The 72,089-nt window shown below is 41.1% G+C and overlaps 3 protein-coding genes across 3 annotated transcripts; 1 reads left to right on the forward strand and 2 right to left on the reverse strand.

Moving 5' to 3' along the window:
- Positions 1 to 38,404: 38,404 nt before the first annotated feature.
- LOC106088394 (male accessory gland serine protease inhibitor-like) lies at positions 38,405 to 38,859 on the reverse strand. The gene is made up of 2 exons (XM_059369152.1): positions 38,727 to 38,859; positions 38,405 to 38,663 (listed from the first exon to the last, which is right to left on the reverse strand). Exons 1-2 carry the CDS (start codon positions 38,800 to 38,802, stop codon positions 38,479 to 38,481), a joined length of 261 nt encoding a protein of 86 aa, XP_059225135.1. The 5' UTR covers positions 38,803 to 38,859; the 3' UTR covers positions 38,405 to 38,478.
- Positions 38,860 to 44,207: 5,348 nt separating this feature from the next.
- Positions 44,208 to 44,646, reverse strand: LOC131997729 (kunitz-like toxin PcKuz3). Its single transcript, XM_059369153.1, has 2 exons — positions 44,538 to 44,646; positions 44,208 to 44,461 (listed from the first exon to the last, which is right to left on the reverse strand). Exons 1-2 carry the CDS (start codon positions 44,614 to 44,616, stop codon positions 44,283 to 44,285), a joined length of 258 nt encoding a protein of 85 aa, XP_059225136.1. The 5' UTR covers positions 44,617 to 44,646; the 3' UTR covers positions 44,208 to 44,282.
- Positions 44,647 to 46,680: 2,034 nt separating this feature from the next.
- LOC106088393 (kunitz-like toxin PcKuz3) lies at positions 46,681 to 47,062 on the forward strand. The gene is made up of 2 exons (XM_013253890.2): positions 46,681 to 46,789; positions 46,866 to 47,062. The coding sequence occupies exons 1-2, from the start codon at positions 46,711 to 46,713 to the stop codon at positions 47,042 to 47,044; spliced, it is 258 nt and encodes an 85-aa protein (XP_013109344.2). The 5' UTR covers positions 46,681 to 46,710; the 3' UTR covers positions 47,045 to 47,062.
- Positions 47,063 to 72,089: the final 25,027 nt, after the last annotated feature.

A 72,089-nucleotide genomic window follows, 5' to 3' on the forward strand; every position in this document is an offset into this window, starting at 1 on the left:
CATTAAAAACCAAGTATTTCTGCAAAATTTCAAGCGGCTAGCTTTACACCTTCGAAAGTTTGCGTGCTTTCGGCAGACAGACGGACGGAGGGACGGACGGAGGGACGGACGGAGGGTCGGACGGAGGGACGGACGGAGGGTCGGACGGAGGGACGGACGGAGGGACGGACGGAGGGACGGATGGAGGGACGGACGGAGGGACGGACGGAGGGACGGACGGAGGGACGGACGGAGGGACGGACGGAGGGACGGACGGAGGGACGGACGGAGGGACGGACGGAGGGACGGACGGAGGGACGGACGGAGGGACGGACGGAGGGACGGACGGAGGGACGGACGGAGGGACGGACATGGTTAGATTGACTTAAAATGAGACGACGATCAATAAAATATACATTTTATGGGGTCTTAAACAAATATTTCCAAGAGCTACAAACAGAATAACGAAATTAGTATACCCCCATCCAAAGGTGGAGGGTATAAAAATAGGCATATTGAGCTGAAATTTTGCTCAGATTCCTTGTTTGTCCATAGGCAGGTTAAGTTTGAAGATGGACTATGTCGGACCATATCTTGATATAGCCCCCATATAGGCCGATCCGCCGATTTGGCGTTTTAGGCCCATAAAAACCGCATTTATTACCCGATTTCGCCGAAATTTGCGACAGTGAGTTGTGTAAGACCTTTGGAAATCCTTCTTCAATTTGGCCTAGATTAGACAAGATTTGGATATAGCTGCCATTAACACTGATCTCTCGATTTAAGGTCTTGGGCACGTAAAACGGGCATTTTTGTCCGATTTGTCTGATATTTAGGACAGTGAGTTATGTTAGGCCCCTCGACAACTTTCAGAAATTTGGCTTAGATCGGTCCGATATAAAGGGTGATTTGTTTGAGGTTAGGATTTTCATGCATTAGTACTTGACAGATCACGTGGGATTTCAGACATGGTGTCAAAGAGAAAGATGCTCAGTATGCTTTGACATTTCATCATGAATAGACTTACTAACGAGCAACGCTTGCAAATCATTGAATTTTATTACCAAAATCAGTGTTCGGTTCGAAATGTGTTCATTCACCGTTCAGCGATGAGGCTCATTTCTGGTTGAATGGCTACGTAAATAAGCAAAATTGCCGCATTTGGAGTGAAGAGCAACCAGAAGCCGTTCAAGAACTGCCCATGCATCCCGAAAAATGCACTGTTTGGTGTGGTTTGTACGCTGGTGGAATCATTGGACCGTATTTTTTCAAAGATGCTGTTGGACGCAACGTTACGGTGAATGAACACATTTCGAACCGAACACTGATTTTGGTAATAAAATTCAATGATTTGCAAGCGTTGCTCGTTAGTAAGTCTATTCATGATGAAATGTCAAAGCATACTGAGCATCTTTCTCTTTGACACCATGTCTGAAATCCCACGTGATCTGTCAAATACTAATGCATGAAAATCCTAACCTCAAAAAAATCACCCTTTAGCTGCCATGTCGACCGATCTCTCGATTTAAGGTCTAGGGCACATAAAAGGCGCATTTCTTGTCCGATTTCTCTGATATTAAGGACAATGAGTTGTGTAAGGCCCCTCGATATCCTTATTGAAGATGGCAAAGATCGGTCCAGTTTTTGATATAGCTGCCATGTAGACCGATCTCTCGATTTAAGGTCTTGGCTCCATAAAAGCAGCATCTTTTATCAGATTTCCCTGAAATTTGCCACAGTGACTTTTGTCAGGCTTCTCGACATCCGTGTTCTATATGATTCAGATCGGTCTATATTTGGATAATCACCAGATATTGAACCAAAATTGAACAGTGACTTGTATTCATTAGAACACTCAATGTCCGTGGCGTATTTGGTCCAAATCGGACCATATTTCAATATAGCTGCTATGTGTGCATAAATAATGCATTTTTAACCGAATTATGAAGAAAGGTGGTTTACATGTATATCCGAGGTGGTATCAAAAGTTCGGCCCGGTCGAACTTAACTCCTTTTTACTTGTGTCGCAACAATTTTTTGCCTATTCAGCCGTGTTCAATATTTTATCAGATTTTGTCGTTGAAACCGCAGATTTTGTTAGTTGAAATAGCAGGCGGAAATGGTTGCTAAACGAAACGTTGATAGGGGAAAACCAGTAAGGAAGGGCAAAAGTCGGGGGGTGCCGACTGTATAATACCCTACACCTACCCTATACGTACAAAGTTGGGCTATATCCATTTCTAAACCAATTTTGATGAACCTCGGCGGATATTTTCATATGGGTTATTAAACAATCCGTTTCACATTTCGAGCATATGTTCAAACTTTAACAACAACGGTTGACAAATGACAACATTATTGCAAATTAGGCAAAATCTGACGAACATATTTATGGGAGCTATATCTAAATCTGAACTGATTTGGAGCAAACCTCTCAGATATTGTGGCAGTCGTCGAGGAAAGCGTTGTGCAAAATTTTTGGCAATATTGGTCAATAAATGCGCTTGCAGTGGCTCTTGGAGTGAAAATCGGGCGCTATATATATATATGAGAGCTTTATCTAAATCTGAACCGATTTCTATGAAATTCACCAGTTATGTCGAGAGTCATAAGAAAATCCTTCCTACCAAATTTCAAGAGAATGGGCTAAAAAGTGACAACTTTTTTGCATTATTACTGCAAATCGGACGAACATATATATGGGAGCTATATCAAAATCTGAACCGATGTCCATGAAATTCACCAGTAATATCGAGAGTCAAGAGAGAATCCTTTCTGCCTAAATTTCGAGACAATCGGTTAACAAAAGACCATTTAATTGCATTATTAACTCGGACGAACATATATATGGAAGCTATATCCAAATCTGAACCGATTTCCATGAAATTCACGAATAATGTCGAGAGTCGTAAGAAAACCTTTCCTTCCAATTTTCAAGAGCATCGGTTAACAAATGACCTTTTTATTATATTATTACTGCAAATCGGACGAACATATATATGGAAGCTATATCCAAATCTGAACCATTTTTTTCCAATTTCGATAGGCTTCGTCTCTAGGCCGAAAAACTTCCTGTACCAAATTTTGGGACAATCGGATGAAAACTGCGACCTGCACATTGTACACAAATTCATATGGACAGACAGACAGACGAACATAGCTAAATCACAATGGGTCTATCTCTCTTCATTTTGGGAGTTACAAACAAATGCCCTAAGTTATAATAAGCTGTACCACAGTAGTGGTATAAATAAAGGTGGGTATACAAATCTGAAAACCCACTGACCATGCAAATGTAAATTTTGCCCATGAATAATCCACTAAGGAACAGTAGGAAGAAGTAAGCCCTTCTCACATCTTAGTGAGTGCAGTGCAATTCAAGTTTAAGCTCAATGATAAGGGGCCTCCCTTTTATAGCCGAGTCCGAACGGCGTGCCGCAGTGCGACACCTCTTTGGAGAGAAGTTTTACATCGCATGTACCTTACAAATGTTGCCAGAATTTGGAGGGGAAAACCAACGCTGACAGTTTTTTATACCCTCCACTATAGGATGGGGGTATACTAATTTCGTCTTTCTGTTTGTAACTACTCGAAATATTCGTCTGAGACCGCATAAAGTATATATATTCTTGATCGTCGTGACATTTTATGTCGATCCGTCCGTCCGTCCGTCTGTCTGTCGAACGCACGCCAACTTTCGAAGGAGTAAAGTTAGCCGTTTGAAATTTTGCACAAATACTTTCTATTAAAGTAGGTCGGATGGGATTTTAAATGGGCCATATCGGTCGATGTTTTGATATAGCTGCCATATAAACCGATCTGGGATCTTGACTTCCTGAGCCTCTAGAGGTCGCAATTCTTATCCGATTGAAATGAAATTTTGCATGAGGTGTTTCGTTATGACTTCCAAGAACTGTGCTGAGTATGGTTGAAATCGGTTCATAACCTGATATAGCTGTCATATAAACCTATCTGGGGTCTTGACTTCCTGCGAGTCTAGAGTGCGCAATCCAATGCGGTTTGGCTGAAATTTTGCGTGTAGTGTTTTATTATGACTTAAAATAATTGTGTTAAAAATAGTTCAAATCGGTCCATAACCTGATATAGCTGTCATATAAACCTATCCGGGGTCTTGACTTCCTGCGAGTCTAGAGTGCGCAGTTCTCATCCGTTTTGGCTGAAATTTTGCATGAAGTGTTTTATTATGACTTCCAACAACGGTGCCAAGTATGGTTCAAATCGGTTCATAACCTGATATAGCTGCTATATAAACCGATTTGGGATCTTGATTTCTTGAGCTTTTAGAGGTCGCAATTATTATCCGATTTGACTAACATTTTGTACGACGGATCCTCTCATGAGCATCAAAAAAAGAACGTGCTCCGCTATGACTTCCAACAGCTGTGCTAAATTGGGTTCAAATCGGTCCATTACCTGTCATATAAACCGATCTTGAATCTTGACTTCTTGAGCCACTAGAGGGCGCAATTCTCACCCGATTTGAATGAAATTTTGCAAGAAGTATTTTGTTATGATATCCTACAACTGTGCCAAGTATGGCTCAAATTGGTCTATAACCTGATATAGCTGCCATATAAACCGATCTGGGGACTTGACCTCTTGAGCTTATAGAGGGCCCAATTCCTATCCGATTTGAATGAAATTTTGCACGACGTGTTTTGTTATGATATCCAACAACTGTGCCATGTATGGTTCAAATCGGTTCATAACCTGATATAGCTGTCATATAAACCGATCTTGGGTCTTGACTTCTTGAGCCACTAGAGGATGCAATTATTATCCGATTTGGCTGAAATTTCGCCGACGTGTTTTGTTATGACTTCCAACAACTGTGTTAAGAATAGTCCAAATCGGTCTATAACCTGATACAGCTGTTATATAAACCGATCTGGGATCTTGACTTCTAGAGCTTTTAGAGGTCGCAATTGTTATCCGATTTAGCTGAAATTTTGCAAAAAGTTTTTTATTATGACTTCAAACAACTGTGCGAAGTATGGTTCAAATCGTTCCATAACCTGATATAGCTGCCATATAAACCTATGACTTCTTGAGCCTCTAGGGGGCGCAATTCTTATCCGATTTGAATGAATTTTGCACGACGTGTTTTGTTATGATGTTCAACAACTGTGCCAAGTATGGTTCAAATCGGTCCATAATCTGATATAGCTGCCATATAAACCGCTCTTTAATTTTGACTTCTTGAGCTTTTAGAGGTCGCAATTATTATCCGATTTGCCTGAAATTTTGTACGGCGGATCCTCTCATGACCAGCAACATACGTGTTTATTATGGTCTGAATCGGTCTATAGCCTGATACAGCTCCCATACAAATCGATCTCTCTATTTTACTTCTTAAGCCTCCAAAGGGCGCAATTCTTATTCGAATTGGCTGACATTTTACACAGGTCTCCAACATATAATTTAATTGTGGTCCAAACCGAACCATATCTTGATATCGCTCTAATAGCAGAGCAAATCTTTTCTTTTATCCTTTTTTAGCCTAAGAAGAGATGCCGGGAAAAGAACTCGACAAATGCCATCAATGGTGAAGGGTATAAAAGATTCGGCCCAGCCGAACTTAGCACGCTTTTACTTGTTTTCTGATAGTCTCGCCAGGATTCGAAGCCAGGTGTTCAGCGTCATAGGCGGACATGCTAAACTCTGCGCTACGGTAGCCACTGACCATGAAAGACATTAAAGTCAAAGAGTTTTCACGGTTGCAATCAACTTTCACCCTTTCAATATTTCATATCTTCGGCAACAAATCTTAGCTGACTACATTTGAAAATAGTTATCAAAGTTAGCAACTTAAACAAAAACATACATGTATTAAAAAGCGAAGAAAACTGAAGAATATTTGTTGCCATATCTTTCAATATGGAAATGAAATTTTCCTATACATTTTCCCTAGCTCATATTCAGTGATTCAAAATTTGCGTAAAGTCTTAAATAGAAATATGACAGTATTGCAAGGAATACAATTGACAAGAGAAACATGCAGCCCTGGTTGCTCCGGTTGCGTGCTCGGATTACCAATGCGGGGGTCGTGGGTTCGATTCCCACTAGAAGCCTGATCTGTCACTACAGTTGCTATCACAATTGACTAAAATAGTCCAAGTGAGTCTGTTTAAAGTGTGTAGAGTGCTACCCTTACCTAACCTTACCTCATATACAGCTGCAAATTTCCTTAATGTCTGTTAATCAATCATAGAGGTTGAATGAATGTCGGAGAATAATCATAATATTCGCTGCATGTCTTTGTTCCATAAAATAAACCATGTTTATCCAAAACTGGCAATTATATAAATGGTAAAGCGCAAGCATTTTCATTGGATGAAAGCAAAAGCTTTTGTGTCACTATGCCTTATTGAAAATGGGTCAATGTGTTCCCCTTCTTTAGGGAATAACAAAGAAGAGTAGAGTTTAATAAATTACATATATCGCACCATTGATTGCAACAATAATAAAGGAAAATAATACCTACAAAAATATTTCCTTATATATTTAACTAAAATTACGCTAAAGAGACTTCAGTATAAATTTGTCATAAAATCGCAAAATCTTCACCAGAATCCACTCGCAAGTCTATCATCAATAATCGAACAAAATGAATTTCGCATTTGTAATTTTACTTTTCTTGGCAATCCTTATGGCTGTTCTCGGGCAATGTCCCAATGCTCCTGGTAAGTTTAGAATCTTTGATCAAAAATTGACTTATCACACAAAATATGTTATTTCTCGCAGCTTTACCAAAGTGTAGAGGTGCTCGACGCTTGGGGACTTCAAAACCCGGTTGCCAGACTGCAACCAGATGGTGGTACGACACCGCATCAAAGAAATGCAAATCCTTCAAATATCGTGGCTGTGGAGGCAATGACAATCGGTTCTGCACAAAGGAAGCATGTCAAGAGCTCTGCTTCCGCATATAAAATTTTGATTGCTGTAGGTCAAAATAGCCATTGGCAATGTTGTTGTTACGAATATCTTAACAGTTTACAGTTCATAACCTAAGAATAAATTTATTTTAGAAAACAAACATGGCATAAAATTTTAATGAAGATATATTAAAACCTACCAATAGGTTAGGTTAGGTTTAGTGGCTTGCCCACCAAAGGTGAGTTCACACGTAGGCCAGTTTGGCCCATTCTGGTACCCTAGAAAGATGGGAAAGAGAAATAAGGTGTGAGACCTCGGACTAGAGGTTATACACGAATAAAAGAAAGTCAGGGGGAATGGAGCGGGGGTGAAGAACCGAGCGGTGGTGAAGAACCCAGCGGGGGTGAAGAACCCAGCGGGGGTGAAGAACCGAGCGGGGGTGAAGAAACGCCGATCTCCACGCAAGCACGGATGTGCCTACCCCGGAGCTTATGGCACTCCCCGTCGGAACCACCCTAATCCTTCAACAACTACGTCCCTGCAGACCTGAACAAAAATACAGCAAGTGCTCTTCATCCTCATCGAGGCAACCCCCTACAGAAATCATTGTGTGGTATCCCCATGGTTGCCGCCATGCGGCCTATGGCACAGTGTCCGGTTATGACCCCTGTCAAGGTATTCATCGACTTCTTATCGATGAATACCTACGCCGGAGCTTATGGCACACCCCGTCGGAACCACCCTAATCCTTCAACAACTACGTCCCTGCAGACCTGAGCAAGAATACAGCAAGTGCTCAATAGTCTCCTCTTCATCCTCATCGAGGCAACCGCTACAGAAGTCATTGTGCGGTATACCCATGCTCGTCGCCATGCGGCCTATGGCACAGTGTCCGGTTATGACCCCTGTCAAGGTATTCATCGACTTCTTATCGAACGCCAGCAACTCCCTTCTCTTCCTCCGGTCGCCCTTGCAGTCCGGCTACCATCCTCAGACCTCTGCCGGAAAGACCGAACACTCGGCCGGCAGTCTCAGAGACATACTGATATTGAGTGCATCAGAGTAGACCCCAAATCCAGTCCCTGACTCCATCTTAGAGTCATCTGTGTAGATCGAGGTCTCAGGAGGAATAGGAGTAGCTCATACCGCGAGGAATAGGAGTAGCTCATACCGCGATGGTATGAGCTACTCCAATTCCCAATCCATTCTCCCATTGCCTTTAGTCTCATAGCCGCAGTGGCTGCCCCTCACTTAATCTGTTTGACTAAGGGTGGGTGATATCAAAAACAGTCTCCAGTGCCCTAGTGGGCGTGGTCCTCATCGATTCGGTTAGGATGCACTTTTTTCCCATCGCAGTCCACCAAACTTCGGAGGCGTAAGAAAGTATTGGTCTAATCACGCTCCTGTAGAGCCAGTGGACTATCCTCGGATTTAGGCCCCATTTTGAGCCTACGGCCGATCTACAAAGTGCTCAACATCTGTGTGCCTTCTCAGTACGTTCCACTTCCAATGAAGTTTCCAGTCTAAGATCACTCTCATGTTTTCGTATCAGGTTCTTTGCTTATCTTAGTCTTCCGAATCTTTCTTAAGTCGGTAATGGTTCCATCGTCGGGTCCCTGTTCGTTGGCCTGTATTGAGTTTCCCTTCCCTGTACTGCCTGAGGTTTCAATACTAGTATCTTTGCTTATCATGGTCTTCCAAACCTTATGTACATGGGCTTGGGAGTGGGTGATGGTTCCATCGTCGGCTCCCTGTTTGTTAGGCCACATTGAGACTAATGTCACTGCGCTGCCTGATGTTTCAATATTAGGATCTTTATCTATGCTAGTCTACCGAATCTTGAAGTCGGTGATGGGTCCGTCGTCGAAGCCCTGATCATTAGACTGTGTTGGGTCTCTCGTAGTTTTACCATCAGAATCTTTGCTTATCCTAGTCCCCCCAATATTGTGAGAGACAATGATTGTCTCGTCGTCAGTACCCTGTTCATTAGGCTGTATTGAGTCTGCTGTTCCTCCACTGCCTGATGTCTCAATATGATGATTTTTGTCTATCCTGGTCTTCTCAATCTTGAAAAAGACGTCCTTGGTCTTGTAGTCTTACATATCATGGAAAAAGAGTTCTTTCCTCCTTCTGCTCCCTGTGAAAGACCTTCCATTTCTCTGGGACTACACTTTTACCAAGTTTCCCAATATGCTTTCCGTGGCAAATTTATGCCCCATCTCTTGATGACGACCATCGTCTTTGTGAGCTGGGAAAGATGGTCATCTTTCTTACCAGGTCAAGCTCTGCGCCCTCCCAGGGAGCGTGGATACCTTCGACGAGTTGTTTGACGGTATCAATACATTCCGCCGACGCAAAACGCAGCATAAAGATGTCCCCTTTATACTCGCAGCTCATCATTTGTATGGGAGGAAACTCTACAGAGTTCCACACATGTTTGAAAATTCGCTCGTTTACCAGATCCTCCATTTGGAACCGATGATCTGTTGGAATCCTATCGGATACACTGCCGTTATTGAAGATTGCATAAGTCAGCTCATCTCTGTTGTGCTTCCTTGCCACTCTGGCGTAAGAGGGCGCCTCCTTACCTTTTGCAGTCACAGTCCTCTATGAAGACTCAGGGGCCGTGCCTCACCCCACATTTTTTTCAAAATCGAAAATTGCCAAATTCTAGTTTCTTTGTATTTGGTAAAGATACCTCAATTTTTTTTAAATTGTGGTAGCTATTGGGTGCAGGAACTAACATATCGGCGGTGACATTTGCTCACAAAGTCAGAGCTGAAGTGTGTGTTTTGGTATCACTTCCAACAAATCGGTTCATAATCTGGTATAGCTGTCATATGTTCGAAAATTCGCTCTGTTGGAAACCTACCGGATACACTGCCGTTATTGATGAGTGCATAGGTCTTCCTTGCCTTCCTTGTGCTTCCTTGCCACTCTGGCGTAAGAGGGCGCCACCTTACCTTTCGCAGTCACAGTCCTCCATGAAGACTCAGGGGCCGTGCGAGCTTCTTTCGTACCTGTTCCGACTTTGTCTACCTACGCAGTACACTGTCTGGAGTCTCTGGAGGGGATAGCTGGCCTGTTTTTCCCAGAGTACTTGAAAGCGGGGGGCTCTTCTCCTTCTTCACCATTTTAGCAGTGTTATGCTCTTCGGGAGATCCGATTCTCTTTTCAGCTTCCGTAGAAGAGCTTGGAATGTCATTTCTATCCCTTCCCGCATTGTGCATTTTCGCCCGATTGCGTTGCCGGTACATACTCCTCTGTCTTCTTGGTCTTACCCGGATCACTTTCCCGGTCTGCTTTTGAGCTTAGCAAAGACATCGCTTACTTCTGCCATCATTCCGCTACCCTCATCTCACGATTAGGCTGCGATGACTGTGTCTACCTCCGCAGGACACTGTCTGGAGTCTCTGGAGGGGATAGCTGGCCTGTTTTTCCCAGAGTACTTGAAAGCGGGGGGCTCTTTTCCTTCTTCAGCATTTTAGCAGTGTTATGCTCTTCGGGAGATTTGATTCTCTTTCCAGCTTCCGTAGAAGAGCTTGAAATATGAATTCTATCCCTTCCCGCATTGTGCACTTTCACCCGATTGCGTTGCCGATACATACTCCTCTGTCTTCTTCGTCTTGCCCAGATCGCTTTCCCGGTCTGCTTGTGAGCTTAGCACAGACATTGCTCACTTCTGCCGTCATTCCGCTGCCCTCATCTCACTATTAGGCTGCGATAACTGTTTCATTGACACGTCTGTCACCGTCTGAGTCCATGTCGAAAACACCACCTGTACTTAGAAACTGGGAACGAACTGTGCATCCCTCTGGTCTCCGTCTGTTCCTCATTTATTAGACTGATGACTAGTTGTGCGCTTGAAGCGTTACTCGGGACTATAGGGGCCAAGGCACCCACCCTATAGGAGGGGAGAACAACAGGCTACGGTCTGACGCCACCATCGCAGCTGTTGGGTCTTTGGGGTCTGGTTTGGAGCCTACTCCAAAAAGGCTTAAACATTTTTTTCGTAATAGGTAGTACCCATTCCGCGATAGGGATATTTTTCTTCGAGGAGGGAAAAGAAAACACGTGCGCTCCACTCAACGACTACCTGTTTTGGTGGCTTTTTAAATTTGACTCACTGTTTGGCTATACAAGTCAATGGTCAACGAAAGTTCTGTGGCCCTTGAGCGAAACCCCTGCGAAAACCCCCAACATTAAATATTCCGTTTTCATTACAGTTGCTCTACAGAGTTGCAAGTAAAAAAAGTGTAAAACACACATGCCGACAACAAAAAGCAAACAAATAAAGGCAAACTTCGCTGAGCCTCAATCATTCACTCGGCACGGTGGTCTTACATATGGACATGGTTTCATGCAAGAATTTTCCATGTTTATTTTGAGTGCGTTGTGTGTTGGTATTTTTCTCGTCTTTCCGTTGTAGTTGTAGCTATCCTTGTAGCCTTAAATGTGGCCGTTTGTTAAAGGTCAAAATGGACTATTTATGGTTTAGAAAATGTAGACAAACACCAATGCAAGGCCCATAATGGTCCCATACATTGCCGGAAAAGAGAACCAATGCCAGCACACAAACACACACACAGAGAACAAATATTGGACTTGTTTGAATGTTGGCCTGGTTTTCAGCATATGACCTGACTCAAGCGGTCAGTGGGCAATTTTCGAGTTCATATTTATTTTATTTTTTCGTTGTTTATTTCATAAATGGGGTTAAGGGTATATTATGCTCTTCAATTATGGACAAAAAAAAAAACTCGAGTATTTCGAACCCATGGATTGGGCTTAATATGTGTGTGTGTGTACTGTATAAAAACCAGGTTATTTCAGGCCAAATGGCTACAGTTAATTGATTTAAGGTAATAAACGGCCACCAAGTTTATTGATTATCTGGATGTTATGGTGCTCAACTTTTCCCTGCTAAAATTAAGTTTTCATGTTTCTTTGTTTGTGCTTTTTACGAACGCAGTTGGCATGGATTCGCCAGAAGCATACACTATTAGCGGTCTTAATTGAATAAAATTTTCAATTTTATTAAGTTTTTCTGTGTATATTACTTAGCCGAGAACAAACAAAAAATTCGATGAAAAATGATTTTTTGTATTTGCTCATGATATCTGCAAGGTGGACAAGGCTGTACACACGATACACCTGAGAAGAGTAATGCAAATGCAAATTTTGTCCATGAACATTCCACCAAGGAACAGGGGCAAACTTCTCACATATCAATGAGTGCTTTCAAGTTTAAGCTCAATGATAAGGGCCTCCTTTTTATAGCCGAGTCCGAACGAAGTGCCACAGTGCGACACCTCTTTGGAGAGAAGTTTTACATGGCATAGTACCTCACAAATGTTGCCAGCATTAGGAGGAGAAAACCACCGCTGAACATTTTTTCTAAAGGTCTCGCCAGGATTGGAACCCAGGCGTTCAGCGTCATAGGTGGACATGCTAGCCTCTGGGCTACGGTGGCCTGCGCTACATAGGCCATAGGTCATTGCTTGAAGAGAGTAGCGTGCAATATACAGCTATGTTTAATTAACGTCAAATAAGACAACAATTGCCGCTTCCAGGGAATCAAGATCTCAAATCGGGAGAACAGTTTCTATGGGTGCTATATAAGGTTAAAATCATATTTGACATGGAAGTCGTAGCAGAACAGAGAGTGAAAAATTTCTGTTACATTGGATAACAATTGCGTCTTCAGGGTCGCTACACAGAAAATAATTTTATCTGGGAATGGCCTACCTACCTATTATGCAAAGAATTTTAAAGCCTTTCAGGAGTAGGCTCAAAATGGACTACTAGGAGCAGTCCGTTGCGTTGGTGGCATCAGACCACGGTTGCCAGATTTTTTGTGACAGATTAGGGGATCTGACTCCGTAAAAATTTCTCCAAAAAAACCCAATTAAATTGTCTTTCCCCTAAGGACAACCCCTAAAGAAAAAAGAAAAAAAAAGCTTGCTAAGATCGGAGCCGAATCTTATATACCCTCCAGCATGGATCGCATTTGTCAAGTTCTTTTCCCGGCATCTTTTCTTAGGCAAAAAAAGGATATAAGAAAAGATTTGCTCTGCTATAAGAGCGATATCAAGATATGGTCCGGCTTGGACCACAATTAAATTATATGTTGGAGACCTATGTAAAATCTCAGCCAATTCGAATAAGAATTGCGCCCTCTAGAGGCTCAAGAAGTCAAATAGAGAAATCAATTTGTATTGGGAGCTGTATCAGGCTATAGACCGATTCGGACCATAATAAACACGTATGTTGATGGTCATGAGAGGATCCGTTGTACAAAATTTCAGGCAAATCGGATAATAAATGCGACCTCTAGAGGTTCAAGAAGTCAAGATCTCAGGTTCAGGATCTCAGGTCAAGATCAGGTTCTGAACCGATTTGACCATTATTTGACTTAGTTGTGGAAAGTAAGAATAAAATACGTCATGCAAAATTTCAGTCAAATCGGATAAGAATTGCGCCCTCTAGAGGCTCAGGAAGTCAAGACCCAAGATCGGTATATATGACAGCTATATCAGGTTATGAACCGATTTAAACCATACTTGCCACAGTTGTTGAATGTCATAACAAAACACCTCATGCACAAATTGATTCAAATCGGATAAGAATTACGCCCTCTAGAGGCCCAAGAAGTCAAGACCCAAGATCGGTTTATATGGCAGCTATATCAGGTTCTAAACCGATTTGAAAATTATTTGACACAGTTGTTGAAAGTAAGAATAAAATAAGTCATGCAAAATGTCAGTCAAATCGGATAGGAATTGCGCCCTTTAGGGGCTCAGGAAGTCAAGACCGAAGATCGGTTTATATGGCAACTATATCAGGTTATGAACCAATTTGAACCATTCTTGAACAGTTCATAACAAAACACGTCGTTCAAAATTTCATTTCAATCGGATAAGAATTGCGCCCTCTAGAGGCTCAAGAAGTCAAGACCCAAGATGGGTTTATATGGCAGCTATATCAGGTTATGAACCGATTTTAACCATACTTGGCACAGTTGTTGGATATCATAACAAAATACTTCGTGTAAAAATTCATTCAAATCGGATAAGAATTGCGTACTCTAGAGGCTCAGGAAGTCAAGACCCCAGATCGGTTTATATGGCAACTATATCAGGTTATGAACCGATTTGAACCATGCTTGGCACAGTTGTTGGATTTCATAACAAAACACGTCGTGCAAAATTTCATTCGAATGGGATAAGAATTGCGCACTCTAGAGCCTCAGGAAGTCAAGACCCCAGATCGGTTTATATGACAGCTATATCAGGTTATGAACCGATTTGAACCATTCTTGGCACAGTTATTGGATTTCATAACAAAACACGTAGTGCAAAATTTCTTTCAAATCGGATAAGAATTGCGCCCTCTAGAGGCTCAGGAAGTCAAGACCCAAGATCGGTTTATATGGCAACTATATCAGGTTATGAACCGATTTGAACCATGCTTGGTACAGTTGTTGGATTTCAAAACAAAACACTTCGTGCAAAATTTCATTTCAATCGGATAAGAATTGCGTCCTCTAGAGGCTCAAGAAGTCAAGACCCAAGATCGGTTTATATGGCAGTTTTATCAGGTTATGGACCGATTTGAACCATACTTAGCACAGTTGTTGGATATCATAACAAAATACTTCGTGCAAAATTTCATTTCAATCGGATAAGAATTGCGCCCTCTAGAGGCTCAAGAAGTCAAGACCCAAGATCGGTTTATATGACAGCTATATCAGGTTATGAACCGATTTTAACCATGCTGAGGACAGTTGTAGGATTTCATAACAAAACACGTCGTGCAAAATTTCATTTCAATCGGATAAGAATTGTGCCCTCTAGAGGCTCAAGAAGTCAAGACCCAAGATCGGTTTATATGACAGCTATATCAGGTTATGGACCGATTTGTACCATACTTGGCACAGTTGTAGGATATCAAAACAAAATACTTCTTGCAAAATTTCATTTAAATCGGATGAGAATTGCGCCCTCTAGAGGCTCAAGTAGTCAAGACCCAAGATCGGTTTATATGGCAACTATATCAGGTTATGAACCGATTTGAACCATACTTGGCACAGTTGTTGTATATCATGCCAAAACACGTCGTGCTAAATTTCATTCCAATCGGATAAGAATTGCGCCCTGTAGAGGCTCAAGAAGTCAAGACCCCAGATCGGTTTATATGACAGCTACATCAGGTTATGAACCGATTTGAACCACACTTGGCACAGTTGTTGGATATCATAACAAAACACGTTGTGCAAAATTTCATTTCAATCGGATAAGAATTGCGCACTCTAGAGGCTCAAGAAGTCAAGACCCCAGATCGGTTTATATAGCAGCTATATCAGGTTATGAACCGATTTGAACCATACTTGGCACAGTTGTTGGATATCATAACAAAACACGTGGTGCAAAATTTCATTTCAATCGGATAGGAATTGCGCCCTTTAGAAGCTCAAGAAGTCAAGACCCAAGATCGGTTTATATGGCAGCTATATCAGTTTATGAACCGATTTGAACCATTCTTGACGCAGTTGTTGGATTTCATAACAAAACACGTCGTGCAAAATTTCATTTCCATCGGATAAGAATTGCGTACTCTAGAGGCTCAAGAAGTCAAGACCCAAGATCGGTTTATATGACAGCTATAGCAGGTTATAGCCCGATTTGAACCATACTTGGCACAGTTGTTGGACATCATGACAAAACATTTCGTGCAAAATTTTATTTCAATCGGATAGGAATTGAGCCCTTTAGAAGCTCAAGAAGTCAAGACCCAAGATGGGTTTATATGGCTGGATAAAAATCGCGGCTTGTAAGGGCTCGCCCAAAGCCACTATGGACATACTGACTTAGGTGTATATCCATAATGGCATGGGGCGGATTAATATATGCACCCTCTTTTCAATCTAACCTAACCTAACCTAAGGGCTCGAGAAGTCAAATCGGGAGATCGGTTTATATGGTAGTTATATCATAATATAAAGAACAGGTGGATAAATTGTTGGTCCAATGGCATAAATATAAGGGAGAAAGTGGCACAGGGCACGACACAGGGGGGCATTTTATCGCCACTCCTATGGGTGACCACTATAAATGACCTATTACGGATGCCGACTGAGGAGGGATTTGAACCCCTCTGCTACGCAGATAATGTTATAACACTCTCAAGGGGTAAGGATCCGAACGAGCTATGCAGAAGGGCCGAAAGGGTCTTGCATATGACTGGGCTAGACCCAGAGGTCTCAATGTTAACCCAGAGAAGACTGAAATATGCCTGTTCACGAGGAAGATGAAGGTGGGCGAATTTAAAGCACCACGTTCCCTCAATAAGACGATATCGATATCTGACAAGGTCAGATACTTGGGTGTGATCTTGGACAGGAAACTGAATTAGAAGTGTCACATTCAGCAGCGTTCGGAGAAGGCTCACAGATATAGGGCACTATATAGGCGGGCCATAGGCTCGAAATGGGGCCTGAATCCTAGGATAGTCCACTGGCTCTACAGGAGCGTGATTAGACCAATACTTATTTACGCCTCAGTAGTTTGGTGGACTGCTATGGAGAAAAAGTGCAACATAAGGATCATACAACAGGCTCCGAGAACATGTTGTCTTGGCATAGGCGGAGCGATGAGGACTACGCCCATTAGGGCACTGGAGACTATTCTAGATATCCGGCCCATTGACATATAGATTAAGTGTGAGGCATCCACTACGGCTATGAAACTTAAGGCGATGGTAGAATGGATTGAGGATGGCAGCAGCTCATACCATCGCGGTATAATGGAGGCGACGATAGGAAACCTGGAAGGTAGGGAAGAGGTTTCCGATCGGATACCTGAGATGAACCTTGAAGTCGAGTGGGAGGTATTGCTGCCATCGGCACAGTTTTGGATTGACGAAACCCTAGTATTGCCATCTGGAAGATCATGTTACACGGATGGATAGAAGCTAGAGGATAGAGTGGGCCTGGGGGTTTATACTGAAAACCCAGGGACTGAGATCTGTTTTAGATTGCCTGACCATAATACGGCCCTGCAGGCGGAGATCCGGGCGATCACGGAATGCGTAAAGTGGTGTGGTGCTAACGCGAGGACGTCGAGTCTGAACGTCTTTACCGACAGTAAAATTGCCATAAGGGCAATAACAACCAGGACGGTAAGGTCTCGAAATGTCTTGCAGTGTAAGACGGAGATAAACGCCTTCTCTGAGGATGGGAAAATCCGCATCGTTTGGGTGCCGGGCCATAACGGAGTAAGGGGAAATGGAAGGGCAGACAATTTGGTCGGTGAAGGCCAGAGGACTGCTGTCAATAAACGTGGTTAACCCGAAGCCTTTCGAGTCGACGCAGTCCGAGTTAAGGAATTGGGCGACGATTGCGCATGCCACATTGTGGAACAGCGAAACGGTCGATGGGACGGCAAAAATCCTATGGGGGGATCAAGATCTTGAGAAGACGAGGTTATTAATGAAAGGAAGCAAGAGGGAGGTCAGTATAGCTATTGGTATCAGAATGGGGCTTATAGACAAAGAGCTCACTTTTGCAAAATAGGTGCGACAAGTGATAGCATGTGTAGGGCGTGCGGGGAAGATAATGAGACGTTGGGGCATTTCCTTTGTCATGGTACGGCTTTCGCGTCTAAGAGATACCGACACTTAGGTGGAAACACAATACCAGAAATGAATCAAAGTAGGGGAGTGGCATGGAAAACAATTAAGGATTTTCTAAGTAGCACGGAATTGCTAACTTAGATTTTGTTTCTCGAGTATACTTTTCTTTAATATTAAGGGCGCACAACAAGCCTATTACTGGCGTACAACAAGCCTGTTACTGGCTTATTACGATTTCGCTGAAATTTGGAACAGTGAGTTTTGTCCGACCGCCGTCTTCCGTGCAGATTTATCACCAGATCGGACAATTTTTGGATTTAGGACGAGAAGGAAAGCCGGGGATCACCATGCACACACACCAACTACTATGGGATACGTTTCGTCTTTGCTTAGAAGACTTGTCAACCATATTAGGTGTAAAAGCTTCAAGGGCCGTACGTTGGTACGTTGGTATGTTGTATTTGTATGGTATTTATTGCGAAAACGAAAACGCCTCTATGATATAAATACCACATTACCTACGCTTGATAACCCTGTCCCCCAGCTGTTGCTTTCCCAATGCATGTCTTTATGTAATGGCATATTTTTTGTCTGCACAACTACACTACTCCCATGGCCTACACATGATTCTGTGAACCCTTTGGATGTTGTATAGATGGCTTCAAACACTAGACAAGAAATTTGCCATTACCCAAAATAATTTAAATGCTCGCAGTCGACTCCGGAGTCGGAGTTGAAGTCGAGCAATCTTCGTGGAGTCGGTGTCGATTCAAAATTGCTCAACTCCGCAGCCCTGGTTGAAATAGTGAGTTCTATGATGGCCCCCGATATTTAAACCGAATATTGTCCATATTTTAATATAGCTGTCATATACACAGATTTGCGGATTCAGGTTTGATTTGCGGATTAAGCAGATAATAGCTGCATTTTCGCTGAAATTTGGAACGGTAAGTTTTTTTACGTCACTATTTATATGAACGGATTAGATCGGTTCAGATCAGACCATATTTGGATAAAGCTGCCATAAAGACCCATCATAAGCCAATAAAAGCAAATTTATAACCTGATTTCGGTTTAAATTTGTAACAGTGAGTTTGGGCTAGGCCAACCGATATCACAATTGTTATGGTCCACGTTAGGCCTTATTTGGATATAGCTGCCCTCGTGTCAGCTCAATGTAATATCAACTTTATTTCTGGCCTAAGGCCAATACAACATGAATACACCTTACCTGTGTTACAAAAACTACCCACAACCTTTCATCATTTTTATGACGTCAAATGGAATTATTGTTTAATTTATTGCAAGTAATGTGCACACTTTGTTTATTTTGTCCAAAGTGCAATTCAAGAATTTTTATTGCTTTCGATTCTAATGAAAATTATTAAACACTTGCAAATAAATCAACAATGTAATTGAATGAGAGGACTGCGAACACACATGCCACATGTGATTTGTAAGCACTTTTACAAATGAATGGTAATTCATGCCGTTTCCGAAAAATTTCCCCTGGGCACCTTTTGCATTGGAGAAAAATGGGAAGAAAACATGTTGTTGGCAAATGTGAAGCATCATTGAGGCTATAGAGACAGATTTGAATGGAAATGTCCATCGGAAGGCAATAAAATATGCAATTGATGTGCGCAAATGTACCATATTACGCCGTTTATAAAGGTTTAGATGTTTGTCTAAATGAACAAAAAAAGGCAGAAGGGGAATTTGACAATTGACAAATGACAACATTAATGCAAATTACCCAAAATCTGACGAACATATATAGGGGAGCTATATCTAAATCTGAACCGATTACGAGCAAACTTCTCAGATATTGTAGTAGTAGTCGATGAAACCGCTGTGCAAAATTTTGGCAAGATTGTTCAAAAAATGCGCTTGCAGTGGCTCTAAAAGTTAAAATCGGGCGATATATGTGGGAAAAGTTTGAATGTATGTGTGTTTGGCTTTGGTAAACACAAAGACGAGTAAGCGAAGCACACAGAAATCAGTCTATCCGCAGCCGTGACGACGTAAAGACGCGAGTTAAAACCGAACGCCATTCCATTAGTTTACATTGATTACTGTTTTACTTTTCTATTGATATCAAACATTTTATTGTACTTTACTCTTAAACTTTAACTAAATATAAATAAAATAAAGGGATTTAAAAGAAGAAAAAAAGTGTCCACAAATTGGGGGCTCAACCGAAATAGAGTCGACTCAGTGAACTAAAACGACGATCGGCCAATAAAAGCCGCAGTGAAAGAAGAAACCTCGCGACGCGACTCGGTCGAGACGAACGGAGTAATTCAATGGTTAATGTGGAAAGGCGACAATCAGCCTGAACGGTTAAAAAAGAAAGAAAAAGAAAGGAAAAGACTCGACGAGGAAGTATATTTATTGTCTGCATCAAGCACATCAAAAGAGAAGAAAAAAGCAGAATAGTTTCTATCCACGAATGTCCAAGCACGGAATCACAGGTGTACAACTTCTTTAATTCTGCAACGCACACACTCTCACACAATCACGCAAAACGACGGTTGAATTTGAAAATACGGAGGTGGTTTAAATAACAACAGACGACGAGTGTATGTGTTAGTGAGAGAGAGACGGACTCTCGCAACCATACACAAAACGACGGTTAATTTTCAGAAGTGTATATGAGAACGCCGACATCCCAACGTTGTGTGTGTAGAGGCAAGTTGAGGAGAAGAGTGTGATTGTGTGTAAGACATTGTCAAGACACCTTAGACATTTGATACAATATCTGATTTGAATTGAGTGCACGTTTATGTGTTTGTGTGCAGCGGACAGTTCTTGTGAATATAAGAAAATAAAACTATAACAAAGACGCACACACACACTTGTGTAGAAAGAATACTCATAATAAATAAAAGAGAACCATGGCATGTTTAGGGGATTTTACGGCGGTTGACAATCGTTTAAGAACTGCCAAGCGTACGGTGGTGGTTGCGATGCATAAATTCATTTTTGGAAGAGAAGGAGATCGTGACAACCGAAAACGACTACGCTTGTTCGACGGCTTCGACTACGATGTAGACAGCGAAATGTATGCAAACAAAGCAACGTACATAAAGGCAAATTTGTGTCAAGCTGACCTGGTGTCGATATGTAACGCTTTGGGTATCGACTACATCGATGGTGATTTGTGTTTACACATCTTTGATAATCTGCGAAAGGGTGCAATGTTAGCTGCTGCTGTTGATGACGACGAAGACGATGATGAAGGCGACGACGACGACGGCGAAAGCAACGAAGACGACCGCACAATAATGAGAGCAGATAGCCAAGCAAGTGTTAGAGAATCAATTGGTGGTGGTTCACATAATGACAAGCTGTTGCTTGCAGGCGATTTGGTTCGCGAACAGTGTCTCAAAGCTGAAAGTGTTCACGTACAGCAAACAATGAATTGCGAACTGCCTAGTGGTGTAAATAGAGAGGTTTCATCGTGTCAGACGCATCAATACAATGACGTTCCCAGATTTACTTTAAATTTCCGAGATATTGAAGACTCCATTCGACCTTTTGATGGAACTGATGACTTACCCATTGGCGCATGGTTGGATGAATTCGACGAAACTGCTTTTGTTATGGGATGGAATGACCTCCAGAAATTTGTGTTTGCTAAACGCTCATTGAAAGGGCTTGCGAAATTGTTTATATCAAGCGAACGTGGTATAACATCTTGGAGTACCCTTAAAAGCAAATTGGTAGAAGAATTCCAGTCGACGACAAACAGCGCACAGCTTCATAAACAATTGTCCGAACGACGAATCCAAAAAGGCGAAAATTACCTGGAATATCTTTTAAAGATGAAAGAGCTAGCTTCTCGAGGCAACATAGAAGACGACGCTTTGATACAATACGTAATCGACGGCATAAATGATTTAGCAACAAATAAGGCGATGCTGTATGGTGCCAGAAATCTTAAAGAGTTTAAGGAGAAATTAAGATGCTACGAGACGATGCAGGAAAAGATTAAACCAAGGTTTAATTTTAACCAAAAACAACCTGACAAGACGAAACAACCTGATAAGACGAAACAACCGGATAAGACAACAAACAAGGCCGAGAAAAAGGAGTTGTGTTACAACTGTGGCGAAAAAGGGCACACGTCCCGAAATTGCAGCGATAAAGATAAAGGGACCAAGTGTTTTGGATGTAATGAGTTTGGCCACATATCAAAACAATGTCCGCGCAAAAATGAAAGAGCCAATATGCGACGTTTAGTTCCTGATGACATAATGAAGAAAGTTGTTAAATTTTCTGATTTACAATACATGGCGATCTTCGATACAGGCAGCAGGTATAATGTTGTCAGCGATAAAGTTTACAATGATCTAAGAAGACCAACTCTTAAGAAATCTGATTTTTATTTGGTTGGATTTGGTGAAAGGACTCTCAACAACCGAATAAAGCCGCTGGGAAACTTCACGCATCAAGTTGAAATCGACGAGGAGGACTACCAATTGACATTCCACGTAGTTCCAGCAAATTCTATGGATATCGACGTGGTGCTAGGAAAGGATTTCTGCTCCGATGTTCGTGTTGAAATTACGGCGAATAGTTTAAAGTTCGAAAAGATCAAAGACGACGTTACCTCCCAGCAGCACAACATTATGCTCATAAGAACAGCTGACGAGCCAGAGAGTCAAGTAGACGTGAATTTAATGGCAAGTGATGGTGCAAAACGCGAAGTTATGAAGCTCATTGATAATTACAGACCTGAGAAGAACAAAACTACGAATGTCAAAATGAATATCATCCTGAGCGAAGACACTAACATATTTTCCGGACCTCGTAGATTACCAATGATTGAAAGGGAAGCAGTGGATGAGCAAGTGGACAAGTGGTTGGCTGATGGCATCATTGAGGAATCTGTGTCTGAATATAGCAGTCCAGTGGTGATGGTTAGGAAGAAGGATGGTTCGTATAGACTATGCGTTGATTTTAGACGCATGAATAAGATCATAGTTAAAGACCGATACCCCCTACCACTCATCGAAGATCAGCTAGACCGACTGCAAGAGGCTACGGTGTTCAGCACAATTGACTTAAAGAACGGATTCTTCCACGTGAGTGTAGCCGAAGCAAGCCGTAAGTACACCTCATTTGTTACTCACAACGGGCAATACCAGTTTTGTAAGGTGCCATTTGGTTTGTCAAACTCACCTGCTGTGTTCCAGAGGTTTATTAACACAATTTTTCGTGATTTGACACGAAGAGGTGTTGCACTTCCTTACGTCGACGACGTTATTATTCCATCGAAAGACGAAGACGAGGCCCTGCGAAATCTGAAGGAGGTAATACAAGTTTGCAAGGATTATGGACTTGACCTAAACTTGAAGAAAAGCCAATTTTTAGTCAGACGCGTGGAATTTCTTGGCCACGTAATCGAGAATAAGCAGATATTTCCATCGAACAGCAAGGTCGCCGCTATATTGAAATTCCCAATGCCGAAAGACGTTAAAGGGTTACAGAGTTTCCTAGGGCTTGCTAGTTATTTTAGGAAATTCATTCCAGATTTTTCAATATTGGCTAAACCTTTGAGCGACTTAACGAAGGCAGGAAGATTATTCGAGATGGGTCACGAACAGATTGCTACGTTTAACGCTTTGAAAAAGATTTTGTCAGAAGGACCCGTATTAAATATTTTTAATCAACGATACGAAACAGAAGTTCATACGGATGCATCGATGGACGGGTATGGCGCAATCTTATTGCAACGATCTCCAGATGACGACGGTTGGCATCCAGTATACTACATGAGCAGGAAGACGACGGACGCCGAAAGGAAATATTCCAGTTACGAGTTAGAGATACTCGCAGTTGTGGAGGCACTGAAGAAGTTCAGAGTATACTTACTTGGAATTCATTTTAAAATAGTATCCGACTGCATTGCATTCACCAAGACGATGGAGAAAAAAGATTTATGTACACGAGTTGCCAGATGGGTGTTGCTACTGCAAGAATTCGACTATGAAGTGGAGCATAGACCTGGTGTAAGGATGAAACATGTCGATTCATTAAGCCGATTTCCAATAATGACGATAGTGGAGGATAGTTTACTAACCAGATTGGAGAAAGCTCAACAACAAGACGATGAGTTATTGGCAATTATAAGCATTCTTCAAGAAAAAGACGTTCATGATAACTATTTCATGAAAGGAAATATTTTGTGCAGGTATGTTGATGACTATGAGGTAATGGTGATTCCTAAGGGAATGCAGAGGGAAGTAATACGAGCTGTTCATGAGAAAGGGCATTTTGCCAAAGACAAAGTCAAAGAGATTATAAGAAGGGAGTATTATATACCCAAATTAGAAGAGAAGGTCAAATATCATTTGCAGAATTGTATTCCATGCATAATGGCTAACCGGAAAAAAGGAAAACAGGAGGGCGAACTCCACCCACTACCGAAAGAGTTTCAACCATTGCATACCTACCACATTGATCATCTAGGACCATTGGAATCAACTAGCAAACAGTATAAACATATTTTTGCCGTGATAGACGCCTTCACAAAGTTCTGTTGGTTGTACCCAACAAAGACAACATCGACGAACGAAGTTTTATCTAAGCTGAAGTCGCAAAGTGTTCTATTTGGAAATCCCCATCAAATAATTTCGGACAGAGGAACTGCTTTTACCTCAGAGGACTTCAAACTGTATTGTGAGACGGAGAACATCAGACATTTCCTGATAACGACGGGCTTGCCACGAGCCAACGGGCAAATTGAGAGATTGAACTCGACGATTATAGCCGTTTTGTCAAAGTTGAGTATGGATGACCCTGCAAAGTGGTATCGACACGTTGCAAAAGTACAGCAAGTCATAAATTCGACAATTTCCAGAAGTATTAGCACTACACCTTTTGAACTAATGTTTGGAGTAAAGATGAGGACTCCCGAACAATCTGAAATTCTGAAGATGATTGAGGATGAGCTGAATTCGAATTTCGTTGAAGAAAGAAACTTTTACAGACAAGCTGCGAAAGAGCAAATTTTAAAAGTCCAACAGGAAAACAGATTGTATTACAATCTACGACGACGTAAGGCCACTAAATACCAAAAGGGTGACTTAATTGCTATAAAGCGCACGCAATTTGGTCCAGGCCTTAAGCTGAAACCGAAATATTTGGGACCCTACGAAGTGATGAGGGTAAAGCCAAATGATACCTACGATGTTTTCAAACGTGGTTCTGGTGAGGGACCGATGAAAACTACAACTTGTGCAGAATACATGAAGAGGTGGTGCGATTTTGAGGGCGAAGATGAAGAATTCGAGACGAATTCCCCGCAGGATGGCCGAATTGTGGGAAAAGTTTGAATGTATGTGTGTTTGGCTTTGGTAAACACAAAGACGAGTAAGCGAAGCACACAGAAATCAGTCTATCCGCAGCCGTGACGACGTAAAGACGCGAGTTAAAACCGAACGCCATTCCATTAGTTTACATTGATTACTGTTTTACTTTTCTATTGATATCAAACATTTTATTGTACTTTACTCTTAAACTTTAACTAAATATAAATAAAATAAAGGGATTTAAAAGAAGAAAAAAAGTGTCCACATATATATACAAGAGAGCTATATCGAAATCTGAATCGATTTTCATAAAATTCATCAGTAATGTCGACAGTCCGGAGAAAATCCTTCGTGCCAAATTTCAAGAGAATCGGTTAACAAGTGATCATTTTATTGCATTATTACTGCAAATCGGACGAACATATATATGGGAGCTATATCCAAATCTGAACCTATTTCAAGAAAACTTCTCAGATATTGTGGTAGTCGTTAAAGAAGGCGTTGTACAAAATTTTGGCAAGATTGATCAATAAATGCGCTTGCTGTGACTCTAAAAGTTAAAATCGGGTGATATATATACATGAGAGCTATATCGAAATCTGAATCGATTTTCATAAAATTCATCAGTAATGTCAAGAGTCAGGAGAAAATCCTTCGTGCCAAATTTCAAGAGAATCGGTTAACAAGTGACCATTTTATTGCATTATTACTGCAAATCGGACGAACATATATATGGGAACTATATCCAAATCTGAACCGATTTCAAGCAAACTTCTCATATATTGTGGTAGTCGTTGAGGAAGGCGTTGTACAAAATTTTGGCAAGATTGATCAATAAATGCGCTTGCTGTGACTCTAAAAGTTAAAATCGGGCGATATATATACAAAAGAGAGCTATATCGAAATCTGAATCGATTTTCATAAAATTCATCAGTAATGTCGAGAGTCAGGAGAAAATCCTTCGTGCCAAATTTCAAGAGAATCGGTTAACAAGTGATCATTTTATTGCATTATTACTGCAAATCGGACGAACATATATATGGGAGCTATATCCAAATCTGAACCGATTTCAAGAAAACTTCTCATATATTGTGGTAGTCGTTGAGGAAGGCGTTGCGCAAAATTTTGGCAAGATTGATCAATAAATGCACTTGCAGTGGCTCTAGAAGTGAAAATCGGGCGATATATATATATGAAATCTGAACCGATTTCCATGAAATTCACCAGTCGAGAGCCATTAGAAAATCCATCCTGCCAAATTTCGAGAAAATCTGTTTACAAATCACCATTTTATTGCAGTATTACTTCAAATCGGATGAACATATATATGGGAGCTATATTCAAATCTGAACAGATTTCTATGAAATTCACCAGTAATATCGGGAGTCATAAGAAAATCCTTCCTGCCAAATTTCGAGAGAATCGGTTAACAAGCGACCATTTTATTGTATTATTACTGCAAATCGGACGAACATATATATGGGAGCTATACCCAAATCTGAACCGATTTTTGCCAAACATATGCTCATATCAAATTTGAATACGATCGGGAGAAAATTGCGATCTATAGTTTGTACACAAAACAACATGGGCAGATGAACAGAGAGACGGACAGACAGACAGGCGGACATAGCTAAATCAAATCAGAAATTGATTCTGCGTCGATCGGTATACTTATCAATGGGTCTATCTCTCTTCTTTTTGAGTGTTACAAACTAATTCACTACGTTATAATACCCTGTATCAAAGTAGTGGTGTAGGGTGAACCGATTGCCTTGAAATACTCACAGATGGTAGAGTTTGAGCCACCGGTGAAAAAAGGGTACCACATTTTCTGATATCCGAAGGGGAGGCGGACCCTCCCCCTTATCCAAATTTTCAAAAACGCCAGATTTCGGCGATGGGTGTTCAAATTTAAGCGAAATTTTGTGTGCCACCGTATGGTAGCCCAACAACACGAAATTAGTATAAAACTTTGGGATCAAATGACCTGGGGGGACGCCCCATCCCAAAACCCACCCGAACGGACATGTTTACCTATTGGGACAATATGGGTATCAAATGAAAGGTATTTAAGAGTAGAGTACGTACTAGGCATAAAAATGTCACCTTTAGTGGCGGGGGGGGTTTCCCCACCCCCAAAAACACCACCCAACAGGACACTTTTACCGCTTCCAGCAGTACGGGCATCAAATGAAAGGTATTTAAATAAAGAGTACAAATCTGACATAAAAATTTTTTCCTAGGTGTCTGAGGGGCGTCCCCACCCCCAAAAACCCCCCAACAGGACATATTTACCGGTTGGTACAATATGGGTATCAAATATAAGGTGTTTGGAAGTTGAGTATACATCTGTTATAAGAATTTGGTCCAAAGTGTCTACGGGGCCACTCCAACACCAAAATCCCCACAACCCCCAAAACTCCCCACCCTCCAAAACAGCAGGACAGCAGGACATCTGAACCGATTGGGACATTATGGATATCAAATGAAAGGTTTTTAATAGTATACTAAAAAGCTGATATAAATATGTATTCCTTGGTGTCTGAAACGACCCTCACCCCCCAAAAACCTCTCAACAGGACATATTTACAGGTTACTACAATATAGGTATCAAATAAAACGTGTTTGGAAGTTGAATACACATCTGTTATAAGAATTTGGTCCAAAGAGTCTACGGGGCCTCTCCAACCCCAAAAACCCCCAAAACGCCATGAATGTCCAAAGTCACAAAATGGGTATAAAATCAAAGTTCTTTGAGAGTTGACAACGAATCTGATATACACATTTGGGATAGAGTCTGGGACCGGCCTATCCATTAAATACCCTTCAATAGGACGAGAGGTCTATGACAGTAAAGTTCGAATCTTATGTTGATATAAGGATTCAAGTATCTGGGTCACGTCCTGCCGTCCTGCTATTCAGCCGGATATGTAGATCTCCTCATTAAAGGACTCAAATAAATTGCCTTTTGGGTCTTAGCGTCGGGGGGACCGACGATTTCCACCCAATAAAAACAACACCAAACTGTCATGTCATGTTCGGACTCGGCTATAAAAAGGAGGCCCTTTATCACTGACCATAAACTTGAATCGGACTGCACTCATTGAAATGTTAGAAGTTTGCCACTGTTCTTTAGCACTGTTTATGGGAAAAATTTGCAATTTTGCCTACCACTAACCCCACAATTTTTCTTAAAAATAGCAAATTTAAAAATTGCTTTTAAATTGGAAAAATGTGCTATTAATCCCTCAGGGAAAGAAATAAATTGCAAGGCAACACCACATCCCAAGCTTAGTGCACTTTTTAATAGAATATAGAGTTTTGTCAATGCCTAGCCAATTAAAATGAATGAATGATGCTCAACTAACTCCGTTCCTTTTGGATTTTTCGCAAACCGATTTTTCATTTTGTGAGTAAAATTTTTGGCTGAGTATGGTTGTTGCACAAACGACAGAGTGAAAGCATCCCAAGCTTAGTGCACTTTTTAATAGAATATAGAGTTTTGTCAATGCCTAGCCAATTAAAATGAATGAATGATGCTCAACTAACTCCGTTCCTTTTGGATTTTTCGCAAACCGATTTTTCATTTTGTGAGTAAAATTTTTGGCTGAGTATGGTTGTTGCACAAACGACAGAGTGAAAGCTATTGGCTTTAAGGACAATATCGATGCTAAAAGTTGCACTGCATAGCATATTGGGAATTGAGTGCCTCTGGGTGCATATAGACTATGTTTGGAAAATTTAGTAGATAAACTACTCTACCATTGGGTTGCCCAAAAAGTAATTGCGGATTTTTTAAAAGAAAGTAAATGCATTTTTCTAAAGCAAGCTAAAAGTAACAGCTGATAACTGACAGAAGAAAGAATGCAATTACAGAGTCACAAGCTGTGAAAAAATTTGTCAACGCCAACTATATGAAAAATCTGCAATTACTTTTTGGGCAATCCAATACAATGTTTGAGGGTTTTGGGAATGATGCATTTGTAGGCAAAAAAAAAACTACAATAGTAATAAATAAGAGCGTGGTAAGTTCCGCCGGGACGAATCTTTAAAACCCTCCGACATGGATCGCATCTGCCGAGTTTTTTGCCCGGTAACTCTTTTTAGGCAATTAAAGAATAATGGATAAGAATTGTTAGGCTATTGGAGCTTTATCAAGTTATAGCTCGATTCGCACAATAAAAGAATTAAATGTTGAAGAACATAGTAAAAGTCATTGTGAAAAATGTCAGCCAAATCGGATAAGAATTGCGTCCCATAGAAGTGAAAAGCACTCCTTGTTCATGGGCAAATTTTGCCACTAAATGTTTAACTCCTGGTCAGAATGAGGTCTGACTGAAGAACAACAAGGCAGCAGGAGCCGACTGGTTACCCGCTGAACTATTTAAGACCGGAGGCGGCACGCTGACAAAGCGACTTCATCAGCTTGTCTGCGCAATATCGCATACCCGATGATTGCAAAATTAAGAATCTGCAGGAAGACACTACGCGTTCCTCAGTAAGAATAGGAAAGAATCTCTCCGAACCATTCAATACCAAACGAGGTTGCAGACAAGGAGACAGCCTATCGTGTGATCTCTTTAATATCCTGTCGGAGAAGATTATACGAGATGCAGATGTGAATAGATATGGCACACTAATCACAAGAGAACACATTCTACTCGCCTATGCCGACGACATGGGCAGCTTTTGAAAGAATCGGAAGAGAGTCAGTGAAAATGGGTCTGGCAGTAAATGAAGATAAGACGAAATGGATGGTTTCAACTCGCAAAAAGCCTTGCACAACCGAGCAGATAAAGAAAATGGAGAAAGTTGGGAACCACAACTTTGAGACAGTCAGTAACTTTATCTACCTCGGCACCGCCGTAACCGAAACAAATGACACCAGTTTTGAGATTAAGCAAAGAATAATACTGGCAAACGGATGCTCCTTTGAATTAAGTAAGCAGTTTAGAAACAAGTCCACCTTTCGACAGACGAAGATTATACTATACAAGACACTGATACTACCCGTGTTGTTATATGGTTCTGAAGCATGGGTATTTGTGAAAGCAGATGAGGCAGTGCTTGAAGTATTTAAGAGAAAGATTCTTCGTTAAATATATGGACCAGTTTGCGTTAACGGAGAATGTAGGCGACATATGAACCACGAGCTGAATGAGCTGTATGACGATGATAGCATAGTTACACGCATTAATATACATCGGCTGCGTTGGCTAAGTCATGATGTCAGAATGGATGAAGAAGCTCCAGCAAAGAAGTCTTTTCAAGGCAAACACGGTGGTACACGTAAACCGGGAACCAAAAGCCCGATGGAAAGATCAAGTTGTGGGAGACAACTCGAAACTTGGTGTCAGAGATTTTAGAATGAGCGCAGAAGATCGAGGCGCTTGGAACGCTATTCTACTACGTTCGGCTAGTGGAAAAAATGTTCTGTCATAGCCAATTAAAGTAAAAGTAAGTAAGGTTTCGTTGCTAGGCCAAAAATAGACTTTAGGTGATCGGATAAAAAATTCGAATTGTACTTTGCACGCTATTTAACATGGAAAGACACGCAGTCATACAGACGGACAGAAAGATAGACAGACAGACATATCTAATTCAGTTAAAAACTGATTCTGAGACAATCCATAAACTTAATAATGATTGTATTTCTCTTCCTTTTGTGTTTTACAAATAAAACGGTTTAGTTGTAATACCCTGTACCAAAGTAGTGGTAAGGGGTCACGTGGAGATTCGCCAATTCGTATGTTTATTAAAATTAACACAAATATAGTAAAATTAAACCAGATTTTTGTACTTACAGAAATTGAGTTTACGACTGTCATCATCAATGAACCAAAACTAATTACCTAGAAATATAAAAGAAAAATCAACAATTAATTCAGAGTTTATGAGGATGAGTTCAAAAAGTTAAAACAATACTCCCAGTGTTAGGTTAATATTTCAAGATCTTATCAAGTAACAAGAAAAACCGCTACAACTAATACATACTAGGCGCCATGATAATATGGACTCGGCTATACAAAGGAGGACTGCACTCATTGACATGTTAGAAGAAGACTGTTCCTCAGTGGAATGGTTCATTGCAATTTTTGTAAAGGGTGATTTTTTTGAGGTTAGGATTTTCATGCATTAGTATTTGACAGATCACGTGGGATTTCAGACATGGTGTCAAAGAGAAAGATGCTCAGTATGCTTTGACATTTCATCATGAATAGACTTACTAACGAGCAACGCTTGCAAATCATTGAATTTTATTACCAAAATCAGTGTTCGGTTCGAAATGTGTTCATTCACCGTAACGTTGCGTCCAACAGCATCTTTGAAAAAATACGGTCCAATGATTCCACCAGCGTACAAACCCCACCAAACAGTGCATTTTTCGGGATGCATGGGCAGTTCTTGAACGGGTTCTGGTTGCTCTTCACTCCAAATGCGGCAATTTTGCTTATTTACGTAGCCATTCAACCAGAAATGAGCCTCATCGCTGAACAAAATTTGTCAAAATTTGAACAATTATCAAGAGGGCCACTCCAAAACCATTTCAAGTGGGCATATTAAGTGTCATGATAATATGGGACTATCTTATATATAAAAATCAATTGTTTGTTTGTTTGTATGTTTGTGTGTTCCTTATAGACTCAGAAACGGCTGAACCGATTTTCTTGAAATTTTCACAGATGGTGCATCCCGTGGTGAAAATAGGGTACTACGTTTTTTGATATCTGAAGGGGGGCGGACCCTCCCCCTTACCCTAATTTTCAGAAACGCCAGATCTCGGAGATGGGTTCTGCGATTTAAGAGAAATTTTGGGTGCCCTCATATAGTACCCTAGAAATAAAAATTTGGTATCCACATGTCGGATGGGGTACCTAGGGGGGCCGCCCCACCCTAAAACCTACCAAACATATATTTAGACCAATCACGACAATATGGGACTCAAATAAAAGGTATTTGGGATAAGAAAACGTATCTAATATCCATTTGTCGAACCAAGTGCTAGGGGGACCACCCCAACCCCCAAAACACCCCTAGATCGGACATATTTACTGACCATGGCAATATGGGACTCAAATGAAAGGTATTTGCGAGTAGAATACGAATCTGATATCCAAATGTGAGACCATGTTTCTGGAGGTCCACCCCTTCCCCAACACACCCCCCAAACAGGACTTATTTACTGACCATGGGAATATGGGGCTTAAATAAAAGGTGTTTGAGTGTAGAATTAGAATCTGATATCCAAATATGGGGCCAAGTGTTTGGGGGGCCGCCTCTCCCCAAAAACATCTCCCAAAGGGGACAAATTTACGACCATACCCATATGGGGCTCAAATGAAAGGTCATTGGGAGTAAAGCACGAATCTTATATCAATATTTGGGAAGTGTCTATGGGGCCACCCCACCCCCACAACACCACCCAAGTAGTAAGTATTTGTTGACTTTTGGAATATGGGACTCAAATAAGAGGGTTTTTAGAGTGGAACACGAATCCGACATATATTTTCAAGGCCAACTCTATGGAAATATGGGGCTCAAATTGAAGGTATTTGGGAGTAGACCACGTATCTGATATTAATATTAGGGACCAACTGTCTAGGGGACGTCCCACCACCATAACAACCCCCAAATAGGACGTATTTGCTTACTAAGACAATTTGGGTCGTAAAGAGAGTGGAACTAAATATTCATAGTTTTTAGGGCCAATAACCCAAACCGGACATATTTGCTGACTTTTGCAATAAAGAGTTTAAATGAGATTTCAAAACGAATTTGATATCCAATTTTGAGGCCAATGGCAATATGGGGTTCAAATATATGATATATAGATATATGAGAATAGAGCACGTTGCTGATATATTTTCAAGGCTAAGTGTTTGGGGGACCACCTTTAACCCCAAAACACCCCTAAATCTGCCATATATACCGACCATGTCAATGTGGAGCTTAAATAAAAGGTATTGAGGGGTAGAGCAAGAACTGATACCCACTTTCGGGACCAATTTTCTGGGGTCTACACCTTTCGCAAAATACCCCACAAGCAGCAAGTTTTTAGTGACCATCGCAAAATGGGGCTCAAATAAAGGTTTTTGGGAGTAGAATACGAATTTGATATCCAAATTTAGGACCATGTATTTAGGGCATCACCCCTTCCCCAAAACACACCCCAAAGGGTAATAATTTTTCGACCATGCTAAGATGTGGCTCAAATGAAAGTTATTTGAGATTAGAAAATGAATTTGATAACCTATTTTGGGACCATGTGTTTGGGGGACGCCTCATCCTGTAAACTCTTTTTAAGCCAATGGCAATATGCGGTTTAAAAAAATAGTATTTGTGAGAAGAGCACGATGCTGATATTTTTTCAGGGCCAAGTATTTGGGGGACCACCAGAATATCGGGCTGAAGTGAAGTATTTCAAGAATGGAGTACACCTTACATCCAAACTTACATTCGTAGACCTATAAAGATCATATGGGATTCAGATAAAGGCACTTATATTGTTAAGCTGTTAGACAAGTTAGCATGGTATTTCACTAAAAGATCTTTAACTGTCGAAAATAAATATTCCAAGGAAACTTTTGTTCTATATAAAGTAAAAGAAGGCGCAGCGGAGCGGGCCCGGGTCAGCTAGTTTTAAAAATAAGATGGTCCGAGCTAAACTACCTCAATTCCTTTGATTGTGTTTGAAAATAATTAAAACAATCACCCAATAGTAATTTGCTTGCACATTTATTTAAGGCATTGATTACACTGTTCAATGTAAACCCCATTTATTGGCCTCTGCATCCCATTTCACATTCGTATTTTGTGCAATGACGATTACCGTTGCCACCACAGCCACGATGGGTGAATTGTTTGCAAGTCCTAGTTGATCTATCGAACCACCATCTGACTCCTGGTCGACAATTACCTACAGAATGACCCACATTAAGTGGCTCACGGCAATTTAAAACGGCTTTAAGAAGAACAACAACAAAAATCGAAACCAATAGTTAAGGTAGGTGAAGAGCAAAAAAAAATTAATTAAATGATTACCTGGCATACGAAAACATTGGCCATTTACAGCAACGAGTGTAGCTACGAGAATAATAATTACAAAAACGAAATTCATCTTAGACAAAAATTCCAAGCGAATGAATGATACTTTGATACTGCTAAAGTTTTAAACGTTTTAAGGGACTTTTATAGGGAATACATTGACCTCAAAAAAAAAAAAAAAAAAATGGTGCTTAATGGCGTTCTACGCAATTGCTGTTTTGTTAACGCTTTACACATTTCTTTTGTTTTTGTTCAATGACTGCATCAACTGGGTCATATAGAACAATGCATTGCATTAAAGTTCCTTGGTAAAATGAAAACATTTTCATAAGGATTAAAATCTAAAAACTAGCAGAAGTTTTAATACGACCTATTTGAGTGGACAAGAGAGCATTTACAATATATCAATGGAAATGAAGTCCGTGGAAAACAGTTGGGCTGGGATCTACAGGGTGGCTGATGAATATTGCTACAATGATGAATATTGCTACATTTTTTTTTCGGTGTATGGAATACATTTTTCTTTTATTCATGTTAAATTAAATTATTAAATTAATTATTAAATTATTATTAATTAAATTAATTAATTAATTAATTAAATTAATTATTAAATTATTATTATTAAATAGAAAAAAAGTTATTACATTTTTTTTTGGTAGCGGCTTTCATCAGCCACCCTGTATGTAAATTTTGATTGTGTCTATGTATCACAACCCTGCTACTAAAATACAGCTGTGGTCAAAATTATTGTATTGGCTTGCCCAAAAAGTAATTGCGGATTTTTCATATAGTCGGCGTTGACAAATTTTTTCACAGCTTGTGACTCTGTAATTGCATTCTGTCTTTTGTCAGTTGTCAGCTGTTACTTTTAGCTTGCTTTAGAAAAAAAGTGTAAAAAAAGTATATTTGATTAAAGTTCATTCTAAGTTTTATTAAAAATGCATTTACTTTCTCTTAAAAAATCCGCAATTACTTTTTGGGCAACCCAATATAGAAATGCCTAGCTGGCAAGCCCGCTCCGTTGCACTTTTGAATATTTATACACCATGCCACGAAAATGGTGTATATGTCTCTTAACTAGCAGTATAACAATATAAAAGCCTCTATTCGAATCCCTTAGGATCTTCATCGGTCTATAAACCCGCTCGGAGGGTTTAGGATTACTTAAGTTACGATGTACTATGGCAGAATATTTGTTCCACAAGCCGAATGTAGGATAGCATTCCAAGCGCCTCGATCTTCTGCGCTCATTCTGAAATCTCTGACACCAAGTTTCGAGGTGTCCCCCACAACTTGATCTTTCCATCGGGGTTTTGGTCTTCCCGGTTTGCGTGTACCACCGTGTTTGCCTTCAAAAGACTTCTTTGCTGGAGCTTCTTAATCCATTCTGACAACATGACCTAGCCAACGCAACCGTTGTATTTTGATGCGTGTAACTATGCTATCGTCGTCATACAGCGCATACAGCTCGTGGTTCATACGCCGCCTATATTCTCCGGTAAAGCAAATTGGTCCATATATTTTACGAAGAATCTTTCTCTCATATACTCCAAGTACTGCCTCGTCTGCTTTCACAAGTACCCATGCTTCAGAACCATATAACAGCACGGGTAGTATCAGTGTCTTGTATTGTGTAATCTTCGTCTGTCAAGAGGTGACCTTGTTTCTGAACTTAGTCCAAAGTAGCATCTGTTTGCCAGTATTATTCTTCGCTTAATCTCAAAACTGGTGTCATTCGTTTCGGTGACGGCGGTGCCGAGGTAGATAAAGTTACTGACTGTCTCAAAGTTGTGGTTCCCAACTTTCTCCATTTTCTCTAACTGCTCGGTTGTGCAAGGCTTTTTGGGAGTTGAAACTATCCATTTCGTCTCATCTCCATTTACTGCCAGACCCAATTTCACTGACTCTCTTTCGATTCATTCAAAGGCTGCAGTTACTACTTCCGGTGATCGACCTATGATCGATCGATGTCGTCGGCATAGGCGAGTAGCATGTGTTCTCTTGTGTTAAGTGCGCCATATCTATTCACATCTGCATCTCGTATAATCTTCTCCAGCAGGATATTAAAGAGATCACACGATAGGCTGTCTCCTTGTCCGAAACCTCGTTTGGTATTAAATGGTTCGGAGAGATTCTTTCCTATTCTTAGTGAGGAACGCGTATCAGCAAGTGTCATCCTGCAGAGTCTTTTTAATTTTGCAGGGATACCAAACTCAGACATGGCTGGAAATACCTTGGAACGTAAAGGAGAAGCGAAGGTGGCTTTGTAGTCAACAAAGAGATGGTAGGTGTTGATTTTTTCTTCTCGGGTCTTTTCCAGGATTTGGTGCAGTGTGAATATCTGGTCTAGGTTGGATTTACCAGGTATAAAGCCGCATTGATAGGGTCCAATTATCTCATTGTTTTTATGTTTTAATCTTTCACACAGTATACTGGAGAGAATCTTGTATGCAATGAGGAGGAGACTTATTCCTCTGTAGTTGGCACATTCCGTCTTGTCTCCTTTTTTATGTACGGGACATAGTATGCTGAGGTTCCAATCATCGGGTATGCGTTCTTCTAGCCAGATTGCGCAGATAAGCTAATGCATACGCCTTATCAGCGTGTCGCTTCCGGTCTTAAATAGTTCAGCGGGTAACCCGTCGGCTCCTGCTGCCTTGTTGTTCTTTAGTCGGGTTACTGCTACTTGGACCTCATTCTGACTAGGAGGTAAACATTCTATACCATCATCAGGGATTGGTTCTGCGTTATCCTTCTCGCCGCCAACATCGGACACTAGCAGTTGGGTAAAATGTTCTTTCCATATCCTCAGCATGTTACCAGATTTCCTTCTTTGTCTCTGCAGGAGAATGTGCCTGCACCAAAGCCATCGATTTGGTGTTTAATTCTTTGGTAGAATTTCCGCACTTCATTCTGACTTTCTTTCTGCAGAATAGACGTTTATCCTCCATATCCTCAGCATGTTATCTGTATCAGTTACTTCTGTGGCTCTGCAGGAGGATGTGCCTGCACCAAAGCCATCGGTTTGGTGTTTAATTGTTTGGTAGAATTTCCGCACTTCATTCTGACTCCTGTACATCTCAATTCGCTCACACTCACGTCTTTCCATTTCCTTTATCTTTCTGCGGAATAGACGTTTCTCCTCTCTCCTTTTCTCCCGATACCTCTCCTTCATCTGGCGCGTCACTACTGATTGCAGGGTTGCTCTATATGCCGCATTCTTGGCTTCAGTACCATCTCGACACTCTTGGTCGTACCATGGGTTTTTTGGAGGAAGCTTCCTGTACCCAAGTATGGATTTCGCGACATTTTCCATGGTGTGGGCAATAGTTTACCAGTGCGCCATTATATCATCGGAACAAGGAGTGCTTTGATCAAGCAGTTGGGTCAGTCGAGTGGAGTTCTGCCGCTGCCATTTGTTGTGTTTGCAGCTTTTCAATGTCCAGCTTCCGTGCAGTGTCAGATCGTACTTTCCTCGCCATGTTCAAACGGGTGCGAACCTTTGCTGCAACAAGGTAATGATCCGAATCTATATTCGCTCCACGGATCGATCGTACTTCTGAGACGTTGTATGAATGCGTACCATCTACCACAACGGGATCAATTTGATCCTTCGTGTTTTGATCGGATGACAGCCATGTGGCTTTGTGAATATTTTTATGTTGAAATCTGGTGCTACTAACTACCATGTTTTTTGCCGTGGCGAAATCTATTGGGTTGCCCAAAAATTGCGGATTTTTCATATAGTCAGCGTTGACAAATTTTTTTCACAGCTTGTGATCAGCTGTTACTTTTAGCTTGCTTTAGAAAAAAAGTGTAAAAAAAGTATATTTGATTAAAGTTCATTCTAAGTTTTATTAAAAATGCATTTACTTTCTTTTAAAAAATCCGCAATTACTTTTTGGGCAACCCAATATATCCAAATCTGAACCGATTCCTATGAAATTTACCTGTAATGTGGAGGCTAAACTTTCCGACTCCATTCTTAAAAGACTATATTTGAGCCCGATATTCTCATAGGGATCTTGAGAGGACCCTACGACCTATATCTGATTCGTATTTTACTCAAAAATGCCTTTTATTTGATTCCCATATTGCCTTTGCGGAATGGGTGAACCCCCAGAAACTTGGTACCGAAAGTGGGAATCAATTTCGAGCTCTACTCCCCAATGCCGCTCATTTGAACCCCATATTACCAAAATGCAAATTTTGCCCATGAACATTCCACTAAGGAACAGGGGCACACTTCTCACATATCAATGAGTGCAGTCCTATGCAAGTTTTAAACTCAATGATAAGGGGCCTCCTTTTTATAGCCGAGTCCGTACGGCGTGCCGTAGTGCGACACCTCTTTGGAGAGAAGTTTTTCAATGGCATTGTACCTTACAAATGTTGGTAGCCTTAGGAGGGAAAACCATCGCTGAAAATTTTTACTGATGGTCTCGCCAGGATTTGCACAAAGGGGTTCAGCGTCATAGGCGGACCTGCTAACCTCTGCGCTACGGTTAACCCATCCATACTATAAAATATTTTAGTTAGATTAGCGTTTATTCAAATTAGAGGATTTATTTTGACCCTTATTTCAAAATGCTGCAATTTCATTTTAATGACGTCTGCAACGATTTTCGCAGGCTGCCTTGGAGCACCAACGATTCTGATTGCCACCACAGCCATGATATGAGAATTCCTTGCAAGAATTCGAGGATCGGTCGTACCACCATCTTGCACCCCTGTGGCAACCATGGCCACCATGTCCAGTGTTTAGTCGGTCTCCACAATTGGGTTGCGCTAAATTGAGGGAAAAAAACAAACCATTGGGGCAAATTGAAGTTGCACTGGTGTATAACTTACCTGGCGCATTGCGGCATTGTCCATTGACGACAAGGACCATTGTGGTGAAAAATAAAATGACGGAGATTATATTCATTTTGGGTTAGTATTCAAAAGTGTATGCTTGTTTTGATATTGATCGGTGTAGAACAGAAGCTTATATATGCCCAGTTCAAAATGCCCAGTTCAGATTATTTGCTGAAATAATACATTAAGCTGAGTTTAATGTTGACCTATGGTCTTCATTCTCTTCATTGTTTTTGTACTACAATATCTGTTTTGAATTTAAACATATGTCGATCTCAATCTACAATGGGATGCACATGGCAAATGCCCAATTCTGATTATTTGCTGAAACAATGTATTTATCTGATATTAATGTTGACCTATGGTCTTCATTCACTCCATTGTTACAAAATTTGTTTTTAAATTTTACCATATGTCGATCTCAATCTAGAAACAGGTGCACATTGCACATTCCATTGTTCCAATGGCAACACCATCCTTTGCAAGTCAACAAAATACAAGTAAAAAGTAAGAGTGTGCCGAGTTCAGTCGGCCCCAATCTTGGATACCCCCACTATGGTACCCCCCACCCTTGTTAATTCAGTTTGTATTTGAATTTACTTGAAATAATCAAATCGGGTACTGATTAAGACTTCACTCGGGTAATCGGTTTCTGGGCAGAACTCGTTGTGTATATTAGAGGACATAAGGGTACTTCATGTGCCAAATCGGGTAAAAACTAAGACTTCTAAGACTTTTGCGTATAAATCAAATCCGAAGATCGCTTTATATGGAAGCTCTATATTTGGCGTGAGTGATGGAGGGCATAAGTGTACTTCACATACCAAATTTCATCCAGTTTGGAAGAATAATGACGCTTTTAGGGTCACAAGAAGCCAAATGCTGGGATCAGTTTATATGGGGTCTGTATCAGTTTGTACTACTAAATTTCCCTTGAACATTCCACTAAGGAACAGGGAATACTTCTCTCATATTAAAGAGTGCAGTCCGACTGAAGTTTATGCTCAATGATAGGGTTCCTCCGTGTCCGAACGGCGTGTCGTATAGCGACACACCTTGATAGAGAAGTTTGAACATAGCAGGATACCTCACAAATATAGCATTCATAACGGGATAACCACCGTCGAAATTTTGTCTGCTGTTTCCGTCGGGGTTTGCACCCAGGCGTTCGGCGTCATAAGAGGACATAATAACCTCTGCACCACGATTCGAATCATACTTGTCACCTATATTGGAAGTCAGAAAAGATGGCCTTATGCCAAATTTCACCCAAATCTGATGAAAATTGGGGCTTCTAGGAGCTCAAGAATACAAGAATGGGTATCGGTTTCTATATAACTTTTTAGACCGATTCATATCATACTGAGCACAAATGTTGGAAGTCTTAACAGAAGTCCTTGTGTCAAATTTCAGCCAAATCGGATAAAAATTGAGTCTTCTAGGGGTTTGAAACGTCAACATTGAGGATCGGTTTATATGGGGGCTACGTTTAAATCACAACCATCCAGTTCCTTCAACAAATCTTAGCAGACCTACCAGAGGTACGTTCGCAAGTTCACCCAGATCACAAAAGAAACGGCTCTACAGAAAGGAGAGCCTACATACATACCTGCAGAGCCGAACATGAACACCTCAAGTGCTCAATATTCTCCTCTTCATCCTCATAGAGGCAACTACTTCAGAAGTCATTGTGCGGTATCCCCATGCGCGCCGCCATGGCAAAGTAATGATTCCTGTCAAGGTACTCATCGACCTTTTATCAGCGCCAGCAACTCCCTTGTCCTCCTCCGGTCGATGACCGGCCATAGCGCCTTTGCAGTCCAGCAATTTTCCACTGAGTCCCACCTCGCCACCGACGCCTCCCTGGCCATGACCTGTGTGTTTGTTTAGTAGCTCAACAAATGGCCAATGACTGATCCGTTAGGCGCCGACGAAACGCTTCTGGCGCAATCGTCTACCCTCTCATTCCCTGGAATCCCTTCATGCCCAGGAACCCATGTGAGCGTCACATCGTGGGTCCGGAGCCTATCCAGGGACTCCAAACAATCCGCCACACATCTCGACTTCACCATACTCGACCCTAAGGCCTTGAGCCCCGCCATACTGTCCAGATAAATTCTGAGTTTCGAGGGCGGTAAATCCCCTACCAGAATTTATCTTGCGGCCACTGCAATGGCACAGACCTCTGCCTTAAAGACCGCACACTCTTCCGGCAGTCTCAGAGACATATTGATATTGAGTGCATCGGAGTAGACCCCCAATGCAGTCCCTGACTCCATCTTGGAGACATCTGTGTAGATCGAGGTCTCATCCTACTCAAGTACAATACTCACCCTCCATTCGTCCCTACCACGAAATTCAATTCCGAATGCCCTCACTCCAGTCGGCACTGGTGACAGGTAGTCGGAGTTCCTCCTCAGTCTACCCTTCGCATCCATAACCCCCAGAATCAGACTGTGGCCACAACCATCTTCCTTCAGCATGCCGAGCTCCCTCAGCCTAAGCTCGATTCTGGCGGCGCAGCCCCGAATATTGGCCTCAATGGGCTACATATCCACCATCGCTTCCATGCCTGCCTGCTGTGCGGATCTTAGTGCCCCTGTGACCCCGACGCAGACCAGTCTCTGGACTTTCTAGAACTCCATCGCACGCGTCCTCTTCTCTACGGCTACCTCACCAGTGCAACATGGGCCAGTCCTTGTCTCACGATGGCCGTAAACTTCAATTAAATCCATCCATCCATCTTGGGAGTTACCCTCCACTACCTATCGAACATCCTCCTGCAGGAGTAAAAAGCGCACAGTGCCTTACGGCTTCTTTCCTCGGTGCTCCTCTTTCAGGACAGTTTATAATTGAAGACTATGACTAGGTACTTTGATTCCTTCAACAGCCGCAGGGTGACCCCGTCCAAGGACGGCAGTCTGCACTCCGGTGAAGAGCTCCAGCTTCATTTTCCCGGGATGGTTCTCAACACATTTCTGTTAGCCCATCGCGACAACCTCCTCAGTGACCCTTCCATGATCTCGCTGGTCGTCGACAGAAACCTGCCTCGGACCAGCAGCACGATATCGCGATAATCCTCGTGCCGATCCATCAGGATTTCATTAATAACGAAGTTGCATAGAATCGGCGAGAACACCCCTCCTTTGGGCGTTCCTTCGGTCACCGGCCCTCTGATCACACTATCTCCCAGGTAAGCATTAATAATTCTGCCATAAAGCATATTATTGGTGCACTGGAAGATTATGAAGGGTATACCCGTGCGGCCCAGTGCGGCGACTATCGCCCCTATCTCCACATTTCTGAAGGCTCCCTCAATATCCAAGAAGGCCGCCGATGTATAATCCTTCTGTTGGATGTATAATCCTTCTGTTGAATTGCTGCATCCAGTAGTGATCATAATTATACCCTACACTACTACTGTGGTACAGGGTATTATAACTTAGTGATTTTGTTTGTAACAGCCAGAAGGAAGAGAGATACACTCATTGATAAGTATACTGATCGACTCAGAATCACTTTCTGATTCGATTTAGCTATGTCCGTCAGTCTGTCCATAAAATTTGTGAACAAAGTACAATCCGATTAAATACCTTTCAATTTTCATCCGATCGTCTTGAAATTTTACACAAGCACTTTCTTGAGCCTAGAGACGACGCCTATTGAATTTGGAAAACCGATTTGGATTAAAATTGTAATTTTATAGTCATTTGTAAACCGATTCCCACGAAATTTTGCACAAGGGATTCTCTTAACAGCCTTGACATTATTGTTGCACTAGGTTCAAATAGGTTCAGATCTGGGTAGAGTTCCCATACATATTTTCGTACAATTTTGACTAATTTTGCAAAAATGTGGTCAATTGTCAACCGATTCACACGAAATGTGGCAAGAAGGATTCCCTTATGACTCCCGCCATTGCTGTTGAATTTCAAAGAAATCGGTTAAGATTTAGACATAACTCCTGTATATATTTCCGTTGTATTTTTAGTAATGCTGCAATAATTCGGTCACTTCTTAACTGATCCTCATAAAATTTGACCTCAGTGTATCTCTTATGACTATTTTGATCACTAGTGAATTTCATCAAAATTTGTTCAGATTAAGATATGGCTCCCATGGATATATATCCCCGGATTTTCACATTCAGGGTCTTTGCTAACGGAATTGATCAACCGAACTTCTTAAACTTTTGCACAAGGATTCAGTCTCGACTCCTATATGTGCGGATTTTGGTTGAAATTCTACACTTAAATTTCATGTTAATTTTAGTTTTAATGATTTAGTTTGCACTTCCAATGTGATATAGGGTACCAAAAGGTCGGCTTCGTCCGACTTTAGTCCGTATTTACTTGTTTTCTATAAAACTTTTAAGGCATAAGCTTACTATAGTAATTTCACAGTTACAAAGAACTTCTTTCCATTTTGATGAACATCTCAATTTTTGAAAGCTATAGAACAGAGCAACGTACAGACGTACAGACACACGGACATCGTTAAATGGCCTTAGAATTTTACGATGATCATTAATATATATACTTTGTAGAGTCAGTAATGGTTATTTTGATGCATTGCAATTGGAATGACAAAATGAATATAACCCCTATTCTTTAGTGGTGGATACAAATAATCTCTCCGGACTTTTGTATTACACACAAAATCTCAAAATGTTCTCACTTTTATGCCCCTAAGTTGGTTGAAGTCTGGTTTTGTTTTCCAAAATAGCGAAATGTTCATTTGTGGTTCGATTTCCAAACATGAAGCCCTATAAGAATTGTTTGTTGAATATATTGGAAAGTTTAAAAGATTTCCCACACACAAACATAATTTTGTAGGGTGCTCCCAACACATTCCATCAAATGATAGATTTTCCAAATTGTTCCATAATTGCCCTTTTGGCAGTTTGAGCTAAATTTTTTTAGGGCCGAATTTCGTGATAATATCTTTGCAAATTGCAAATTTTGCCCATGAACAATCCCCTAACAAACAGGGGCAAACTTCTCACATAGCAATGAGTATAGTCCGATTCAAGTTTAAGCTCAATGATAAGGGGTCTCCTTTTTATAGCCGAGTCCGAACGGCGTGCCGCAGTGCGACCCCTCTTTGGAGAGAAGTTTCATATGGCATAGTACCTCACATATGTTGCCAGCATTAGGAGGGGAAAACCATCGCTGAAAATGTTTTCTCATGGTCTCACCAGGATTCGAACCCAGGTGTTCAGCGTCATAGGTGGACATGCTAACCTCTGCGCTACGGTGGCCTCCTGATGATATCTTTATCACTTCAAAAATGCAAACTTATTTCCACACAATTTTTCCTGCAGGATGTCGCACATTGGGATAGGCTGTTATTCAGGGTTTTTTGGACTGATTTCAAAAATATATATATACTATGTAGAATCGACAGAGGATGTTTTAAATGAGTCATTTAAATTGTTTTTTTTTTTTTATTTAAATTCATCTTGGGCAATGTTTAAATAATTTTTACTACAATGACAATACAAAAGGAAAGGAAGACTCCTTGTTAGTTGCGTTGCGTATGCAGTGATGTTCACATGCAGTGATTTTGACATGCAGACTTCGAGCAATAACGATTACTGTTGCCACCACAGCCGCGATATTTAAACTCCTTGCAGCTGCGTGATGATTTGTCATACCACCATCTGGTAACACTATGACAATTAGATCCTAAATTACCCAAACGACGTGGTTGACTGCAACTGTGACGATCTTCAAAAGGAGGAATGCAAAATTAGAATCTCACTCTACTCTCAGTAAACTAGGAAAAGTTAGGAGTTTCATTTACCTGGATCATTGCGACATTGTCCATGTGCAGCTACAAGGATTGCTGCCATCAAGAAGAAGAAGCAAAGTAATTTATTCATTTTGTAGGAATTTAAGAAATGTTTAGCACTTTTCACTACTGATGATTTCTGATGAATTTCGTAGTAATTTAATAGCCTTTTATACGAAATTTTTATGGCACAACATCCATCTGTTATTATTATTTGTGTTATATAAGCTAGAATGAATGCCCCTCATAAGCGGAAAATCTGTTTGTTATTGTTAAAATCGCTCTACCCCATTAAAGGGGCTCCACCTGTTTATTGTATCTGGTCATGTCGTCTTAATACCGAAACGACATTTCATGACTTTTATCGAGTTTTGTACACAACTTTTTAAATATCGACGGAATTTTCTTTTGATATCCAATACAATGCAATGTGATAAGATGCAGTGGTTATGGTGATTTCAGACCTCTTACACAACACTCACATAAATTTGCTATTCAAAATGGCTAGAGATGGGCGATGAGTAAATACCCAAAAGGTATTCACCCGGTAAATTAGGTAAATAACCGGTATTGGCTCATAACACTATATCGGGTGATCGGTCTTATGGCAGTTATATCCAAGTACGGTCCGATCTGGACGATGTTCGACACAAAGGTGTAGAGGCCCGTCAAAACGCACTATTTCAGGTTTCATCAAAATGGGATGAAAAATTCTCCTTATATGGGCTCAATACTCTATAACGGGAGATGGGTCAATATGGTCCGATCTGGACGATATTCAACAAAACGGTTTAGAGGGGCACCAAAACCCGGTGCCAAATTTTATCGAACTAGGTTGAAAAAGCTCCTTTTATTGGCTCATTACACTATATCGGGAGATCGGTCTATATGGCAGCTATATCCAAATATGGTCCGTTCTGGACCACATCTGACAGGAAGGGGTAGAGGTCTACCGGAACACATTGTGCCAAATTTCATGGAATTCGGGTAATAAATGGATCTTTTATACGCTATATCGGGAGATCGGTCGGTCGGTCTATAGCGCAGCTATATTCAAATATAGTTCGATCTGATATGGATGGGTTTACCTATCCTATGGTAGAGGTTATAATATTGGTCTAAGACCCCATAAAGAATATGAATCAAGAGGAGGGTATAAAAATATTAGGTTTTATAGTTGCTATAGCTGACGGAAGTGTATGCATCAGATCGGACTATATTTGAATATACTGCGCTATAGACCGACCGACCGATCTCCCGTTATAGCGTATAAAAGATCCATTTATTACCCGAATTCCATGAAATTTGGCACAATGTGTTCCGGTAGACCCCTACCCCTTCCTGTCAGATATGGTCCAGAACAGACCATATTTGGATATAGCTGCCATATAGACCGATCTCCCGATATAGTGTAATGAGCCAATAAAAGGAGCTTTTTCAACCTATTTCGATCAAATTTGGCACAGGGTTTTGGGGCCCCTCTAAACCGTTTTGTTGAATATCGTCCAGATCGGACCATATTGACCGATCTCCCGTTATAGAGTATTGAGCCCATAGAAGGAGAATTTTTCGTCCTATTTTGATGAAACCTGAAACAGTGCGTTTTGAGGGACCTCTACACCTTTGTGTCGAACATCGTCCAGATCGGACCGTACTTGGATATAACTGACATAAGACCGATCTGCCGATATAGTGTTATGAGCCAATACCGGTTACTTACCCAATTTACCGGGTGAATAACTTTTGGGTATTTACCCATCGCCCATCTCTAGCTATTTTGAATAACAAATTTATGTGAGTGTTGTGTAAGAGGTCTGAAATCACCATAACCACTGCATCTCATCACATTGCATTGTATTGGATATCAAAAGAAAATTCTGTCGATATTTAAAAAGTTGTGTACAAAACTCGATAAAAGTCATAAAATGTCGTTTCGGTATTAAGACGACATGACCACATACAATAAACAGGTGGAGCCCCTTAAATGGGGTAGAGCGAGCTTAACAATAACAACAGATTTTCCGCTTATAACGGGGCATTCATTCTAGCTTATATAACACAAATAATAATACCAGATGAGTGTTGTGCCATAAAAATTTCGTATAAAAGGCTATTAAATTACTACGAAATTCGTCAGAAATCATCCGCAGTGAAAAGTGCTAAACATTTCTTAAATTCCTACAAAATGAATAAATTACTTTGCTTCTTCTTCTTGTTGGCAACAATCCTTGTAGCTGCACATGCACAATGTCGCAATGATCCAGGTAAATGAAACTCCTAACTTTTCCTAGTTTACTGAGAGTAGAGTGAGATTCTAATTTTGCATTCCTCCTTTTGAAGATCGTCACAGTTGCAGTCAACCACGTCGTTTGGGTAATTTAGGATCTAATTGTCATAGTGTTACCAGATGGTGGTATGACAAATCATCACGCAGCTGCAAGGAGTTTAAATATCGCGGCTGTGGTGGCAACAGTAATCGTTATTGCTCAAAGGCTGCATGTCAATATCACTGCATGTGAACATCACTGCATACGCAACGCAACTAACAAGGAGTCTTCCTTTCCTTTTGTATTGTCATTGTAGTAAAAATTATTTAAACATTGCACAAGATGAATTTAAATAAAAAAAAATTAAATAACTTATTTAAAACATACTCTTCCGATTCTATAATGTATATATATTATTGAAATCAGTCCAAAAAACCCTGGATAACAGGAGAGATTCACATTATTGGGAAAGAGGTCCTGAGACTTTAAAGCAGCCTATTCCAATGTGCGACATGCTGCAGGAAAAATTGAGTGGAAATAAGTTTGCATCGTTAAGGAAAGTGTTGTACAATGTTTTGTGAAGCTTGGTCAATAAATACCCTTGCAGTGGCTCTAGGAGTGAAAATCTTGTGATACATATATATATGAGAGCTATATCTAAATCTGAACCGATTTCTATAAAGTGCACCAATAACGTCGAGGCTGATAAGAGAGACCCTTTTGCAAAGTTTCGCGGGAATCGGTTTAGAAATGACTATATAATTGCAATTTTAGTCCAAATCAGATGAATATATATATGGGAGCTATGTTTTAGTCTCAGCCGATTTCTATGAAATTCTCCGATAATGTCAAAACTTATAATAGAACCCCTTGTGTAAAATTTCGTGGGAGTCGGTTAACAAATGACCATATAATTGCAATTTTAGCCCAAATCGGACGAACATATATATGGGAGCTATATCCAAATCTGAACCGATTTTTTTTCAATTTCAATAGGCTTCGTCTCTAGGCCCAAGAAAATGCGTTTGTCAATTTTCAAGACGATCGGATATAAATTGGGTCCTGTACCTTGTGCGCAAATAAACATGGACAAACGGACATACAGAGAGACGGACATAGCTAAATCGAATCAGAAAGTGATTCCGAGTCGATCGGTATACTTATCAATGGGTCTATTTCTCATCCTTCTGGGTGTTACAAACAAAATAACTAAGTTATAATACCCCGTGGCACAGTAGTGTTGTAGGGTATAATTATGAACTCTTCTGGATGCAGCTACTGACCTATCTGCTGTAACATTTTGTCATAAAGTCAAAGCAGTATTTTGTACTGCTTGCCAACACACTATTTATAGGCCGATCCTAATTTTTAAAATCATTCAAAATGTGCTTGTCTCTGCAAATATATCAGTTTTACAGGAATAGTTTTGGGCGAATCAACTTCAGTATTTTTATGACATTTTTTATACCCTCCACCATACGATGGGGTATACAAATTTCGTCATTCTGTTTGTAACACTTCGAAATGTGCGTCTAGGACTCTATAAAAGATGTATGTTCTTGATCGTCGTGACGTTCTAAGTCGAACTAGCAATGTCCGTCCGTCTGTCCGTCCGTCTGTCTGTCGAAAGCACGCTAACTTTTTAAGGAGTAAAGCTAATTAGTGTAGATCGGTTGGGATTGTAAATGGGCCAAATCGTTAAATGTTTTCATATAGCTGCCATATAAACAGATCTTGGGTCTTGACTTCTTGAGCCTCTAGAGGGCGCAATTCTCGTCCGATTTGATTTTGCACGTAATGTTTTGATATCACTTCCAACAACTGGGCTGACTATGGTTCAAATCGGTTCATAACCTGATATAGCTGCCATATAAACCGATCTTGGGTCTTGACTTCCTGAGCCTCTAGAGGGCGCAATTCTTATCCGATTGGAATGACATTTTTGCACGACGTGTTTTGTTATAAAATCCAACAACTTTGCCAAATAAGGTTTAAATCGGTTTTTAACCTGATATAGCTGCCATATAAGCCGGTCTTGGGTTTTGACTTCCTGAGCCTCTAGAGGGCGCAATTCTTATCCGATTGGAATGACATTTTTGCACGACGTGTTTTATTATGATATCCAACAAATGTGCCATGAATGCTTCAAATCGGTCCATAACCTGATGTTGCTGCCATATAAACCGATTTTGGGTCTTGACTTCTTGAGCCTCTAGAGGTCGCAATTATTATTCGATTGGAATGAAATTTTGCGTGACGAGTTTTGTTATGATATGCAACAACTATGCCAAATAAGGTTCCAATCGGTTTATAACCTGATATAGCTGCCATATAAACCAATCTTGGGTCTTGACTTCTTGAGCCTCTAGAGGGAGCAATTCTTACCCGATTAGAATGAAATTCTGCACGACGCGTTTTGTTATGATAGCCCACAAATGTGCCAAGTATGGTTCAAATCGGTTCATAACCTGATAAAGCTGCCATATAAACCGATCTTGGGTCTTGACTTCTTGAGCCTCTAGACAGCGCAATTCTTATCCGATTTGGTACAAATTTTGTACAACGCCTTCTCCCATGGCCTTCAACATACGTGTGCAATATGGTCTAAATCGATCTATAGCTTGATACAGCTCCCATACACACCGATCTACCGATTTTGCTTCTTGACCCTCGAATCGGACTATAACTTGATATAGCTCCTCCTCCTTCTCCTCTGTCCTTATTCATTATTCTTTGTTTGCCTAAAAAGAGATACTGCGCAAAGAACTCGACAGTTGCGATCTATGGTGGAGGGTATATAAGATTCGACCCGGCATAACTTGGCACGCTTTTACTTGTTTCTTTTGCGCTCATTATAATTAGCTCTTAAACTAGATTTGTGATTTCAACAGGTTATTGTTTTTGTCGGGCAATTGGTTTTGAATGACTTTTTGGACCAAACACCTCCTTTTATGTGGTTACGGGGTTTCCATATTCAAGCGTACATGACCAGATCAATTTAAGGTGTCATGGTTATCAAATATTTATATCCCTATTGTGGTCTTAGACCAAGTTTTTGATGCGTTATAAACGGAATGACAATACTAGTATAACCCCCCCCCCCCCCCCCCCCCCCCTCAACAGGTTATGGTTTGTGTCGGTCAATTGGTTTTGAATGACTTTTTGGACCAAACACCTCCTTTTATATGGTTACCCTATCTTTTTTCACGCAAGTTTTTGAGGAACTTATCTACCGTTCAATCGCGGAGACCCCTTATCATTGACCATAAACTTTAATCGGACTGCACTCATCGATTTGAAAGAAGTATCCCCCAGTTCCTGGAATGTTCATGGGGAAGTTTATAATATAAACTGATATAGCCCCCATATAAACTTATCTCCGCAGTTGGCTTCTTATGCTTCTATGCCTCAATGCCTCAATTTTTCTTCCAGACTGACTGAATTTGGTACGCGAAGTACACTTACGCCAAATCTCAACCAGATGGGTATATAGAGCTTCCATATAAAGCGATCTTCGGATTTGATTTATACGCAAAAGTCTTAGAAAGCTGAGTTTTTACCCGACTTGGCACATGAAGTACCCTTATGTCCTCTACACAACGAGTCCTACCCTGAAAACGTTAAGCCGACTGAAGTCTTAATCAATACCCGATTTGATTATTTCAAGTAAATTCAAATACAAACGGAATTAACAAGGGTGGGGGGTACCATAGTGGGGGTACCCAAGATTGGGGCCCGACTGAACTTAGCACACTCTTACTTTTTACTTGTTTTTTGTTGATTTGTAAAGGATAGTGTTGCCGTTGGAACAATGGAATGTGCAATGTGCACCTGTTTCTAGATTGAGATCGACATATGGTAAAATTTAAAAACAAATTTTGTAACAATGGAGTGAATGAAGACCATAGGTCAACATTAATATCAGATAAATATATTGTTTCAGCAAATAATCAGAATTGGGCATTTGCCATGTGCATCCCACTCAAGATTGAGATCGACTTTTGTTTAAATTTAAAACAGATGTTGTAGTACAAAAACAATGTAGTGAATGAAGACCATAGGTCAACATTAAACTCAGCTAAATGTATTATTTCAGCAAATAATCTGAACTGGGCATCTTGAACTGGGCATATATAAGCTTCTGTTCTACACCGATCAATATCAAAACAAGCATACGCTTTTGAATACTAACCCAAAATGAATATAATCTCCGTCATTTTATTTTTCACCACAATCGTCCTGGTTGTCAATGGGCAATGTCGCAATGCGCCAGGTAAGTTATACACCAGTGCAACTTCAATTTGCCCCAATGGTTTGATTTTTCCCCCAATTTAGCGCAACCCAATTGTGGAGACCGACTAAACACTGGACATGGTGGCCATGGTTGCCACAGAGGTGCAAGATGGTGGTACGACCGATCCTCGAATTCTTGCAAGGAATTCTCATATCATGGCTGTGGTGGCAATCAGAATCGTTGGTGCTCCAAGGCAGCCTGTGAAAATCGTTGCAGACGTCATTAAAGTGAAATTGCAGCATTTTGAAATAAGGGTCAAAGTAAATCCTTTAATTTGAATAAACGATATTCAAACTAAAACTTTTGTAGAAAGGATATGGGAAGTAAGGGTTCCAAGATTATTTAAAACAAGTAAGGACAGACAAAAGTCGGGTTGAGCCGACTATATAAGCCCTACCATCTACTATTCCAAACAAATAAGTGAGCGACGAAGTTTTCTTCCTCCAAAATGGGCTGGTTATAACCATATAACCCCCTCGCAATATTTAGGTATACCCTCCACCATAGGCTGGGGGTATAATAACATCGCCATTCCGTTTGTGGCACAACGTAATATTAGTCTAAGATCCTATAAAGTATATAAATTACTAGCCGAACCGGGACCGCTCCACTGCGTCTTCTTTAACATTCTAATATCTATTTAGGGTGGGGACACTTCGCCCTGAATGCGGATATCGAATTCGTACCATTGTTGCCTATGACGCTGAACGCGTTCGAATCCTGGTGAGAACATCGGACAAAGCGGTGTTTATCCCCTCTTAATGTTGGCGACATTTGCGAGGTACAATGCCATGCATGATCATATAAAAAATATTTCCCCAAAGAGGTGTCGCACTGGGGGACGGCATTCAGAATCGGCTACAGAAAAAGGTCCCTTATTATTGAGTTTAAACTTGAATCGAATAGCACTCATTGATGTGTGAGAATTTGCCCCTTCTCGATTCCTGGTGGTAATGCTCTTCCTTAGGGTGATGTTTTCATTGGGGGAGCGATGGCACCTAAGACATTTTGACTCAAATATGGATATCAAATTCGTGCTGCACTTCCAAAACCCTTTAATTTGAGCCCCATATTGCCATGGCCGGTAAATATGAACCATTTGGAGGGTGTTTTGGGGCTGGGGCGGCCCACGTTCTATATCCCCAATGGAAATGAAGTTCAGTTAAGGAGGTGCTTTAGGGCGTACCCCAAAACACTTGCGTCTAAAATTGGATATCAAATTCGTTTTCTAATCTCAAATACCTTTCATTTGAGTCCCATATTGTCATAATGGGTCAAATAACCCATTTGAGGTATATTTAGGAGGAAAAGCGCCACCTAGACTTGAACGCAAATTTTAATGTCATATTCGTTAGGGAGTAGCCCTAATACCTTTCATTTGAGTCCCACAGGTCGGCTAATATGCCCATTTGGGGGTATTTGGGCGTGGGCGACCTCCCATTATTTGGACCTAATGTTCTATGCCGTATTTGTAATCTACTGCCTAATACTTTTCATTTGAGTCCCATATTGACATAAACATCAAATATATCTGTTTAGACAAGGTTTTGAGGTTGGGGGGTGGGGGCCCGCTGGGTACTTGGACCCAAATTTTAATACCATATTCGTTTTCGGGTCTCCAATATCCTTTATTTGATACCCTTATTGTGCCCATCGGACCACTTTCGGATATGGGTGGCATTTTTGGGATAAAGAGGAGCGTCCGCCTCCACCCGATATCTACAAATTATAAATCCTATGTTTCCTTCCAGACAAACGTATACAATCTATGAAAATTTTAAGAAAATCGGTTCAGCTAAGTATCATATAGTCATAATGGATCTAATGGGGTTTTTGAGGGTGGCATGACCCCCTATACTTCCGATCTGATTTTGTATGCCAGATTCGAAATCTACTCCCGAAGAACTTACATTTGAGCCCCATATTGAAATGGACGTCCAATATGTCTGTTTGGGAGAGTTTGGGTTTGCGGCGGGCCGTTGGGTACTTAGACTCAAATTTTTAATACCATATTCGTATTCTACTCACCAATACCTATCATTTGATACCCATATTGTCCCGATCCGCCCACTTTAGATTTTGGGTTGTGTTTTTGGCATAAAGGGGAGGGTCCGTCCCCCTTCCGACATCGAAAAATTATGTAGCCCATGTTTATTTAATGTTTATTTAATGACAATATGCGAAAATTTCCAGAAAATCGGTTCTACCGTCTTTCTGTCTATACGGAACAAACAAACCGAGTTCCATTTATCCGTGAAATCTACTCCTGAATACCTTTCATTTGAGCCCCATATTGAAATGAGCGTCCAATATCACAGTTTGGGGAAGTTTTTTGGTTGGGGCAGCCCGATGTATACATAGACTCAAATTTTAATACCACATTCGTATTCTACTCTCCAATACCTTTCATTTGATACCGATATTGTCCAGATCCGTCCACTTTAGATTTTGGGTTGTGTTTTTGGCATAAAGAGAAGGGTCCGTCCCCCTTCCGACATCGAAAAATTATGTAGCCTATGTTTATTTAATGACAATATGCGAAAATTTCCAGAAAATCGGTTCTACCGTCTTTTTGTCTATACGGAACAAACAAACCGAGTCACATATATCAGTGATTGCCTAATGTGCCCATTTTGGGTGTTTTTGTGGGGGTGGGGTGACCCCCTATACTTCGACATGAATTTGTATGCCAGTTTCGTTATCTACTGCCGCATACTTTTCAGTTGATACCCATATTGTCCTTATCAGTCCACTTTTGATTTTGGATGGTGTTTTTGGGGTAACGGTGGAGGATCAGCCCCCTTCCGTTATCAATAAATTATAAAGCCTATTCCTTCTTCCTGACCATATTCGTAAACTACTCTCGAATACCTTTCATTTGAGTCCCATATTGGCATGATCGTCAAATAAGCCTATTTTAAGGGGTTTTGGGGCTGGGGCGGTCCCCCAGGTACTTGGACCCAAGTGAAATTCGCACTCTACTCTTTAATATCTTTTATTTGAATTCCATATTGTCCCAATCGGTCCAGTTTTATTTTCGGGTTCTACTTTTGGGTTAAGGGGGAGGGTCCGCTCCCCTCCCGATTTAAAAAAAAGCACGCTAACTTTTGAAGCAGTAAGGCTAGGCGCTTGAAATCTTGCATAAATACTTCCTGTTAGTGTAAGTCGGTTAGGATTGTAAATGGGCCATGTTGGTCCATGTTTTCATATATAGCTGCCATATAAACCGATCTCGAATCTTGACTTCTTGAGCCTCTAGACGGTGCAATTCTTATACGATTTTGCTGAAATTTTATATGAGGTGTTTTGTTGTGACTTTCAACAACTGTGCAATGTAAGGTCAAAATACGTTCATAACCTGATAAAGCTGCCTTATAAAACGATCTGGGATTTTGACATCTTGAGCTATTACTATCCAATTTGGCAAACATTTTGCATGAGGTGTTTTGTTGTGACTTTCAATAACAGTGTTAAGTATGGTCCAAAACGGTTCATAACCCGATGTAAATGCAAATTGCAAATTTTGCCCATGTACATTCCATTAAGGAACAGGGGTCAACTTCTCACATATCAATAAGTGCAGTCCGATTCAAGTTTAAGCTCAATGATAAGAGGCCTCCTTTTTATAGCCGAGTCCGAACGGCGAGCCGCAGTGCGACACCTCTTTGGAGAGAAGTTTTACATGGCATAGTACCTCACAAATGTCGCCAGCATTACGAGGGGAAAATCACCGCTGAAAATTTTTTCTGATGGTCTCGCCAGGATTCGAACCCAGGTGTTCAGCGTCATAGGCGGACATGCTAACCTCTGCGCTACGGTGGCCACCCGATGTAGCTGCCACATGAACCGATCTAGGATCCTTATTTCTCGAGCCTCTATACGGCACAATTATTACCCAATTTGGTTAAAACTTTATATGGGGTGTTTTGTATTGATTTTCAACAACTGCTTAGTATGGTCCGAATCGGTTCATAACCTCATATAGCTCCCATATAAACCCATCTCCTGATTTTACTTCTTGAGCCCATATAGGTCGCAATTCTAATCATTATTCTCTGTTTACCTATAAAGAGATGCCGTGCAAAGAATTGGAAAAATGCGGCTCGGCCCCACACAATAGCCGTCTACTATTGTTTAGCAACCTCACTACAACAGGCAATCATAACGTATTTTTTTTAAATATTTGTGGCATATGACTTGAAATATTTAAACAAACCCATGTTACGCCCAAATTGAATGTCACATCCTGCTATGGAAGGAATGAAAGTTGCGTGGTTATATTCACATACATAAGCATGGCATTGTTGAACATTTGCTTGCTGCACATTCGTGTGTTGCACATTGTGGTGACAATTGAAATGTTGACATCGCTGTTAAGTGTCGCAAAAAATTGTTTTATGACAAATTCAACAACTGACTGTCATTTTTCTGACAGAAGTTGCTGCAAAACATCGAATTAATGCAAATGTGAATTAACATGTTAAGGACAGGGGCAACATGGAAAAATACAACACATTGCATACGGAATTCTGATATATAAATAGCGAGATGCAGCTTTTATATGTTAGCTGACATGAAGTGTTAGCAATTTAAACGACCATATCTGTTTGAGCAGGAAATTTTTTTAATGAATTCTAGGGACAAAACATGTGTAAAGTAACCTAAATTTCAGAAGACCTTCACATTTGCTCGATATCATCCCATTTTTCCTTGAATATTGACCTGATTCGATAAAAAAACGTGTTGCTAGCTGCTAGAATGAAAACTACCGATCGTTTGCCCCATTGCCATACAATGGCTTTCTTCAGCGTATGCATATTGACATATTTTTTACCTATACTTGCTAAACCCAGCCCGCTCCGCTGCGCCTTCACCAAAACCACGGGAAAAATATGTTTTTTACTTTATGCCATGAGTATCTCCCCAGAACAATTCGTTTATCTTCTCCCTAATACTATACCCTTTATATGTACCTCATATAGCCATGATTGGCAAATATTCCCTTTTGGGAAGTCCCTCCCCAAAAGGGAATATTTGCCAATCATGGCTATATGAGGTACATATAAAGGGTATAGTAGTCCCATGTTTTCATCATACCCAAAATGCCAATTTGACTGGGTTTTTGGGTCGGTACGGTGGTGCTTTTAGGTTGAGGGTGGTGCTTTTAGGTTGAGGGGGAGGGTCCATCCCCTTACGATATCAACAAATTCTATAGCTTATAGCTCCTTTCAGACTAGTTTCATTATCTTCTCCCTTATACCTTTCATTTAAGTCCTATATTGTCCCGATCGGTCCATTTTTAATATTGGGTGGTGCTTCTGGGTTAAGGGGGAGAGTCCGTCCCCCTTCCGATATCAACAAATTATATACCCTATTGCTCCTTCCAGACCATATTCGTAATCTACCACCTAATACCTTTCATTTGAGCCCCATATTGTCATTATCGTACAATATGCCTATTTGAGTGGGTTTTGGGGCCGGGCGGTCCCCGGGTACCTGGTTAGTACTATTCTTTAGAATATCTTTCATTTGACTCCCACATTGTCCTGATCGGCATAATTTTATTTTTGGGTAGTGCTTTTGGGTTAAGGGGAAGGGCCCACCCCCTTACGATATCAACAAATTCTATAGCTTATTGCTCCTTCCAGACCATTTCCATTATATTTTCCCTTATACCTTTAATTTGAGTCCCATATTGTCTCCAACGTTCCACTTTAATTTCTGGGTAATGCTTTTGGGTTAAGGGGGAGAGTCCGTCCCCCCCTTCCGATATCAACAAATTGTATAGCCTATTGCTCCTTCCAGACCATATTCGTAATTTACTACCTAATACCTTTCATTTGAGCCCCATATTGTCATTATCGTCCAGGTACCTGGACCCAATTTTCATAGTTAGTACTATTCTTTCGAATATCTTTCATTTGACTCCCATATTGTCCTGATCGGCATAATTTTATTCTTGGGTGGTGCTTTTGGGTTAAGGGGGAGGGCCCATCCCCTTGCGATATCAACAAATTCTATAGCTTATTGCTCCTTCCAGACCATTTCCATTATATTTTCCCTTATACCTTTCATTTGCGGCCCATATTGTCCAAATCGATTCACTTTAATTTCTGGGTAATGCTTTTGGGTTAAGGGGGAGAGTCCGTCCCCCTTCCGATATCAACAAATTATATGGCCTATTGCTGCTTCCTGACCATATTCGTAATCCACTACCTAATACCGTTCATTTGAGCCCCATATTGTCATTATCGTACGATATGATTATTTGAGGGGGTTTTGGGGTCGTGTGGTCCCCAGGTACCTGGACCCAATTTTTTTATAGCTAGCTCTCCACTCTCGAATGCCTTTCATTTGACTCCCATATTGTCCTGATCGGCATAATTTTATTTTTAGGTGGTGCTTTTGGGTTCAGGGGGAGGGTCCGCCCCCTAACGATATCAACACATTACATAGCCTTTGCTCCTTCCAGACCATATTCGTAATATACTACCTAATACCTTTCATTTGAGCCCCATATTGTCATTATCGTACAATATGCCTATTTGAGTGGGATTTGGGGTCGGGCGGTCCCCGGATACCTCGGCCCAATTTGTTATAGTTAGTACTATTCTTTCAAATATCTTTCATTTGACTCCCATATTGACCTGATTGGCATAATTTTATTTTTGGGTGGTGCTTTTGGGTTCAGGGGGAGGGTCCGCACCATAACGATATCACCAAATTCTATAGCCTATTGCTCCTTCCAGACCATTTCCATTATCTTTTCCCTTATACCTTTCATTTGAGCCCCATATTGTCCCCATCGTTCCACTTTAATTTCTGGGTGGTGCTTTTGGGTTAAGGGGGAGAGTCCGTCCCCCTTCCGATATCAACAAATTATATACTCTATTGCTCCTTCTAGACCATATTCGTAATCTACCACCTAATACCTTTTATTTGAGCCCCATATTGTCATTATGGTACACTATGCCTATTTGAGGGGGGTTTGGGGTCGGGCGGTACCAGTTTTTTATAGTTAGTACTATTCTTCCGAATATGTTTCATTTGACTCCCATATTGTCCTGATCGGCATAATTTTATTTTTGGGTAGTGCTTTTGGGTTAAGGGGAAGGGCCCACCCCCTTACGATATCAACAAATTCTATAGCTTATTGCTCCTTCCAGACCATTTCCATTATATTTTCCCTTATACCTTTAATTTGAGTCCCATATTGTCTCCAACGTTCCACTTTAATTTCTGGGTAATGCTTTTGGGTTAAGGGGGAGAGTCCGTCCCCCCCTTCCGATATCAACAAATTGTATAGCCTATTGCTCCTTGCAGACCATATTCGTAATATACTACCTAATACCTTTCATTTGAGCCCCATATTGTCATTATCGTACAATATGCCTATTTGAGGGGGTTTTGGGGTCGGGCGGTTCCCTGGTACCTGACCCCAATTTTTTATAGTTAGTACTATTCTTTCGAATATTTTTCATTCGACTCCCATATTGTTCTGATCGGCATAATTTTATTTTTGGGTGGTGCTTTTGGGTTAAGGGGGAGGGCCCATCCCCTTACGATATCGACAAATTCTATAGCTTATTGTTCCTTCCAGACCATTTTCGTTATCTTCTCCCTTATACCTAATTTGAGTCCCATATTGTCCCGATCGGACCATTTTTATTATTGGGTGGTGCTTTTGGGTTAAGGGGGAGGGTCCGCTCCTTACGATCTCATTAAATTCTATAGCATATAGCTCCTTCCAGACTATATTCGTAATCTACTCCCCCATACCTATCATTTGAATCCGTATTTTCATTATCGTCCAATATACCTATTAGAAGGGGTTTTGGGGTCGGGGCGGACCCCTCGGTACCTGGACCCGATTTTTAATATCAATTTAGTACTCTATTGTAATAACTTTCATTTGAGTCCATATTGTTCCGATCGGTCCACTTTTAATTTTGGGTGGAGCTTTTGCAGTAGGATGGGGAGGTTCCCCCTTCCGATATCAAAAAATTATATAGCTTATTATTCCTTCCAGACCAACCTAGACAATCTGCGAAAATTTCAAGAAAAAAGGTTCAGCAATTTTTGAGTCTATTCGGAAGAAAAAAAGAAACAAACAGACAAACAAACACACTTTGAGTTTGATAAAGGGTGATTTTCTAAGATCTATAGGAAAGTCTTTCAAAATAAAAACACATAAAATTCAGAAAAATGTATGAAATTTTAATTTGAAATGATAGTACGATCCAAATAATTAAATGTTTGAAGTTTATTGTATGCCAATGTTGTCCACGACTGCGCCTTAAATGGTCCATCCGCTTAGTCCGATTTTGCCATACTCTTTCCAACATTTCGGCTGGTACCTCACAAATAAATGCTTCAATGTAGTCTTCCAATGCGTCCAATTGAAGCAGATATGAGCTTTAACATAGCCCCACAACAAATAGTCAAAAGTTGTTAAATCGCACGATCTAGACGGATAATTAACCGGCGCCGAACTTGAAATAAAATGTCCATCGAACTCGGCTCTGAATATGTCCATTGTTACGCGTGCTGTGTGGCATGTGGCTCCGTCTTGTTGAAACCAAATGTCATCCAAGTCAAGCTCTTCCATTTTGGGCAATTGGATATCGTCTCACAATAGCGCTCACCAATCCAGTTACGTTACGATTCGCATCATCTTTGAAGAAGTACGGTCCAATGATGCCACCAGCCCATAAACCGCACCAAACTGTGACTTTTTATGGATGCATTGGTAGCTTGTGCAATGCGTCTGGCTGATCTTCACTCCAAAATCTAAAATTCAGCTTATTTACGTAACCATTGAGCCAAAAATGAGCTTCGTCGCTGAACAGAAGAAGCGCGCGATAAACTTTTTTTTAGAGCCCGAATTTTGCTCTGGTGATGTTTGACAGTGAAGCAAAACACGAAACGTGTAACAATGATTGACAAATGTTCACATTTTTGGAGGTATTTTGAGGGCTTTGAGGTAGGCAACCTCCTATCAAGTGAACCTCGTTTTTAATACCATATGCGTAATCTACTCCCGAATACATTTTATTTAAATCCCATATTATCATGATCGTCTAATATGCAAAGCCCGGCTAGGCAAGTTATACTCCACCAAAGACCTACAGACCTATCAGCCTTACGTCCATTCTACTCAAAACCAAGGAACGCATTGTGGATACAATGATAAAGTAGGACATCCAGCGAACTGCTCAGATACAAACATTATGCATAGGCTAAGGGAAGGCCGGTGGAGACTGCCCTGCATGGGGTTGTGCATAAAACAGAAGAATCCTTCGATGCCAAAACGTTGACACTGGCGGTATGCATTGACATCGAAGGGGCGTTTAATAATGTGCGGACCGACATATTGATCCAATCCTTAGACCAGTACCGGGTGGACCCGGTATTTAGAGGCTGGATAAACCATATGCTAAGGAACAGTTGGATAAATTGCGGTTCCCATGACATAAATAAAAGAGAAAAATTAGCTCAGGTGGGCATTTTATCGAAACTTCTTTGGGTGACCACCATAAATAACCTATTACGGATGCTGACTGAGGAGGAATTTGAACCCGTCTGCTATGCAGGCGATGTTATAATACTTGTAAGGGGTAAGGATACAAGCCAGCTATGCAGAAGGGCTGCATATGCATATGATTGGGCTAGACCGAGATGTCTTAAAGTTAACCCAGAGAAGACTGAAATGTGCCTGTTTACGAGGAAGACGACGGTAGGCCAATTTAATGCACCACGTTTCCTCAAAAGAATGATTTCTATATCAGACATGGTCAAATACTTTGGTGTGATTGTGGATAGGAAACTTAATTGGAAGTTTCGCATTCAGGAGAGTACTGAGAAGGCTTACATATGTTGAACACTATGTAGACGGGATGTAGGCTCGAAATGGTGCCCGAATCCGAGGATAGTCCACTGGCTCTACAGAAGCGTGATTAGACCAAGACTTACTTACGCCTCAGTAGTTTGGTAAACTGCTATTGTAAAAAATGCAACGTTAGGACCATACAACAAGTTCAAAGGTGGAGCGATTGGCATAGGTGGAGTGATTAGGACCACGCCCGCTATAGCACTGGGAACTATTATAGATATCCGACCCATTGACATACATTTTACATATGAGGCAGCCACTGAAGCTATAATACTTAAGGCGGTGGAATGAATAGAGGGTAGGAGCAGCTCATACCATCGCGGTATAATCGAGGCGACAATAGGAAACCTGGAAGGAAGGAAAGAGGTTTCCGGTCGGATACCTAAGACGACACTTGAGGTTGAGTGGGAGGTACTGCTGCCAGCGGGACAGTTTTGGACTGACGGAACCCTAGTATTGCCACCTGGAAGATCATATAACACGAATGGATTAAAGCTAGGGGACAAATTGGGACTGGGTGTCTACACTGAGAACTCAGGGACTGAGATCTGTTGTAGACTGCCTGACCATAATACGGTTCTGCTGGTGGAGATTCGGGCGGTCACGGAATGCTTGAGGTGGTGTGGTACTAACGCGAGGACGTCGAGTGTGAACATCTGCCTGACCATAATACGGTTCTGCCGGTGGAGATCCGGGCGATCACGGAATGCGTGAGGTGGTGTGGTACTAACGCGAGAACGTCGAGTGTGAATATCTTTACGGACAATAAAGCGGCCATAAGGACAATTACAACTAGGATAGTAAGGTCACAAACAGTCTTGCAGTGTAAGAAGGAGATTAACGCAATCTCTGAGGATGTCACAATCAACATTATAGGGGTGACGGGTCATAGCGCAGTAACTGGGGATGAGAAAGCTGTTGATTTGCAGTGAAGGCCAGAGAACTGCCGTCAATAAAATTGGTTAGCTCGAAGCTTTTCGGGTCGACGCAGTCCGATGTATGAGAGTGGGCTACAAATGCGCATGTAAGACTATGGAACAGCGAAACAGTCGGTAAGGCGGCGAAAATCCTATGGGGTGATCCTGATCGTGAGAGAACGAGGCTTTTACTCAAAGGAAGCAAGAAGGAGGTCAGTATAGCTTTCGGTACCATAAAGGGACACATAGGACTACCAGCTCACTTATGTAAAATCGGTGCGGCAAGTGTTAACATGTGTAGGGAATGCAGGAAAGGTAATGAGACGTTGGAGCATTTCCTTTGTCATTGTCCGGCTTTCGCGTCTAACAGATACCGGCACTTAGGTGGCGATACAATGCCAGACATGAACCAACTTAGGGGAGTAGAAAACAATTAAGGATTTTGTAACTTCAATTTTCTTTTTCGAGGTTACTCCTTTAAGTATTTAGAGCGCACAAGCCGATTACTGGCTTATATTGGTTGCCCAAAAAGTAATTGCGGATTTTTTAGAAAAAAGTAAATGCATTTTTAATAAAACTTAGAATGAACTTTAATCAAATATACTTTTTTTACACTTTTTTTCTAAAGCAAGCTAAAAGTAACAGCTGATAACTGACAGAAGAAAGAATGCAATTACAGAGTCACAAGCCGTTGAAAAAAATTGTCAACGCCGACTATATGAAAAATCCGCAATTACTTTTTGGGCAACCCATATGTCCATAGTGGCATGGAGCGAATTAATAACCGCATGCTCTTTTCAACTTAACCCAAACTATTTGCAGGTGTAGCGAAACCTACCGTGCCAATTAGTTTTCTACAAATTTTGCTTAAATAATTTCAAGCTTTTGTTTTAAGCAGAGCATCTTGGGGTTCAACTTCTTAACAAATGATATGGTGATATTTCACATACCAAAGTTTTCATATCTGTCAAAATAATTACTACACTTTTCATTTGCGAAGTTGTAATTGAGGTTGAATTTCCCCCTCCACAAAAAGCTGAATATAGCAACAACAACCTCTCAAGAAACTATTGGGTTGCCCAAAAAGTAATTGCGGATTTTTTAAAAGAAAGTAAATGCATTTTTAATAAAACTTAGAATGAACTTTAATCAAATAAACTTTTTTTACACATTTTTTCTAAAGCAAGCTAAAAGTAACAGCTGATAACTGACAGAAGAAAGAATGCAATTACAGAGTCACAAGCTGTGAAAGAATTTGTCAACGCCGACTATATGAAAAATCCGCAATTACTTTTTGGGCAACCCAATATAAACCTTGCACAGAAACAAAGTCATTATGAGTATTGTGTCGTTCCTTGCAAGACCCAAAGAAGATTTAGTTTCTTTGACAAAACACCCTAGTTGGCAAACTTTTGTGTGTGTGTTTTTTTTTTTCGTTTTTTGTGACTTTTTTACTTCTAGAAAATTTTCAACTGTTTCACAGTCCAACGAAGATGAGTAAAATTGTTGGCAAGTTTTTCTTGCTTTGCCTCGTTTCTTTTCGCAAGTTTTCCTTAAGTTTTTGCATGCATGTTAGGATGGATAACTTAAAGATCATCTCATGCATGAACTTTAAGACACCGTTTATGGCACACAAATGCGAATAAAATTTGTGATAAAGTTTTGGTTGTTTCTGCAATTTCGCCATAGCCTTATTTCGTGTGCAAAACCAAGAGGAGTGGACTTCCAGCATGAGGGTATGTGGTGTGACACGGTCCCTGTATATTCTCTAGGGGTACCCCCCTGAGTGAAACTTTTTCATAACCGCCACTTGTAAATGTTTGCCATCCTTGCAAGCCAACCAACATTAGCATGGCTAGCGATGTGCCTCATCTCAAGCTCCCCTACGTCCTACATTCTCCTCCTCGCATAGCATATATCCTCCAGAAGTGAAGTGGAGATAATATATGGTTGAAAGCATCCTGCTCAACTCAAGTGTCAGTTCTAGTTTTCAACCCTGTCCACATTGTAAGGCAACTTATGTTGCTGCTGAAGACGATGATGTTTACAATGATGATGATTGCTATGGTAATGGTTATACTTAACTAAACTATCTGCATATTTTGAATTTCCTTTTTTTTTTTTGGCGACACAAAAGGAAACCCAGAAATTGAATAAAATGACAGAAGGTTGCTTCGGACGTTCCATTATTATGTGCATCAAACGAAACAAAAAAATTTAATTGCTGTAGAAAATTTATGCTTACATACGATGTGAATTTAATGGCCAACAGAAGAAAAACTTGCCAGGCAAATTTTATACAAGTGTCATACACCAAGTGTTGGGGTTTTATTGCCAAAGTTTTGTGTAATGTGAAAACTTTCCGATATTGCATTTTATGGAGCTTTAATATTTCACAGGGCAATGGTTCATATGCAAGATATATTCGGTGATAAGTTAATATTATGGGATTGTTGGTTTTTTTTACACCAAAGGGGAAGAGTTAAGGCGGTCCGGGTGTGATGGAAATGTATCAGACATCACACTTGTGTCCGAATAAATCATCGGGAAGATTCCAGAGTGGAGTGTACGAGAAACTTACACAATAAGCGACCACCGGCATATTAAGTTCTCCTTAAATATTGGAAGAGATACAGCTAATGAGAGATTGAATACAAGAACAAGCTCGACAACTCGAAACTCCGGAAATTATCCGGCAAGCCCAGCGGTCAGGTGGAACGAATGCTGGGGCACCATAGAGAGCGTATGCAATAAATCCATGCCAAAGGGAAATAGAACACTGGTGAAATGACGCTATAGCTGAGCAACTAAGCAACCGAATTGAATTAAAACGCAGATACACACGAGTTTGCCGCAGAAGCACGGCTGAGGCAGAATACGCTCTATACAAGAACCCAAAAAGTCACTCGCTGCCGAGCAACAAAAGTGGGAGAAATTAAGAGAAGACATAGGCAGAAACCCTTGGGGTCTCGGACAGGGTTGCCAGTAATTTCCGTCCCTTGTCCCCGAATTTCGAATCCTTTGTCCCTCAAAAAAATCACCAATTTCAAATGAATATCCCAATTAAAATCCCGAAACAATTTTGAAACGTTTTTATTAAAAAAGAATTAGAATTCATTTCTTGGGCAAAAATATTTATACTGAAGGCCAAACTAATTTCAAACATTCTTCGTTTTTCGTTTGACACATATTGCCATGGTCGGTAAATTTGTACTCACTCCTTGGGGAGGTTTCGGAGAAGGGGCGGTGCCCCAAATACATGGTCCCACATTTAGATATCACACTCATATTCTACTCCCAAATACCTTTATTTGAGTCCGATATTTCGATAGTCATTAAATAATTGCTGTTTGTGGGGTGTTTTGGGCAAGGGGTAGACCCCCAGCAAATTGGTCCCGAAAGTGGGTATCAATTTCGTGCTCTACTCCCCAAAAACCATTCATTTCACATGGTTGGTAAATGTGTACGATTGAGAGACGTTCTGGGAAGCGGTTGGTACCCCACGGACTTAGTCATGAAAATATATCAATATCGTGCTCTATTCTCAAATATCATTTATTTGATCCGCATATTGCCATTGGCAGTAAAATCGGGTATAAAACGTGTTTTCTTATTGCAAAAGTCAGCAAATATGTGCGGTTTGGGGTATGGGCCCAAAAAAACTATCAATATCGGACTCCACTCTCTCCAGGATCAAATTGTCAACCCCTATTTGGGGGTTATTATGGGGGATGGGGCGGCCACTCAGTTACTTGGCCCTGAAAATATGTATCAGATTCGTGTTTCACTGTAAAATACCTTTTCCTCCCCATATTGCAATGGTCAATGGCAAAGACGTCCTCTTTGGGTGGTGTTATGGGTGTGAGAGGTGACGCCTTTGACACTTTTCCCGAATATTGATATCAGATTCGAGCTTTACTCCCAAAGACCTTTCATTTGAGCCCCATATTGCTATGGTCGTAAATTTGTCCTCTTTGGGAGGTGATTTTAGAGACGGGTGGCCACCAAAACGGGTTGGGGGGGGGGGGGGGGTACAACCATATCTGGGACCAGAAACTTGGTCCCAGATATGGTTGTCAAATTCGTATTCTACTAGCAAATAGCTTTCATTTGAGTCCCATATTGACATGGTCGGCAAATATGTCCGATTTAGGGTTGTTTTAGGGGTTGAGATGGTCTCACAAACACTTGGTCCGAAAACTAGATATCAAATATGTTTTCTAATCTTAAATACCTTTAATTTGAGTCCCATGTTGTTGTGTTTGGTCCATATATATATTTGGTAGTATTTGGGGTGGGGCGTCCCCCCTAGGTACCCCATCCAGAATTTAAATACCAAAATTTTGTTTTTAGGCTACTATAAGAGATCACACAGAAATTTGTTTAAATCGCACCACCCATCTCCGAGATCTGGCGTTTCTGAAAATTAGGGCAAGGGGGAGGGTCCGCCCCCCCTTCAGAAATCAAAAGATGTAGTAACCTATTTTTACCAGGGGATCATTATGCACCAACTGTGAAAATTTCAAAAAAAAAACAGTTCACCCGTTTTCGAGTCTATACGGAACAGAGAAACAAACACAAATTGATTTAGGGACATTAGTGCAGTTGCTATGTTTTCTTTTTATTATGTTTAGCAGGGTACTCGTTTTTTGTACCCTACTCACTACTGTGGTATAGGATATTATAACCTAGCGAATTTTGTTTGTAACGCACAAAACGAAGAGAGATGGACCCACTGATTAGTATACCAATCGATTCAGAATCACTTTCTGATTTTATTAAGCTATGTCCGTCTGTCTGTCCATGTTAATTCGTGTACAAAGTATAGGTCGCAATTTTCTACCGATTGTCCCAAACTATTGAGAGCCTATTGAAATAGGAAAAAATTGGGATCGAGATTAGGATATGGCTCCCATACACATGGTTTCGTCCAATTTGGACTAAAATTGCTATTATATCGTCATTTTAAAACCAGATTTCACGAAATTCTCTTATAAGTCTCGACAATCTCCAATATTGGCAACATTGGTCTCGGATACAAAATTGTGATAAAAAAAAACTCGACAAACGGAGCCCAACAGCGGTGATGGACGGAAACCAATCTTCTTCAATCATATATAACACAAAGTCTGTTTATATGTCTGTCTGTGTGTTTTTGTTTTCACAGATTGTGTATTTGGAACGGGGCCGAATCCTCCCCCTTATCCCTAAAGCACCCCTCATAAATAAAAGTTGACCGATCGGGACAATATGGGACTCAAATGAAAGATATTAGAGCGTAGAGCACTAAATTGATATTAAAAATTGAGTCCAGGTACACAGAGGCCGCTCCGAACACAAAGATCTCTCAAATAGGCATATTGGACGTTAATGACAATATGGAACTCAAATGAACGGTATTAGGGAATCGATAACGAATATTATCTGGAAGGAGCAATAGGCTATAGAGTTTGTTGATATCGTAAGGGGACGGACCCTCCCCTTTAAACAAAAAGCACCACTCAAAAATAAAAGTGGACAGATTGGGGCAATATGGGACTCAAATGAAAAGTATTGGGGAGTTGATAGCGAATATGGTCTGGAAGGAGCAATAGGCTATAGAGTTAGTTGATATCGTAAGGGGACGGACCCTCCCCTTTAACCAAAAAGCACCACTCAAAAATAAAAGTGGACAGATCGAAGCAATATGGGACTCAAATGAAAGTATTAGGGAGTAGATTACAATTCTGATTCAGGAAGCAGCAATAGGCTACAGAATTTGTTGATAACATAAGGGGATGGACCCTCCCCCCTAACCAAAAAGAAATAAAAGTGGACCGATCGGGACAATATGGGTCTGAAGTTAAAGGTAGTAGGTAGTAGATTTCGATTCTGGTCTGGAAGCAGCAGTAGGCTTTAGAATTTGTTGATGTCGTTGATGATCGGGTGGACCCTTCACAAAAGCATCACTCAAAAATAAAAGTGGAGCGATCGGAGCAATATGGGACTCAAATGAAAGGTATTATTTGGGAGTAGATAACGAAAATGGTCTGGAAGGAGCAGTAGGCTATAGAATTTGTTGATGTCATGAGGGAGACTTTTATGACTTAAGACCCTAAACCGGCATATCGGTCTAAATGGCAGCTTTATCAAAATAGACTCCAAATCTTCCCTCCGCTTTACCCTAATTACAGAAACGCCAGATCTCGGAGATAGGTCGTGTGATTTAGGCGAAATTTTGTGTGCTCTCTTATAGGAACCTAAAAATAAAAACTCCGATGGTGTACCTAGGTGGACGGCCCCACTCCCAAAGCCCACCAAATACATATACAGACCAATCACGACAATATGGGACTCAAATGAAAGTTATAGGTAAGATAAGAAAACGTATCTGATATCCAATTGTAGGACCAATTGTTTGGTGGACCACCCCAACCCCCAAAACACCTCCAAGCAGGACATATTTACTGATTATGGGTCTGAAATGATAGGTATTTGGGAGTAGAGCACAAAATTAGTACCCACTTTCGGGGCCAAGTTTCTGGGTATCCGCCTCTTTCCCAAAACACCCCCAAACTGGATTTCTTGACAGACCATGTTAATATGGGGCTCAAATGAAAGATATTTGAGTTTAAAATATGAATCTGATTATCCAAATGTGGTACCAAGCGTTTGGGTGACAGCCTCTCCCCCAAAAACACCGCCCAAGGAGTACAAGCTTAGCGAACATGGCAACATTACATGTTTTTGGAAATAGAGCACGAATCTGGTGTCAATATTCCGGATAAAATGTCTATACCTCGCCCTCCAAAAAGGGCCTATTTGCTGACCATTGCAATATACGGCCCAAAGAAACGGTTTTTAGAGTAGAATACGAATCTGAAAACGAAATACTTGACGAAATCCAGGATGATGGCATATAGAAGGAAGTCGCAACGAGTACCCGAGACAGTCAACCAAGAAGTCAGAAGTAGTGCAGACGTCGTGAATAGAGTGACTTAAGAGTGCGTTACTGCCTCAAACCTAACAGGATGTTCCCATTCATCGCCCAGTATCCAGTTGGAACAGAGTGCCCTCTTGAATCTTAGCTTAGAGAACGCGATTGGACAGTGCCGTATATTGGAGTTTGCCTCCTTGCCACTCGCCCGCTATCAAGGCCGAACATCATTGAGTAACTAACCTACTCGTGCCGTCATCGCGAGTGATCTGAAGAGTGCAATATATTAGGGTGTGCCACCAATTCGCTTATTTTGCTGCATATTATGGTGTGCCTCCCTGCCACTCACTTTTATGTCAAAAACCGCATTTTATGTCAACGGTGTGGCCACACCCATCCATATGCCGCCACCCCAGTGAATCTGAACAATGTAGTGAACTAGGATGTGCTTCCTTGCCACCAACCCGCCCTATATTAGGGTATGCCTCTTTGCTAACCACTTTCCACCAAGCTCGAAACCCCTATGTCAACGGAGTGCCCTCTCGCTACCTCATGCCATTACCCCCAGTGAACTCGAACAAGGTCGTGTATTAGGGTGTGCCTCCTTGCCACCCAACCGCCCATCGAACCGTATATTAGGCTGCGACTTCTTTTGTTTACTGTGTCCACACGTCACCGCGCCGTGAACGCCGGGTAATCCGAACATTAACGTGTATTAGGGTGGGCTTCCTTGCTACCAAACATAGTGTCGAGCCGTATATTATGGTATGGCTCCATGCCACTCATCCCACTCATCTGCTTCCCGTGCCCGAATTTCAATGGTCACCAACGCAGTGCCCCCTATCCTCCTCGTGTAGTGTCCGCAAGTAAGTACGAACAGTGCCGAGCTTTAGAGTGTGCCTCTAAGTCACCAATCTGCTTAACCTACCGAGTACTAGGTCGCCTACCGCTGCAGCAGAATGCATCTAGTAACCAAGTGCCCACTTATCCTTAAAGGTTGCCAAACCCAGTGTCCAACTGTGTATTAGGGTGTGGGCGCTCGTCAGCGACCGTGCTTCCGAATGTAAACATACCCCTACCCTCAGACTCCATCAATATAATGAAATATTTAAAACCAAATACAAATGCGTTTCACTCTCTCAATCCCAGATCATCCCGCGTCGAACATTGCCCCCAGTGAGCTGTACCCCAGCACTCGGAGGTAACTTGTCGTTACAGTGGCGCCCGATCAGGAACAGTGGAGAGAGCTAACATGCTAGGTGGAGTTCGGAGTTAGCGTTGTTGTTTCTTTTTGCCAGCCTAATGGGCTGCCATGTAGTCCGTCTCCCTCTGTTCAAATGTCGAAAATATTCCCTTGGGTCTGTTTAGTGGTCAAAAGCCTTGAAGAGTGTCCATGGCGCCCGATCAGGAACTGTGGAGAAAGCAAACATGATAGGTGCAGTTGAGAGCTAGCGTTATTTTTTCTTTTTGCCAGCCAGATGGGCTGCCATAAAGTCCGTCTCCCTCTGTTGTAATGTCAAAAATATTCCCATGGGTCTCTTTAGTGGTCAAAAGCCTGAAAGAGCTTTCTTTACCATTCGTAATGATGAGGCTTCGATCAAACTCATTGTTCCAAGATTGCGGTGGCTCCGTGAGTCCTGTCGTATTCTGTGGAACATGCGCTCGTGTTCCTAACCAACGTCTAAGTATGGATGGGGGTTTTTAAGATAATTTTTAACCTCTGGACGGGATCATTAATGCTATCAGAAAAGTTTCCAGGAGTTACGTCTCGCAGCCCCACTTATTCCATATTTTTTTATACGCATTCCCTAGACTACTCTTTTGCGATGTGCTATGTTGGTAATCTCCTCGGTCGCCAAGTGTCTTTCTTGGGCCTATATACATTCTCGTAGAGGACATCATATGGGCCGACATCATATGGACAAAAAACGGACCTGTGCCAAATTTCGGCCTAATATCTCAATTTGTACAAACAGCAAATTGCTTGATTAATATCTCCATTTAAACCAATTAATTGTCAAATGCAACCAAATACCCTCATTACACCCATATTTGATCGTCTTTAAATTACAATTTCATAGATCAACCCCTTTCTCGTTATCGTGCCACAATGATTTCTTTTATAATTAGCTTCATCAACCTTTACCGAAATTCTGTGTAGCTGTTTTTTTCTCATTCGTTTTCTTTCTTAATTTTGACACTTTACTTGGATTTTCATTTTTTGGCTTGTTGACAGTTGCTGTTCATTGCTGTTGAAGTCTATGAAAGTGTCCGAAGGCTATAAGTGAATTTTTGGACGAGCTGTCCGAATGGGCTCCTACTTTGTCATTGACCCACATAGCATAAACACACACACACACACAACAACAACGATCAGAGTAGGCCCAACTGTGTGTGGCGAGAGTGTGTGTGTCCAATGGATTTTCCTTTTGGTTGAGTCAAATTTCATCGAGGGGATATAATATGACGAGGACTTTTGGACATTTGCTGTGACTTGGACTGGGACCAAAATTAAACCATGTCAACATCAATTTGCAGTAAAGCAAAGGTTGAAACATCATAACTTTGATGAGATGGAATGGTTTGGAGGTGAACAAAAGGAAATAAGACTTGGTCTGTTCTGGTCTTGGCAATGGCATATTTTATAACGACTGAAGACAACAAGGCTGTAGGAGCCGATGGATTGTCAGCTGTACTATTTAAGGCTGGAGACGAAAAACTAATGAGACGAATGCTTTAGATTGTGAGCTCAATTTGGTTTGAAGTATGCTTTTCTCCCTGAAAAGGGAAACAAGATAGTATGTGCGTGGGGGTTTACATTGAGAACCCAGGGACTGAGATCTGTTTTAGACTGCCTGACCATAATACGGTCCTGCAGAATGCGTCAAGTGGTGTGGTGCTAACGCGAGGACGTCGATAGTGAACATCTTTACCGACAGTAAAATTGTCATAAGGGCAATAACAACCAGGGCGGTAAGGTCACGAACAGTCTTGCAGTGTAAGAAGGAGATTAACGCCTTCTCTAAGGATGGCAATACCACAACTTTTTGTTTTGTAAAGGGACGCAGTGACGCAAGGTCATCGATTGTAAACATCTTTACGGACAGTAAAATCACCATGAGGTCAATAACAACCAGGACGGTAAGGTCACAAACAGTCTTGCAGTGTAAAAAGGAGAATAACGCCTTCTCTGAGGATGGCAAAATCCGCAACGTTTGGGTGCCGGGCCATAACGGAGTAAGGGAAAATGAAAGGGCAGATGATTTGGCGGTGAAGGC

Source organism: Stomoxys calcitrans, chromosome 5 (genome assembly GCF_963082655.1).
Source record: "Stomoxys calcitrans chromosome 5, idStoCalc2.1, whole genome shotgun sequence".
Taxonomy (NCBI): Eukaryota; Metazoa; Arthropoda; class Insecta; order Diptera; family Muscidae; genus Stomoxys; species Stomoxys calcitrans.

What these genes read in the sequence shown, in the direction of transcription:
- LOC106088393 (XM_013253890.2), top strand. Translation starts at nt 46,711, where the DNA reads ATGAATAAATTACTTTGCTTCTTCTTCTTGTTGGCAACAATCCTTGTA. An exon ending in ACAATGTCGCAATGATCCAG is followed by an intron (nt 46,790 to 46,865) that starts GTAAATGAAACT and finishes CTCCTTTTGAAG; the next exon opens with ATCGTCACAGTTGCAGTCAA.
- LOC131997729 (XM_059369153.1), bottom strand. Translation starts at nt 44,616, where the DNA reads ATGAATAAATTACTTTGCTTCTTCTTCTTGATGGCAGCAATCCTTGTA. An exon ending in ACAATGTCGCAATGATCCAG is followed by an intron (nt 44,462 to 44,537) that starts GTAAATGAAACT and finishes CTCCTTTTGAAG; the next exon opens with ATCGTCACAGTTGCAGTCAA.
- LOC106088394 (XM_059369152.1), bottom strand. Translation starts at nt 38,802, where the DNA reads ATGAATATAATCTCCGTCATTTTATTTTTCACCACAATGGTCCTTGTC. An exon ending in ACAATGCCGCAATGCGCCAG is followed by an intron (nt 38,664 to 38,726) that starts GTAAGTTATACA and finishes CCCTCAATTTAG; the next exon opens with CGCAACCCAATTGTGGAGAC.